This window comes from Suncus etruscus, chromosome 4 (genome assembly GCF_024139225.1).
Source record: "Suncus etruscus isolate mSunEtr1 chromosome 4, mSunEtr1.pri.cur, whole genome shotgun sequence".
Lineage (NCBI taxonomy): Eukaryota > Metazoa > Chordata > Mammalia > Eulipotyphla > Soricidae > Suncus > Suncus etruscus.
The window spans coordinates 51734157-51806245 of record NC_064851.1 but is presented as its reverse complement, the minus strand read 5'-3'; the positions used below and the strand labels follow the sequence as shown (position 1 = coordinate 51806245).

General features: G+C 38.3%; 4 protein-coding genes and 1 pseudogene across 4 annotated transcripts in view; 3 read left to right on the top strand and 2 right to left on the bottom strand.

The window, feature by feature from the left end:
* The window catches only part of ZNF292 (zinc finger protein 292), a 92380-nt gene extending 88791 nt beyond the window's left edge, over positions 1-3589 (top strand). Inside the window, exon 8 of the mRNA XM_049772177.1 lies at positions 1-3589. This exon is cut by the window's left edge and continues 3968 nt beyond it. Within this exon, the coding sequence (XP_049628134.1) occupies positions 1-3169 (3169 nt within the window). The 3' untranslated portion in view covers positions 3170-3589.
* Positions 3590-20192: 16603 nt separating this feature from the next.
* LOC126006775 (poly(rC)-binding protein 2-like) lies at positions 20193-21194 on the bottom strand (annotated as a pseudogene).
* An 8383-nt stretch (positions 21195-29577) lies between these two features.
* On the bottom strand, positions 29578-31243 carry GJB7 (gap junction protein beta 7). Its single transcript, XM_049772583.1, is given in 8 exon segments — positions 29578-29778; positions 29780-29940; positions 29943-30001; positions 30051-30068; positions 30070-30229; positions 30232-30279; positions 30282-30536; positions 31234-31243. Coding segments are annotated over 8 exon segments (912 nt in total).
* Positions 31244-39820: 8577 nt separating this feature from the next.
* SMIM8 (small integral membrane protein 8) lies at positions 39821-45177 on the top strand. The gene is made up of 3 exons (XM_049772301.1): positions 39821-39910; positions 42281-42441; positions 45019-45177. The coding sequence occupies exons 2-3, from the start codon at positions 42307-42309 to the stop codon at positions 45175-45177; spliced, it is 294 nt and encodes a 97-aa protein (XP_049628258.1). The 5' UTR covers positions 39821-39910; positions 42281-42306.
* Positions 45178-49546: 4369 nt separating this feature from the next.
* On the top strand, positions 49547-70484 carry C4H6orf163 (chromosome 4 C6orf163 homolog). Its single transcript, XM_049772582.1, has 5 exons — positions 49547-49694; positions 50916-51010; positions 52759-52866; positions 60496-60698; positions 69989-70484. The coding sequence occupies exons 1-5, from the start codon at positions 49547-49549 to the stop codon at positions 70482-70484; spliced, it is 1050 nt and encodes a 349-aa protein (XP_049628539.1).
* The last annotated feature ends 1605 nt before the right edge of the window (positions 70485-72089 follow it).

The following is a 72089-nucleotide window of genomic DNA, read 5'->3' as shown; positions in this document are numbered from 1 at the left end:
GATACCAGCTACTAACCTTCATTCAAATGTACTTCCAAATTGTGAACCTCAGGGTGTGGTGGAAAATCTAACACAGAAATTAAATAATGTTGACAATCAGTTATTTGTGACTGATATAAAAGAAAACTTTAAAACCAATCTTGAATCCCATACAGTGTTAGCTCCTTCTTTAACATTAAAAGCTGAAAACGGTGATTCCCAAATGATGGCTTTGAGTTCATGTACAACGTCAGTAAATTCTGATTTGCAGATATCTGAGGAAAATGTCATGCAAAACTTTGAAAAGACTCTTGAAATTATTAAAAATGCTATGAATTCTCAAATACTTGAGGTTAAAAATGGATCTCAGGGTATTGGTGAAACATCACAGAATACTCAGATAAATTACAATATTCAACTTCCTTCAGTTAACACCATTCAGAATAACAAATTACCTAATTCTCAGTTTTCCTCCTTCGTGGGTGTCATGCCAACAAAAACTAACGTTTCTCAGCCAGAAATATTACCGAAGGAGGATCAAATACAGGAAATTTTAGAAGGCTTACAGAGATTAAAGTTAGAAAATGACCTTGCCACTCCAGCATCCCAATGTGTACTGGTTAATACATCGGTGACACTTGCTCCCACTCCTGCCAAATTAATTCCAACTGTCACTGTTGTTCAGCCAGTTTCTGAAATGATAAACAATGTTCAGTGTAGTGAAAGAGTTAATAAACCTTTTGTATGTCAAAACCAAGGCTGTAACTACAGTGCTATGACTAAAGATGCACTATTTAAGCACTATGGTAAAATTCATCAGTACACTCCAGAGATGATTCTTGAAATTAAGAAAAATCAATTGAAATTTGCCCCATTTAAATGTGTAGTACCGACATGTACAAAAACATTTACAAGAAATTCTAATCTTCGGGCACACTGCCAGTTGGTACATCATTTTACCACAGAAGAAATGGTAAAGTTAAAAATAAAAAGACCGTATGGAAGAAAATCTCAGAATGAAAGTTTGTCAACCCCACGAACTACACAAGTGAAAGAACAATTAGCTGTGGTAGAGGAAAATAAAAAGGAATTTCAGCCTTCTTTGGAATTGGGATCGGTGAAGGAAAATGTGCTTAGTAATGTAACTGTGGTCTTAGAAAAGGAACCTACAGAAAAAAAAAGTCCTGAAAAAATTGAAAGTTCTTCACAGCTGGTCGCAGTTACTTCAGAACAGTGTAATACAAATTCTCTCTCAAACATACAAACCAAAGGACGGAAAGTTAGGAGATACAAAAAAGAAAAGGAGGAGAAAAAACGCAAAAAGCCAGTTTCCCAGGCCCCTGAATGTCCAGCAAGATACAGCCCCTATAGACCTTATCGATGTGTTCACCAGGGTTGTTTTGCTGCCTTTACAATACAGCAAAATTTAATTCTGCATTATCAGGCTGTACACAAGTCAGATCTACCTGCCTTTTCTGCAGAGGTTGAAGAGGAAAGTGAAGCTGTTAAGGAAAGTGAAGAAATTGAAACTAAGCAAACTGTGAAAGAATTTCGATGTCAGGTGAGTGACTGTTCTAGGATTTTCCAAGCAATAACTGGCCTAATACAACATTATGTGAAACTTCATGAAATGACTCCTGAGGAAATTGAAAGTATGACTGCTTCTGTGGATGTTGGAAAATTTCCATGTGACCAGGTAGAGTGTAAATCTTCATTTACTACATATTTGAACTACATTATTCATCTTGAGGTAGATCATGGTATTGGGGCCAAGGGAAATAAAACTGAAGAAGATGGCATATACAAGTGTGATTGTGAGGGCTGTGACCGTAGATATGCCACTCGGTCTAATCTCCTCCGACACATATTTAATAAACATAATGACAAACACAAAGCTCATTTGATTCGGCCCCGAAGATTTGGCCAGGAAAATATATCAAGCAAAGCAAACCAAGAAAAGACAAAATCTAAATATCGTGGAACAAAATACATCAGGTCTGGAAAGGAAGGAACCAAAATGCCTAAGACCAAACGAAAGAAAAGAAATAACTTAGAAAATAAGAATGCCAAGATTGTGCAGATTGAAGAAAATAAGCCTTATTCTCTGAAACGTGGAAAGCATGTGTATTCAATTAAGGCTAGAAATGATGCATTATCTGAGTGTACTAGCAAATTTGTAACCCAATATCCATGTATGATAAAGGGGTGTTCATCAGTCGTTACTAGTGAAAGTAATATAATTAGGCATTACAAATGCCACAAATTATCTAAGGCATTTACTGCACAACACCGCAGTCTTCTTATTGTCTCCAAACAGTGTTGCAACTTACAAGTAAAGGCAACTACTGAGCCAGAAGTTGATAAGAATGATGTGAAAGATCCTGACACATGTTTATCAGAGAACAATGATAATTCAGCAACAACTGCAGTTCCACAGAAGGGTGCTGAAATAAAAGAGAAAGATGAAATGGATGAACTAACAGAATTATTTATTACCAAATTAATAAATGAAGACAACACAAATGTGGAGCTTCAAACTCATGCCTCTTCAAATCTAAGTGATTTTCAGGAAAATAACTCCTGCCAGTCAGAAAAACAAAAACCAGGTACTTTGAAGAGAGTTAATAAAGAAAAAAATGTTTCCCAGAATAAGAGGAGAAAAGTTGAAAAGGCTGAACCAGCATCCATAGTTGAATCAAGCAGTTTACATAAAGAGGACGAAACTGCAGTTGCAATTCAAACCATTGAGGACCATCCTTCATCATTTGACTGGAGCTCATTTAAGCCAATGGGATTTGAAGTATCTTTTCTGAAATTTCTTGAGGAGTCTGCAGTGAAGCAGAAGAAAAATACTGACAAAGACCACCCAAATAGTGGGAATAGAAAAGGGTCCCATTCAAATTCAAGAAGAAATGTTGACAAGACTGCTGTGACGAGTGGAAATCATGTGTGTTGTAAAGAGAGTGAAACATTTGTACAGTTTGCGAATCCATCACAGCTTCAGTGCAGTAATGTAAAAATTGTCTTAGACAAAACTCTTAAAGACTGCACTGAGCTTGTCTTAAAGCAACTTCAGGAAATGAGACCTACTGTCAGTCTGGAAAAACTTGAAGTACACTCAAATAATCCAGATATATGTGTCATGAAAGAAATCAGTATGGGTAAAGGCACGGGGAGAGGGCAGTACTGATAAGTAATGTATTGTAAATATGTCATTTACAATTTAATTTTAATTGGAAGCCATCAAGCATGCTAGATTTGTGAGACTTATTTTTGTTGACATGAATTAACCTAGACACCACAAAAGAAGAAAAAATAACATGACGCTTGTCATGTAAAACTTTTTAATCCCTATGGGACATGAGGAACAGGATCAATATTGTAAATAGTATATAGCTAAACCTCAGTTTTATCAACCAGTTACTCTTTCTGTGAACTAAACTGAATTATCTGCGTGATTGATGTTTCACCAGGTCACTGCTCATGTATACCAGTACTTTTTGTTTGTAGATACCATTTTTGTATATATTTATTATTGTAAATCATTTACTGCCACCAGCAGTCTGTAAGTCTAAACTATTAAATGACACATTTATATTTGGAACTTTAATTTTTATCTAAGTGATCAAGTTTTTAAAACTTATTGTTTTAAATTAAGATTTTTTTAAATTAAGATAGAAACTCTGTTATAGTTCACCAATTTTTACATAAACCATTTGCGGGATGATCTCAGCATTTTCACAAAGTTAAACACATCCTATCAGCATTTTGCTCTGCTTTGTAAATTTACCATCCGGGATTTTGTGGTGGTATTCATGTGAAATTAAAGCAGATTCTTTGGCAGTTTTCTATAGCTGTAGATTTTTTTCAATGCTTCTAATTGGATATAGTTGCTATAATTCCATGAAATATAACGGAAACATGAATAATGAATTTACTACATTAAAGATTTTAAATATTTGGTATAAAACATCCTTTGTGAATGTGATAGAAACTAGTAGTGTGGAGCAGTGTAAATATTGAGATGGTGATTTGTGAAGTAGCCCAGTATTGCCTTAAATAAAATCACATTTCATTTCTTGTTTTATACATGTGATCTTATAAAGGTTTGGGATTTATTTTGTTGTTGTTGTTTTTGTTTTGTTTTGGTCCATTTTCTGAGATTTATAGAATGGTGTATAGCTTTAAACTATAAATTTTTGTGGAAAGATCTTTTTAAACATTTTTATAAAATCTTAAAATTGGTATCATCAAAGTGAGCCCATCTTGTGTTTATAAAATGCAAGAGTTCTTAACATTTATAATTACATAGATAAAACACTTTCTATAAGGAAGTTGGATGTTTTGATTTTACTGTTTGTAGATGTTAGATTGTACAGATATGTCTGTATTTTCTCACCATATCTAATGATACTTTTTTTCATTAGATTGGTCTTCCAGAGCAGTATTAGTTGTTACAGTTGTTTATTTTGATTATTCAACATATAGTTAACTCATAGTTTAGCTTTATTCACTGTATTTATACTGTGGATTTATGGTCAGAGATAGAAGTCATTTCAGAGGAACATATGACCTTCATTTATTTGAACTAAAATTAATCTACTGGAAACAAAACATCCTTTAAATTTTTTATTTCTGTTTGCCATTAAGAATAATACTGATTTTTTTTTAACTTTGTGTGTTAGAAGCTAGTTTTATTCACAATATTATTAGTCTGGACTATTGACTATATTGTGATTATATGAAAATATGTATATTCCCATCCAGTACCAGAGTTGCAGGGCAAAACTGAAGCACTTAATTGAAATTACTGGTACTTTGTGAATAAGCATGGACAAGAAGTGAATTATTTTCTTTTGGAAGTTACTTTTTTAAGTTTTATTATTAAAGTACAGTTTGTTTTTAGGGCTCACTGTGTTATTTTGTATAGTTGGTTTTACCTCCTCAAGGTTATTACCAATATGTGCAAAATTTGACACATTATAAGCCCTAGTCTCTGGAATCCACTGTTATTTATTAAAATAAAAGTTGTTCTATGGGTGATTAACACGGTTTTTTTCCTAAATTAACTACGTTAACTTTAATCATTTTAATATTAAATTTTTGTTCCCAACTGGATGTTTCCGTACAGTTTTCTTAGAAGTTGACCATGCTCTTAAAGACCTTTGGCAAAACTGCCCTAAATTGTGCCGTAGGTAGTAGGGTTATTTCTGTTGATTGTAGTAATGAGCCACTTAAATGTCATTGTACTGAGGCTTTTCTTTTGCTCATTAGCCTAAGGAAATTGACCACTAGCTATCTCTGTAATTGTTCTTTTACTGATCAGGAGAAAGTCTTTGCCAACATTGAGTTAATTTTTTTTGTATTTCAGGTACTGTATGCTAAAGGTAATTATGGGAAAATGGGCTTTTTAGCATGGATCAGAAAAAATCTAATTATGGTATAAAGTAAATAAGAATTTATAGAGCAGCATGTTGGTAAAATTTGATATGGATTGTAATGCCTAAGTATTAAAAATAATCATAAAGGATTTATTTTCATGGTATACTTTTCCTCAATCTTTTGCCTTTGAGATATTTTCTTCCCGTGGCCTAAAATTTTCCTGAGATTTCTTGGTTTAAAAAAATGAAAATTCCCCCCTTTAAACTTCAATAATTGGAGTCTTCTAGATCATAACAATGTTACTCATAGCTAAGTGAAATGTACCAGTTTGGGATATTTTCAGTGGTGTTAAATTAAGCAAAAATTATTGTTCTAAATGGTTACACAACTTGTATTTTAACATGGCAACAGGTAAATAAATGAACAAGTTGCTGTGTCTATTAGATATTAGATAAAATTACAGAAATACTATAAGACAAACATAAAAGCACAGTCAAAGATTAATTTGTAGGTTTTGGGTGACCATATGAGAGAAAGAAAATCTGAGTATAAGGTAGGAGGAGTCAGTTATGACCAAAGGATTGTTGGAGGTGTATGTGAAAAGAAAAGTGAATTGTAGAAACTGGAACTGAAAAAGTAGATAGACCAAATCATGAAGGTTCTTGTAGAACTGGTTTACTTATTTTGTTTCTCTGTTAATGCATTTTGTATAAGCATACCAGGTACCAGTTTTAGAAAGGTAATTGACACAAAGTAGAGAGATGGGGATATTGGAAGTTAAAACATTAAGATTTCAGAGGCCAGAGTGATATAGCACAGGTTGCATATAGCTGACTTGGGTTCAATTCCCGGCATCATATATAGTTTCCCAAGACTTCCAGCTATGATTTCTGAGTGCAGAGGTAGGACTAACCTCTGAACACAGTCACTTGTGGCCCCCAAAAGAAAACAAAATGTTAAAACTTGAAATAGTACAGTCAAATAAGTTGGGAGCCAGAATAAAAGACAAAATAAGGTTGAGGAAGAAACTTGCATGTGTTAAAAAGATCAGTAAACAAAATTTTCCAAAGTGTTGATTGTAATGAGAACCTGAGTTTGGCATCTGCTACAGTTCCCTCTTGAATAAATCAACATCAGCATACTAGAAAGTTCTACAGAAAACATGTTCATTGGTAAAAGTGGGACTTTTCCAGACTTAAGTGACAGTGAAAACTTTTAAATATAACTCTCTAGGCACATTCTACTAATTGGGGGCTCTAAGGAAATAATCTAAAAGGCATTTAGCCAAGGATAAAAATTAGCAAGTTGGGTGTAAATACAGCTGTGTTCACTATTTACAAATGATGGTCTGATCTGTTCCAACTGAATTGGTCTCTTGTTCATTAAAATGTTTTAAACCATGACTTAGCAAAGCCTGCCAGGAGTAATTTCTGAGCACAGAGCCAAGAGCATCCTGAGTGCCACTGGGTGTGGCCCCAAGCAAACCAGAGTGGAAATAATTTCTGTACTTGAGATAAAGGTAGTAATCATGACATGGAAAATTACATAACTGGGTTACTATGATGACATTGATAAGAACTATCTCAACTCAGGTAGTCATATATCTAGATTAGGAATATTAGAAAATGAATTTATGGGGGCCGGGCGGTGGCGCTAAAGGTAAGGTGCGCCTGCCTTGCTTGCGCTAGCCTTGGACGAACCGCGGTTCGATCCCCCGGTGTCCCATATGGTCCCCCAAGCCAGGAGCAACTTCTGAGCGCATAGCCAGGAGTAACCCCTGAGCGTTACTGGGTGTGGCCCAAAAACCAAAAAAAAAGAAAAGAAAAAATGAATTTATGAAAGATAGGGAGTGAAGGAACCAATGATTTAGACCTGATATGCTTAATTATTAGGAAGGCAATTGAATGGATAAGGTGATTTGGTCTCCTGACTGTTAAAATGTTTTAAATCAGGACTTAGATTACTAAAAGCTGAAATATATGCTTTCAAAAATAATTTTTAGCATCACTCTGAACTTCCATTTTAATAAGGCTGAACAACGATAAAGTGTTGTGTTGTGTTTTTTTTTTGTAAGCCACCTACCATCTGAGTTAGCACATTGAACATAGTAAATAATATAAACTTGTTGAATGCTTGAATGGGTATTGAAGTGAATATATATGGTTTTAACTTCCAGAGTTCAGAGTAATATAAAATTAGAAGCCCAGTAATAGGTATAAAAATAGTAGATGATGGTACAATCGTTTTTGAAAGGAGAATAGGGTAGATATGTTAGGAATAAAACAGCAGACTAGGAGGAGTGTAAAGAGTTTATGGATATATATTTTGGTTTTTGGGTCACACCCAGCAGCGCTCAGGGGTTACTCCTAACTCTACACTCAGAAATCGCTCCTGGCAGGCTCGGAGGACTATATGGGATGCTGGTATTTGAACCACCGTCCTTCTGCAATCAAGGCAAATGCCCTACCTCCATGCTATCTCTCCGCCCCATATGGATATAATTTTTAAGGAAATGTTAAGCTGCTATGAAGCTTAAACAAGGGAAGTAAAGTGGTTCATAAAGTACCTTAGAAAAAACTACAGTGTATTAAACATCCTGTGAAATGGATTCACTTTTATGTTTTATGTTTCAAGCAAAAAGAATTTGCTTAAAATGTCAAGAAAACTTGACATTTTAAGAATTTTCTCTGGAATCCAGAGACATAGTACAACAGGTACTTTACCTTCATGTAACTAACCAATAGTATATGCCCAGCACCAGGTATGTTACTTCAAGCCCACTAAAAGTGACCTGTGAGTGAAGAGTAAGCTCTGAGGGCTAGCATTTGTAGCCCCAAAGCTAAAATAAACAGCCCTCCAAAAAGTGAGGAGCATAATAGTGGGAGACTTAAGATAAATTAATGATCTACCTCTTAATTGGCCCCTTAGCACCACCAGGTGTGGTTCAACTCCCATTCCATTAGCCCCCAGAAGAATGTTACTCAGAGTATAAGTTGGTATAGAGGGGCCGGAGCTATGGCTCAGTGGTAGGGCATTTGCCTTGCAATGGCTGACCCAGGATGGACCTTGGTTCGATCCCCAGCATCCCATATGGTCCCCCAAGCCAGGATCAATTTTGAGCGCATAACCAGGAGTAACCCCTGAGCATCACCAGATGTGGCCAAAAAAAAAAAAAAAAAAAAACAAAAGACCAAAAAACAAAAAAGAATAACTTGGTATAGAATGATGAAGGCTGAGTGAGATAAATGGATGTTTTAGGAATTTTACAAAGTATTAATCATGAATTGTGGCAAGGGGAAACTAGGAAAGAAATTGAGATAAAGTCCAGCTTGCATAAATAGTTCAGAAAATGTCATTTATTTATGGAAGGAAGGAAGTATGTTGATAAGTATGAATGATGACTCAGTAAAACATATTTAGAAAAAAAGTTTAGGATGGAAGTAGTGTGTACAGGCCTGTTATGACATCTATTTTTGGTAAGATTTGAATAGATTTAAAGATTATCAATGGAGATCAGTGTGAAAATAATGTATACACAAGAAATATAAAAGTTTTAGTTGAGGTGTTAAGTGGGGTATGACATGTAATATATATATAGGTTATTGAATTAAGCCTGGTGTACAGGGCCTACTCCTCGCTATGTGCTTGGGGATTGTATCAGACAGTACTTGGTACCATGCAATGTGTGTTAAGATCAGTCTACCACATGCAAAATATGTACTTCATTTGCCATTACTGACTTGTGTAATTGTAAATGGTAATGCATTTGTAAATGTTTATCAAGATATATGAAAAATAGGAATAGATAGCACTGAAGTTGATAGTTAGCTTTTGAGGTTCTTAGAGGTTCTCACGTCTAATAGAGTGATCAGTTAGAATTCAAATATTAAGATGCTTGACTTTAAATTCCTTGAAGACAATTATCAATTTTTTTATCCTGAACATATAGTTCACAATCTCATATAGTAGATAAACCTCATGTATTTGAAATGAAAGAATCATGTAGATCAAGAATACCCTAATCAATACTGATTCAAAGGGCCAAGGTGTTGGGGGTTGGAAGTGAGATGATTTGGAATTGAAATGTTGAGATGTAGAAGAAAAAGGAATAAGATTGTGACAGCAGAAGAGTGAAGAGTTTTGTCACTGGAAAGTCAATTCAGAACACCTATTAGTTATTGGTCTTTAAAGAAGCTGTAGTAGATGCTAAGTGTTAGTTATATATTGAGGGAGCTAAGGAATTAAAGCAATAAACTACCTCTAGAGAGAAAAAGGAAGCTAGTGAATGCCTTCTTGGAACACTTGTTTATTTCATTTTTGGATTATAGCCTACACCTGGTGTTGATTGCAGCATATTTCTGCTTTGCCTGACTTCTGACAGTGCTTGCAGACCATATGCAGTGCTAGGGATCAAATGGGGAGTTGGTTGCATAAAAGATAAGAATCCCTTTTAAACTGAGTCTTGAATATTTTCAGATTCCAGGGGAATAACTGAAAAGTTAAAAGTTGACGTGGGGTGGTAGATAAAACATTATTCCAAGTACACAGGTGGAAATAAAATAGCTTCATAGGTAAAGCAACTCATTCTAAGAAATGCTGTGTTCTTTGTCTTGAAAGAGGTTAAATTATTCTTAGAAAACTAAGAAATTATAGTTTTTAACTGGTGAAGACTTGATATGAATAGGAGCAAAAGTTCAACCAGGGACTGGAGAGATAGCATAGTGGTAAGGGTATTTGCCTTGCAAGTGGCCGACCCAGGACTAACAGTGCTTCGAATCTTGGTATCCCATGTGGTCCCCCGTGCTTCCCAGAATCGCTTCCCAGCGATTTCTGAGCAGGGCTCCAGGAGTAACCCCTAAGATCCCTGGGTGTGGCCCAAAAACCAAAAAGGAAAAAAAAGAAAAGTTTAATTGGTCAGCATTCAATGCTAGCTGGACTGAGACAATATAATCTTGAAGAAGCCCTCTTCCTATTTATTTAATAAGTTAGTAGTGTTTCTCAGCTTAAAAAGGAAGAGGTTGCATAATTCTGGTAGCAACAATGCTTCAGTTAATTGAATGTGTTTACTTTAGAAGACATAAGAGGGCAGATGAAAAGAAAATGGTGAAGGGAGGCCTAATAGTGTTAATGGTAATAATAGCAAGATTAACATGTATAGGAGATTGCAATATTGGAATTTAGGATTTAGGAAAACTCCATTGTCTGGATTAGAATTGTTGTTAGAGGTTTTTGGAATTGATAATTGACTGAGTCAAATGCTATAGTTCCAAATTGAAAGGTCAAAGGAGAACGAGTCCACATTTCTGTAATACAGAGTTGGGAATGTTGCTTCTGCAGTCTCTTGACCCAAAAGTTTTGGACAGTGATCAGTATTGAACATAAGATTGTAGGGTATAAATTTGCAAAATGACAGCAGCAATTGTAGAGGAAAGTGTTTCTTAAAATGATGGCAGGATTGGGGGGCTGGAACAAGAGCACAGTGGTAGGGCATTAGCCTTGCACACAGCCAACCCGGAACAGATCCAGGTTTGTTTTTTGGCATCCCATATGGTCTGCCAAGCCAGCCAGGAGCGATTTCTGAGTGCAAAGGTGCAGAGCCAATAATCCCTGAGCTCGTTTGCCTTGCAAGCAGCCGATCCAGGACCAAAGGTGATTGGTTCGAATCCCAGTGTCCCATATGGTTCCCTGTGCCTGCCAGGAGCTATTTCTGAGCATCGCCAGGTGTGGCCCAAAAACCAAAAAAAAAAAAAAAAAAAAGGAAAGAGGATTGGAAGGATTGAACCTGAAGAAGACCAGAAGAATCAAAATGGAAATAGAGAAATTAGGATGGCATCTTTACAGGCCTAAGAGAAAAGACATAATTTGGCACTTTTTTAAAAATGTTTAAACATCATGATTACAAGGTTATTCATAATACATGTTTTTGTTTGTACAGATAAGATTCATGATTGAGTTACTGCCATAGAATGTACAACCTTCACCAGTGCACATTTCCTACCACCAGTGTCCCCAGTTTTCCTCACACCCTCCCTGATGGTTTCTTTACTACTATTAACCCTCCTCCTGCTTCTGGGCAAGCATTTGACTTTTTTTTTTTTTTTGACATTGTGTTTGCACTACTGTTAATGAAGGGATGCCATGCATGTCCCTCTCATAGTAGACCCTTCTCTACTCTTAGCTCTACTTTCTGTTCTTCTTGGCAAATGTCCTCCTTATCCTCATCTCTATTCTCTCTGGATAACACCACCACACTGCCTTTATTTTCCTTATATCCCACAGATAAGTGTGATTTATTATACCTCTCCCTCTAATTTTTTTTGGGGGGTCACACTTAGCAGCACTCGGGCTACTCCTGGCTCTATGCTCAGAACTCGCCCCCAGGCTCAGGGGACCATATGGGGTGCCAGGATTCGAACCACTGTCCTTCAGCATGCAAGGCAAATGCTCTATCGCTATGCTATCTCTCTGGCCCCCCTCTGTCTCATTTCACTGAGCCTAATCTCCATGTCCATTCATGTATAAGCAAATTTTATGAATTCAAATTTCCTAACAACACATTTTTCTTTTAAAGAACGCAAGACTACAATGGCCAGAATAATAGCACAATTGGATAGGGTAAAGTTTGCCTTGTACATATCTAGCCCAGATTTGGTCTCTTGGGCCCCACCTGGAGTAATCCTTGAGTGCAAAATCAGGAATAAGCCCTGAGCACAGCTGGGTGTCCCCCACTTGATGCCCCCTCAAAAATGAACACCAAAACTATTGGTTTACAGGAATTAGCTATGTCTAGATTTCCCAGACCTGTGTCCAAATATCAAATCTGTTAATAATAGTAACAGAATTCACCCCCCTTTTGTTGATCTTATAACAGTTTGTGCACACCTACTTAAAAGGCACAGTTTTAGAGGGCTTGCTGGAGTCTTGAACATTTTCTTACAGCGCCAGGGAATCCCACTGGAATGCAGAAATGAAAAGTGCTGGGACTGAACTCAACCCCTCACTGGCATTCTGCCAGTGACCCACAGTTGATATTTGTTTGCTACTGCTAAGAACTTAACCATATTTCCATTGATTTCCTAACAGATAAGTGTATTTTAAGATGAAGAAATTAAGGTGAGAAAAGACTCGGGGATACCTGCACAGAGTTTGTGCATTTATTTGGAAACCATAGCAGCCTCTGAGTTAATGAAGTTTGGGTCTTTAGTTGGAATGATTTTTATAAAAATAGTCCTGGTAGCTGAAGAGAATTCTTTTGAGTAGGAACCCATATTAGAAAGTTCATTTGTAAAAAAAAAAAAGTTTGTAAATGATACATTTTCTTTTATCCAGATTTACTCTTTGTTTATGGTTGATTAATATTGATTCCAGTGAGGGAACAATGAATCTGGATTCCCAACGTAGTGTCAAAAGGTGACTTGGCAAGGTAGGGAACAAAGCAAACAAAATGGGATTGCTGCTAAAGATCTTCCTATGAGTGGTATAATTTAAACTGAAGAAACTAAAAGAAATGGGAATGAGAATCAGTGTAGAAACACTTTAATGGCTTATGAGCAGTGAAGTGAAGTCACTAAGATTGTGAGGATATAGATTTGGTTTTAAAAGGAGAACACATTGCAGCCAGAGTGCTAGTACTGCAGATAAGGCACTGGCCTTACATGTGGCCAGCCTGGGTTCAAGCTCTAGCATTTCACATGTTCCCCTAAGCATCACCAGGGGTGCCCCCCCAACAAAAATAAAAGATCACACTAAGAAATCTTTGAACACATAAGTTGTCCTTATAAGGGGCTCCCCTTTTACCAAGGGAAAGCAGCTACATCCATATGGAAGCTTTATGATTTCAATGTTATTTTTGTTTGGGAGTTATACCCTGTGGTTCTCAGGGACTACTACTAGCTCTAATCCTGATCAGGCCTGGTATAAAGTTTGAGTCTCTTCTCCAGTTCACTGAGCTATCTCTCTGCCCCCAAAATGAGATTCTTAAAAACTACCCCCGGGAAAATAGAAGAATTGGTAATCCCATACTTAAAATTCTTTAAAAATGTAGGGGCCGGAGCGATAGCGCAGCAGTAGGGCATTTGCCTTGCAGGCGGTTGATCCACGTTGGACCTCAGTTCGATCCCTGGTATCCCATATGGTCCCCCAAGCCAGGAGTAATCCCTGAACATCACTGGGTGTAGCCAAACATAAAAACATCTTTGAAAATTTTATTGGAGTAACTGGTTTCCAACAATGAAAATGTTTTAAATACTATTCTGGTTGTATATTCATATCACATCTTTTTGGGAGAGGGCGCATACCCAGCAATACTTGGGTTATTCCAGGCTCTGCACTCAGAATAACTCCTCACAGTGCTCAGGGGAACATGGTATGGTGGGGGTCCAATCTAGGTCAACTACATGCAAGGCAAGTTCCTCACTGGTTGTATAACAGCTTTATCCACGAGAGTCTTTGGGTACTTGGGTTGTCTTCAGGTTTGGACTGTTGTAAATAGTTCCACAATAAACTAGTTCAGAATGTTTTCTCAACGACTGAAGGCATTGGTACGTCAAGGCAGAAGGATGAAGATGTAAGGTATATGATGTAATGGGATATGAAGAAATTTTCTAACACAAAGTAGCAGTTGTGTGTGAGCTTTTACTTTTATGTGATCTCCCATCCCACCCCAGTTCCTTTGCTTCCTCTCTCACTTCTACCCACACCAATATTCTCACCAATATTACAAGAGAGAAAATCTGAATTTTTGTTATACTACCATAGCTCAGAACTCAGCATTCCTGTGTCTTGGTTATATGTATGTATATTTTGTTTTACTGATGTAGCTGTAACACCATTGTAGGCAGCGCTTGGGTGTATAGTTTTGGGAGGAGCAACAAATATGCAACAAATATGTTGCATCCAGCAGAGCCTTCAAGAAAATTTGAACAGAATTGAGCACTCTGGTGCAGCAATAAATGTTCATGAGCTCAAAATTCAAGTTTGGTCCTATCTAGTAAAGGCAATAGTTAAAGTTAATGTCTAATAAAAACAAGTATGAGCACACTTGAGTTTTTTATGTATAGGTTTATTCTATCACAACCACAGGAAGAAAGGTGAGAAAGTGACTCACAGTTGTGTTATCTGTCACCTGATTTAGTCCAAGTCAGTTTAACAATCCAAAAATATTTGAAGAAAAATGTAAACAATTGCAAAAGTATGTTGTACACTTACATAAAACATACACACCTTCAACAGAGAAGATTGTGGTAGATTTTATCATTCAAAGTAAAAAAAATTGCAGTGAATAAGATCTACATTTCCTGTTATTACCTTGTTTTTCAATTTCTATTAGAAGTCATGTACATATTACCTTTAGCAAGCTGTACACATGCACTGTTCAGTAAATAGGTGGGGTTTGGAGGTGAGGGAGTGCTCAGGGCCTTCCTGCAGTTTTGGGGGCTCACTTCCTCTACTTAAGAATCACTACTGGAGGGAGTCTGCAATGTATTTGAGCCTGGGATCAAACTTGGGTCAACTGTTGGCAAATACTTTTTGGCCTTAGGGTAGTTTTATTCTATGTCTCTAACTTTTCATTAGATCATTTGCTTCTCTTATAATTGATTGCAATATCCTTGTGCTGAAAGTTGTTCTGAAATGAAGTTAATGTAGGAGTGAAATTGGAGATACATTAACATGCTGCATGTGAAGTCTAAGATGCTTGGTAAGGCCACTTTCAAAGGTCTTAACATGTGTCAGATACTAAGTTGTAGTGGAGTCAAAGGCCACAAGATGGCAAGCTAGCACTGGAAATTGTATACTGAAGGTGAAATTGAATTAGAAATTAGCCTGCCACTGTTTCTTATTAAAACTTTTTAAAGATCGAAGATTAATATGTAATGGTTATTTGTACTTTTTAGTTGAAGTGTGAGGAGATTTGGGCCACCTCCAGCACTTGCAAAACAAGTACCCTGCCCACTGTACTATCACCAGCTGCCACAAAAAAAATTTTTTTTTTCTTTTAGAAAGGAAGGTTTGGCCCACACCTGGCCTACCACTGTGCTCAGAGATCACTCCTGGCACTGTGCTCGTAAACTACTTACAGGATCCAGGGGACCATATATAGTGCCCCAGATTGAACATGGGGCCACATACAAGGAAAGTGCTCTAAAACACTTAAGCATAACCTTTTAATCTAGGTGATTAAAATTACCTTGCATAGATTTTATACAAATTCTTGGTGTATAATAAAGTTTATATATACATATATTAATTGAATCATCATGAGATACAATTACACAGTTATTCATAATTCAGAATAAGTCATTAAAGTTGCAACTTCACCAGAACATCCCCTCCTGCCTTCTCTCCCTACCTGTATGGCAGAACATTTTTCCTCTGTCTCCCCTCTCCTTTTTAGGCACTGTGGTTTACAGTATTATTGAAGGGGTATTATCACATCACTACCTCCTCTCAGTACCCAGTTGTTGTCCAGAATGATCAATTCCAGCTATCATCCTAGTAATCCTTTCTTGGTACTTCCCCACTATTTTCCTACCATGGACCATTTCTTGAGGGCCTCTTCTATTGGCTTTGAGTATAGTTACCATACTTATTTTTGTTTTTTGGGGTTTTTGTTTTTTGTTTTTTGTTTTTTTTTTTTTTGTTTTGGGGCCACACCTGGCAGTGCTCAGGGGCTACTCCTGGCTGTCTGCTCAGAAATAGCTCCTGGCAGGCATGGAGGACCATATGGGACACTGGGATTCGAACCAACCACCTTTGGTCCTGGATCAGCTGCTTGCAAGGTAAACGCCGCTGTGCTATCTCTCCGGGCCCCACCGTACTTATTTTTAAATATCCCACAAATGCAGTTAATCTGTCTCCCTTTGACTAATTTTACTCATCATAATACTCTTCATATTCATTCATGTATAAGCAATTTTTATTCCTGTTTCCTAACAGCTACTTAGTATTCTATTGTGTGGATGTATCATGGTGTTTTTATCCACTCATCTGTTCTTTTTTTTGTTTTTTTTTTTGGGGGGGCCACACCGGGCGTTGCTCAGGGGTCACTCCTGGCTGTCTGCTCAGAAGTAGCTCCTGGCAGGCACGGGGGACCATATAGGACACCGGGATTCGAACCAACCACCTTTGGTCCTGGATCGGCTGCTTGCAAGGCAAACACCGCTGTGCTATCTCTCCGGGTCCCACTCATCTGTTCTTAAGTTCTTGGGTTATTTCCAGGTTTTGGTGATTGAGGATAGTGCTACAGTGCAGATGTCTTTCCTGCTCTGTGGGGGTTTTTTTGGGGGGTCACTAAGGTATATTACCAGGAGCAGTATTACTGGGTCATTTGGGAGCTCAGTTTCTAGTATTTTGGGAAATGTCCATCTGACCAGTAAAAATTCTCAACAGTGAGTGAGAGTCCTTTCTCCCTGCATCCATGCCAGCAGTGGTTCTGGTACTCTTGGATGTGTGCCAGTCTCTGTGATTTGAGATGGTATTTCATTTTTGCTTTGCATATCCCTGATTAATAATGATATGGAACCTTTTTAAAGATGTCTATTAGCCATTTGTATTCTTTGAGAAAGTTTCTGTTCATCTGTCCATTTTTTAAGTAGGGTTAGATTTTTTCTTATGCTCTACCAGTGTCTTATATATCATATCTTTTTTTAAAATAATATTTTATTTAAACACCTTGGTTACAAACATGATTGTGGTTGGGTTTCAGTCATATAAGAGGACACCCCCATCATCAATGCAACCTTCCCACCACCAATGTCCCAAATATCCCTCTTCCCCATCCTTTAATCACATGGGTATTGAATAAATCCTCTCAATTCATATCCTGATCACTGGATCCTTTGAGGTGTAGGTGCATGTAGATTGTCTTGCTTATCTTTTTCAGTTTTTTTTTTTTTTTTTTTTTTTTTTTTTTTTTTTTTTTTTTTGGTTTTTGGGCCACACCCGGTAATGCTCAGGGGTTACTCCTGGCTATGTGCTCAGAAGTTGCTCCTGGCTTGGGGGACCATATGGGACACCGGGGGATCGAACCGCGGTCCGTCCAAGGCTAGCGCAGGCAAGGCAGGCACCTTACCTTTAGCGCCACCGCCCGGCCCAGTTTTTTTTTTTTTTATCTTTGCTTCCACTTAGGATGTTCCATTCTTGGAGATGCCTTTAGTTTCCATATCAAGTTTTTCTTTATCCATTTTGATTTGACCTTCATGCATGGTGTTAGTTTACTTTTTTCCATGTAGTTGACCAGTTTTCCCAGCACCATTTGTTGAAGAGGCTTTCCTGGGTCTACTTTGTATTTCTTGCTCCTTTATCAAAGGTTAATTGATTGTATACCTGAGGCTCTGTTTCATTTTATTCAAGTTATTTCATTAATCTAAGGGTCTATTTCAATACCATGCTATTTTACTACTAATTTATAGTAAAAGTTAAAGTTGGAGAACATGATGCCTCCAACCTATGGGGCCCTATATTTTTTCAATCCCCAACAATCAAAAATTATTTTTTTCAATATTGATATGGAAATTGTTTTATTTACTTGATTTATTGACCATCTGAGATATTTTATTCTATTTTATTCATGTGTTTTAACATACTGGTCATTCTTTGTAGCTAATAATGTCTGCTTCATCCTAATCACTAATGTAAACTATATTGGGCTATGAGTAAAAGAGACTAACAAAGCAATGGCTTAAATCATGTAAGAGTCCAGTTGTCTTCCATAATAAGAAAAGAAAGCATGTAGATAGGCAGTTCAGGACTGATGGGACAGTTTCATAAAGGCATCATGTTCCAGAACTTGTCTGCCTCTTTATAAGGTCTTTCACGTACTTCATTGTCACCTATGAGATGTAGATGTAGTTCACTACTGTTTTAACTACAGTGTATAGGAAGGAGTGCATAAGAAGGAGGGGGAAAATGCATGCAGATGGTATACTCTACTTCTAAAGAAATTTTCCCCATATTACCTGTCAAAGATGATTTACACAAAGGCTGGAGCAATAGTACAAAAAGTCGAATATTTGCCTTTCATGTAGCCAACCTGGGTTTGATTCTCTGCATTCCATATGGTCTCCAGAGCACTACCAGAAGTATTTCATGAACATCACCAGGTGTGCCTCGGTTCATCCACCCAACCCCCAGAATGAACTTGGTCACTGCTGCCTCATACACAAGAGACTTGGAAATGTGCATTTGTAGTTGGAATATTGCCAACACCAGTGTCAAAAATTTTAGGTGCAAAGGAGCTGTTATTGGGTGTATTAGATGGAGGGATAATGGGATTAGTGAGATAATACAGTTAGGAGAGCACTTGTCTTGCATACTTCAATAATTCAGCTTGCTAGGAGTGATTCCTGAACACAGAACCAAGAGTAATCCCTGAGTGCTGCCTGGTATGGAAAAAGAAAAGATGAAAGAGTTAAGAGGAGCATTGATTATTTTCAGCATTAAATTCGTGCCAGGAACCTAAGCTGGAGATCGTGGTAATGAAAAGGGTTGTTGGGTTTTTGTTGTTGTTGTTGTTTTGGTTTTTTTTTTTTTTTTTTTTGGATTTTAGGTCACACCCAGTAGCACTTGGGTTAGTCCTGGCTTTTGTTTGGCTTTTGTGCTCAGAAATCTCTCCTAGCGTATGGGATGCTGGGATTCGAACCACCTTCCTTCCTAGATAGGCTGCATGCAAGGCAAATGCCCTACTGCTGTGCTATCTCTCCAGCCTGAAAAGAAATTTTAATATTAAATCAGTGTAATTAGGTGCCATCTCCTCATGAAGATTGATTTTTCAAGGTTTCTAGATTTTTTTTGGGGGGGGGGTTTGGGCCACACCCGGCAGTGCTCAGGGGTTACTCCTGGCTGTCTGCTCAGAAATAGCTCCTGGCAGGCACGGGGGACCATATGGGACACCGGAATTCGAACCAACCACCTTTGGTCCTGGATCGGCTGCTTGCAAGGCAAACACCGCTGTGCTATCTCTCCAGGCCCAAGGTTTCTAGATTTTTCAGAACCAAATCTATAATTACTATTCTTTGAGATTAAAAATAAACAACAACACTTGGTTGATGTAGCAGTTAATACTTCTTTTGGTAAGGGATTGATTATCATCAATTTAGTTAACGGTGTTTTTATTTCCTTTTTCCAGTTCATCTTTTATTTTATTTTTTTGTTTGTTTGTTTTTGGGCCACACCCATTTGACGCTCAGGGGTTACTCCTGGCTATGCACTCAGAAATCGCCCCTGGCTTGGGGGGACCATATGGGACGCCAGGGGATCGAACCGCTGTCCATCCTATGCTAGCGCTTGCAAGGCAGACACCTTACCTCTAGCGCCACCTTCCCAGCCCCCATCTTTTAATTCTTTTTTTTTTAATTCCTGACATTATAGAACTAAACTAAAATGTATTAGTGTTCTCTTAATTTCCATAATGAACAAAATATTCATGAGCCAAAAAAGGGGAGAAGCTTATAAATCTAACTATGGATCTCGGCATTAACCACCTAACTGAGAAAGGAATGAAAATGCTTTAATTAAAAAATCATGAGTGGGGCCCGGAGAGAGAGCACAGTGGCATTTGCGTTGCAAGCAGCCGATCCAGGACCAAAGGTGGTTGGTTCAAATCCCGGTGTCCCATATGGTCCCCCGTGCCTGCCAGGAGCTATTTCTGAGCAGACAGCCAGGAGTAACCCCTGAGCACCGCCAGGTGTGACCCAAAAATCAAAAAAAAAAAAATCATAAGTGGACAAAGTGTGTAGAAACTGAAAATTTACAAAATCGCTGATAGTTCAAAAACTATACATCATGGGTGATGGTGAAAAGCAGAACGGATTATTGGATGAATCTGCATTGTTCTAGCTGCTCCACATGCCACCTGTCTCTGAAGAAAGCCTAACATTAATTAAATATTGAGCCAGGCTAAAGCAGTGTATCCAGTGATGGTAAACTGCCTATCAATAGATCCTTCCACTGGGTTCACAATTTTGTTCTGTGCTCCAAACATCTGACAGATATCATTCATTGATTTTGGAGCCTTGATGCCCAGTTATGCAGTTAATAAAATCGTTTGGAATGGTGAGTTCATAAATAGTCTGAGCAGATGCCTTCAAACCAGCACCAACTCCCGTATTGTCATGTATCATGAGAAAATGAATGTGTTACGTTGCCAACTTGTGTGGCTAGGTCAAATCTGGCTGTGGAATGGCAAAGGTCTCTAGTAGTGGTCCCTCCAGGTCAGGGTTGAGACACATGGACAGGGTGGTGTGGGGAAAGTTTACACTGTTACTTCCTGTGCTGTACCTGTCCAGACCATCTGCAAAGATGACCAGAGAACTGGATGGCTTGGGCCAGTATGGAATGGTCACGCCCTTCAAGGGGATTCAAACACGATCACATAGATCTGTTTCACACACACAGTGTTGGGTTGGGGAATGCCAGTAATAGTGATGGACCAATCAGTTTAATTGGGGAGCATATCCCTTGCCACCTGGAGCTCTGTACACTCATATTTCCTTGATCTTGCAACCACCTTTCCCAATAAGAGTCTACACTGACTAGCAGGGACCACCACCCTCCAAGTGTCTGGGGGTCTACTGACAGCTAATGTCTTCTACCAGTTTGTCAATGATCATAGCAAAAGCTTTGAAGACGGCATTAGTAGGTCCAGTCAAAGTGACAATTCTCTCAGTACTCTGAGTTGTTGATATGTGCACCACTCTCTTCACGCATCTTCTCCACAGTTTCTGATGATTCAACTTTCTTTCCATGCACAATTAGCGGGGTGGTGAGTATGATATTCAATCCACTTTCAATCACCCAGTGTCCATGTCAAGCAGTGTTCTGGGGAGCTGGACTTTGAGTGGTCAAGTCTTTGGTCACTAGTGGGGGGTGGACATAGTTATTTTATTGCTCTTTGAGTTTTTTATTTAAAGCTATGCTTCAAAATTGGTTATACAGTTGTTTCCAGATAAGTGGGAGTGAAATTATTAAAGAAAATGAAAGAAAAAGTACAGTGAAGAGAAAATTTGTGAAAATTATTGTATCTCCAGTAAAGTCATTAAGTCATTGACAGGTTTAGTAAGCTCTTGTAGCTAGTTGACCATTTTGTTACTTCATTATTTTTTAATATTAGGTGTCTTCAGATACACATTGGCATCTAAATTGGTATGTTCCTACTAGGATGACCGTATTGAGCAAAAATGGGATTGTCTCATGATCATGCAAGTCCAGGAATTCCAAGCACTATTACTGATACTTTGGCTTTTATCGGCCTTATTTTCATCTTCAAGAAGAATGAGAAGGTGGGGGAAAGGTGCCCACACTAACTCCAAAACAGTCCTGGTGATATCAGCCCAAAATAACTGGCATAACAGAAGTTTTAATAAAATTATTATCTCTGAAGTAAGTCTTCAAGGAGCACTGAAGTAGGGTCATAGACGAAGTGGCAGTTGTGGGTGATGGATACAGCAGATGTAGCTTCTGCAGGTGGGGAATCTTGAACTGCCCTCTCCCAAAATAGCCAGCTTTTAGCTCTGAGGCTTGTGTACCCATAATTTATCATGACTTACTTCTCTTTCAAGAATGGAGTGAGTCTATGGGAATGGTTGGGTGCAGTTGTCATTTTTTGTTTTCTTTTCGAATAAATAATTGAATCGCCATGAGATAGCATGTGTATGATTGAGTTTCAATCATATAGTATACAACACCCTTCAGTACACACTTCTCACCACCAATGTCCCATTTCCCTTCCACACTTCTCCCTACTCTCCCCACTGCCTGTTTCTGTATTCTGTAGCAGACCTCTTCCTCCACTTCTTTCTCCTCCTTTCTCTTTCCTCCCTCTTCCTCCCTTCTTTTCTTTCTCTCTACCTTCTTTTATTATTTTTTGTTTTGTTTTTTTTGGGGGGGCACACCCTATGACACTCAGGGGTTACTCCTGGCTCTGCTCAGAAATTGCTCCTGGCTTGGGACCATATGGGATGCCGGGGATCAAACTAAGGTCTGTCCTGGATTGGCCACGTGCAAGTCAAATGCCTTACTGCTGTGCTATTGCTCTGGCCCCTCTCTACCTTCTTTTAGACATTGTGATTGCAGTGATGTTGCTGAAGGAGTATTGTGTATATTGCTTTATCTTCTTTCAGCACCCAGTTCTTGTCCAGAGATCATTTCCAACTAACATGGTCTCTTCTCTGCCCGTACTGCATTCCCCCTCCATGTATGGCAAGCTTCATAGCATGAACTAGTCTTTTAGGGCCTCATATTTGTCTTTGGATATTATTACCATCTTACATATTTTTGTCATATCCCACAAATGAGTGCTAGAATTTCTATCTTCATCTGACTCACTTTGCTCAGCATAATACTCTCTTAACTCATTCATCTGTAAGCAAATTTTTTTTTGTTTGTTTGTTTTTGGGCCACACCCTGTGACGCTCAGGGGTTACTCCTGGCTATGCGCTCAGAAGTTGCTCCTGGCTTCTTGGGGGGACCATATGGGATGCCGGGGGATCGAACCGCGGTCCGTCCTAGGTTAGCGCAGGCAAGGCAGGCACCTTACCTCCAGCGCCACTGCCCGGCCCCTGTAAGCAAATTTTATGGCTTTATTTTTCCTAATAACTGTTTAGTATCCAATTGTGTAGATTACCACAATTTATTCACTCATCTGTTCTTGGGAACTTGGGTTATTTCAAGATTCTGGCTTTGTGAATAGTGCTTCAGTAAACACAGGAATGCAATCTTTTCTGCATTGTTTTTGGGTTCTAGGATATATTCCTAGTAGTATTGCTGGTTCATAAGGAAACTCAATTTCTAGTGGGTTGTTGCTGTTGTTGTTTGCGTTTTTTGTGTGTTTGTTGTTTGGATATTTTTGTTTTTTTGGATTTTTGGACCACACTTGGTGACACTCAGGGGTTACTCCTGGCTATGTGCTCAGAAATCGCTCCTGGCTTGGGGGACCATAAGATAACACCAGGGATCGAACCGTGGTTCATCCTGAGTCAGTTGTGGGCAAGGCAAACGCACTATCGCTGTTTTTTTAAATTACTTTATTTAATTACTTTTTTTAAACACCGTCATTTACAAAGTTGTTCATAAAGTTTTTTATTCACAATTAGTCTTATGAGGACTATCTATAGTTTTGCAAAAACAACTAAACCAGTAGACATTCTCACCAGCAGTGAATGAGATCCCTTTTTCCCTGTGTCAGTGTCCGCACTGGTTTTTCCCTCCCTCCCTCCCTCCCTCCCTCCCTCCCTCCCTCCCTCCCTCCCTCCCTCCCTCCCTCCCTTCCTTCCTTCTTCCTTTCTTTTCTTTTCTTTTCTCTTTTTTGGTTTTTGGGCCACACCCGGTGATACTTAGAGGTCACTCCTGGCTATGTACTCAAAAATCACTCTTGGCCAAGGGAACTCCCTTTCTAATCTCTCCAGTATTTACTGTGCCTATGCAAAACACACACACACAAATAAATTTTTTTGTTATTGTTGCTTTTTTATTTGTTATTTTATGCTTTGTTTTGTTTTTATCTCAGGACCATGGTTATTGTTTGGTTGTTGTCTTTATTGCTTGGTTCTTATTGCTTTTTGTTGCTTTTTGGGGATTGTTTAATTCTTTTTGTATTCTTGTTATGTTTTTCTTCATTTTTCCCTTCTCTTAAATTGATATTTATATCATGAGCTGCACCTACCAGACCTCATCTCTCTTGTCTCTGAGGTACTGTTAAAAATGTCTTTCATTTTTCTTAAAACCCATAGATGAGTGAAACCATTCTGCACTTTCTCTCTCCCTCTGACTTACTTTATTCAGCATAATAGATTCCATGTACATCCATGTATAGGAAAATTTCATGACTTCATCTCTCCTGATGGCTGCATAGTATTCCATTGTGTATATGTACCACAGTTTCTTTAGCCACTCATCTCTTGAAGGGCATCTTGGTTGTTTCCAGAGTCTGGCTATTGTAAAAAGCACTGCAATGAATATAGGTATAAGGAAGGGATTTTTGGTATTGTATTTTTGTGTTCCTCAGGTATATTCCTAGGAGTGGTATAGCTGGATCGTATGGAAGCTCAGTTTCCAGTTTGTGAAGGAATCTCCATATCGCTTTCCATAAAGGTTGTACTAGATGGCATTCCCACCAGCAGTGAAAAAGAGTTCCTTTCTCTCCACATCCCCGCCAGCACTGCTTGTTTTCCTTTTTTGTGATGTGTGCCAATCTCAGTGGCATGAGGTGGTACCTCATAGTAGTTTTGATTTGCATCTCCCTGATGATTAGTGATGTTGAGCATCTTTTCATGTACCTTTTGGCCATTTGCCTTTCTTTTTCAAAGTGCCTGTTCATTTCTTCTCTCCATTTTTTGATGGGGTTAGATGTCTTTTTCTTGTATAGCTCTGTCAGTGCCTTGTAAGTTTTGGATATTAGTCCTTTATCTGATGAGTACTGGGTGAATAATTTCTCCCACTCAGTAGGTGGCCTTTATATTCTGGGCACTATCTCCTTTGAGATGCAGAAGCTTCTCAGCTTAAGATAGTCTCATCTGTTTATCTCTTCTTCTACTTGTTTGGAGAGTGCTGTCTCCTCCTTAAAGATGCCTTTAGTCTCAATATCCTGGAGTGTTTCACCTACATGTTGTTCTATATACCTTATATTTTCAGATCTGATATCAAGGTCTTTAATCCATTTGGATTTTACCTTCATACATGTTGTTATCTGGGGTTCTGAGTTCGCTTTTTTGCAAGTGGCTAACCAGTTGTGCCAACATCACTTGTTGAATAGGCTTTCCTTGCTCCATTTAGGATTTCTTGCTCCTTTATCAAAAACTAGGTGGTTATATGTCTGAGGAACCTTCTCTGAGTACTCAAGCCTATTCCACTGATCTGAGGGTCTGTCTTTATTCCAATACCATGCTGTTTTTATAACTATTGCTTTGTAATACAGCTTAAAATTAAGGAAAGTAATGCCTCCCATATTCCTTTTCCCAAGGAGTGCTTTAGCTATTTGAGGCTGTTTATTGTTCCAAATAAATTTCAGAAGTGTTTGATCCACTTCTTTGAAGAATGTCATGTGTATCTTTAAAGGAATCGCGTTAAATCTGTACAATGCTTTTGGAAGTATTGCCATTTTAATGATGTTGATCCTGCCAATCCATGAGCAGGGTATGTGTTTCCATCTCCGTGTGTCCTTTCTTATTTCTTGGAGCAGTGATTTATAGTTTTCTTTGTATAGATCCTTCACATCTTTAGTCAGGTTGACTCATGACATGAAGCTCATCACATAGAGTGATGAGTGCAATTGGAGAGATGACTACACTGAAAACTATCATAACAATGTGAATGAATGAGGGAAGTAGCCTGTCTCGAGTACAAGTGTGGGGGGGGTGGGGAGGAGGGAGATCTGGGAAATTGGTGGTGGGAATGTTGCACTGGTGAAGGGGGGTGTTCTTTACATGACCGTAATCATACAACTATAATCATATTTGTAATCACGGTATTTAAATAAAGATAATTATAAAAAAGCAAATACCATTAACAAAAAAATTGATATTTATAGCTTAAGGATTCCTCCCATTTTTTGCTTGTTTGATTTTTACCTCCCCCCCCCTTTTTTTTTTTTTTTTTTTGGTTTTTGGGTCACACCCAGCAGTGCTCAGGGGTTACTCCTGGCTGTCTCCTCAGAAATAGCTCCTGGCAGGCACGGGGGACCATATGGGACACCGGGATTCGAACCAACCACCTTTGGTCCTGGATCGGCTGCTTGCAAGGCAAACACCGCTGTGCTATCTCTCCGGGCCCCTACCTCCCCTTTTTTTCCTTTTTTCTTTTGTTCTTTTTTGTTGTTGTTGTTGTTGTTTGTTTTCTTCTAACAGAACCACATAACTTGAACTATCTTGTTCTACCTCAGAAAATGGAGGAGTATTAATGGAGGGTACCAAGAACAAACAGTCGTATGAACATTAAGTAGAAATAAAAAATGATCAAACTTAAACACCAAATCCAAAGCCAACAACAACAGAATTGATACTCAATCTACAACAAGCTAGACACAGAGGGAACCACTTATACTAGCTGCCGGGGGGTGGCGTGGGGTAAAGGAGGAGGATATGGGATGCATGCTGGGAACAGGGCTGGAGGGAAGACAACATTGGTGGTGGGAATGCCCCTGATTCAATGTTACTATGTACCTAAAATATAACTGTGAAAGATTTGTAATCCACTGTGATCAAAATAAAAATTGTTTTAAAAAAAGAACACATGAAGTTAAAAAAAAAAATCACTGTTGGCTTGGGGCACCATATGGGACGCCAGGGGATCGAATTGCTGTCTATCCTAGGTTAGCGCATCCAAGGCAAACGCCCTATTGCTTGCACCACTGCTCCAGCCCCTCTTTTTCTTTCTTTTCTTTTTCCTTTTATTTTTACTCCAATTTCTTTTTTTTAATTTTTATTTTGACCAAAGTGTAACACAAATCTTTCACAGTAATATTTTAGGTACATAGCGACATTGAATCAGGAGCATTTCCACCACCAATGTCCTCCTCCACCCCTGTTTTCAGCATGCATTCCATACTCCCCTCCTTTACCCCCTGGCTGCTAATAAAAGTGGTCCCCTCTGTATCTTATCATGTTGTAGATTGGGTATCAATTCTGTTGTCATTGGCTTCGGATTTGGTGTTTAAGTCTGATCATTTTTTTATTTCTACTTAATGTTCATACGACTGTTTGGTCTTAGTACGCTCCATTATCTTCCCTTCCATTTGTGAGGCGGAACAAGATGGTTCAAGTTAGGTGGTTCTGTTTGAAGGAAAGAAAAATATAGTAATAAAATAAAATGGGGCGAAGATCAAATAAGCAAAGAATGGGAGGAGTCTTTCTATAGGCTATAAATACCAATTTAAGAGAAGAAAGGGGAAAAGGAAGAAAAACATAACAACAATAAAAGAAAATACTCCAAAAGTACCAATAAAGACAACCACACAATAACCATGGTCCTGAAATAAAAACAAAGCAAAGCACAAAACAGAAAAAACAATAATAACAAAACTAAAAAAAAATTAATTTGTGCTTCTCTCTCTTTTTTTTTTTCTTGCATAGGCACAGTAAATATTGGGGAGATTAGAAAGGGAATTCCCTTGGCCTAAGAGATACAGGGTTTCTCCAGCCTTGAAGTATACTGTCATGGGAATAACTACAGGTTCCGTACACATTCTTTTACTATCCCCTAGGTCCTTTTGTGGTGTCTGGAAACTTTCCACTCCATAGTGGATGATAAAATCATTCCTCTGTAGCTAGAGATCTTGGTGGTAGTTGCAAGGTCAAAGGATGGAACCTAGGATGGAGTCTTCCTTTACGGTTCTAGGAGTTGTGTTCCATCACTGTTGTTTTAATCAGTCTTCTGTAGTTGGTGGTCTTGGTTTTGGCCCAGATTCTTTTTTAAATGAGGACAGTTTTTAAGATAGTGTGACCCTTGTTGGTGAATAGTATATACTACAATAATACAATAATTGTCTATAAATTAATAAGACTGACATTAAGAGAATCAAAAAACATTGTTTAAGCTAAAATCATGTCTTCTTGCACTGAATTTCAACTTTAAAATTCCCAGCAATGAACGCTTTCTAAGCTTTGTTTAGTAAGCATAGTTGCAAATCCTTTTTAAAGGTTGTCAGAACAGGTGCCGAAGCTGTGGCGCAAGTGGTAGGGCATTTGCCTTGCACGCGCTAACCTAGGATGGACCGTGGATTTATCCCCCCAGAATCCCATATGTTCCCCCCAAAGAAGCGATTTCTAGGCATATAGCCAAGAGTAACCCCTGAGCATCACCGGGTTAGGTATGGCCCCCCAAAAACCAGAAATAAAATAAAGGTTGTCAGAACAATCATGATAGATGACACCATGAAATGACTTAATTTTTATTCTAGAGAAATGCACATATTAGAATATGAAATCCAAAGACAATGTGGATTTTTTATGAAATATGTTTTAATGGAAAATGTAAAAGCCACAATCTGATAATTGGGGGAGGTGTTTGAGCCACACTTGCCAATGCTCTGGGATTACTCCTTTCTTTGTGCTCAGGAATTACTCCTAGAAGCCTCAGGGGACTATATGGTTTTCTAGGGATTCAAACTGGGTCAGTCACATCAAGGCAAACACCCTAGCCACTGTACTATTGCTACAGCTCCAGATATTTTATTTTTAAAAGTATTTTTTTGTGTGTGTGGTTTTTGGGTCACTCCCGGCTGTGCTCAGGGGTTACTCCTGGCTCCAGGCTCAGAAATTGCTTCTGGCAGGCATTGGGGACCATATGGGATGCTGGTATTCGAACCGATGATCTCCTGCATGAAAGGCAAATGCCTTACCTCCATGCTGTCTCTCCGGTCCCATTTAAAGGTATTTTTACATCAATCAACAGCAATAGTGTATATTAGCTTTTTTGCCCTATAGAGAGCTATACTAGAGATATGCACAAAGCATTACACAATAATGCATTGTGGATTCCTAATAGGAAAAAGATCTGTGTGGAAATTAGCAAAGTATGTAAACATCCTGTGGTAAAAGAGGAAGAGTTAAGTAATCAAGTGGGACTTTTCTGGGTCCTTTTCTGGTTGTGGTTATTGTGCTCCTTTCTGTGACACCTGCATTCTCTGGTTTCTAGAATTTCTCTTTTAGATACCTGCTAGAAGAAGCATGATTCTTATTATTTGTATAATCCTTATTTATATCTCCCAGTAATGTTTGTAGTTAATTCTACTAATCAGAAACCACTTACACAATGAAATTTTCCCCCTCTCTCTATTCTTACTTTAGGGATTCCTAACTACAGAATTGGGACTCAGACTGACTTCTCTGTGTAGACTTAATTACTCACTGTTGTTCTAAGATTGAGTGAGGGTCCCTTGGCTGACAATTTGGAAAGATTTGTGGATCTCTGTTGCATCGTGGAGACCATTAGGTTTCTCACTTTTTTTTAACTTCTCCAACTGATAGACCTTAAGCACTTACAAAATATGCTGCTGGTGGGTTCTGAGCAATAGCACAGCGGTAGAGCATTTGCCTTGCACGCAGACGACCTGTATGGAACCGGGTTCAATTCCTGGCATCCCATATGGTCCCCTGAGCTTGCCAGTAGTGACTTCTGAGCCCAGAGCCAGGAATAACTCCTGATCACCAACAGGTGTGGCCCCAAAGCCAACAACAACAAAATGTTGTTGGCTTTCTTGAGACTGTTTTGCAGTGCACTGTTCAATCACAACTCAGACAGGTATCTTATGAACAGGACAATAGAACAATGAGACCTCTGTGTAGTATACACAACTGAGTAATTGAAAAAAATTTCATTTCCTTTTGTTTCACAGTCCAGACTAGATAAGTAGGTAGATTTCCTGTAGCACTCTGGTGTCTCACAGAGGGACTTTGTTTCATGGCACTGGGTTGTGCTTGCAGCTCGGGTCTGAAAGATGGTTCTGGAGTAGAGTTGGGGCAGGGCTTCGAACTTCGAATTCTGCTGATCTCAGGTGGTGGCACGCACATGCTGTGGATCTAAGCCTACTAGAATATTTTTTGAAGCAGCACTTAATAAAACATTTCGGAAACAAAAATCTCAATTCAAATTCAGTGAAATGCACAGGCTTGAAGCAATGACCAGGAAGAAGATGAAGATGGTTTTCTCTTCCCACTGCTTCACTTGACTAGCCTTAAAAAAAAAGATGGTTTTTCTCTGTTGGTTTGGAAATGAAAGTTGGGACAGGGCTTCCAATCACACTTCAAAAGGCAAGGAACAGTGAAGCCATTATAGAGTTTGTAAAAGAAAATCAGGAAGCCGACTTCAAAGCCAGTCCTCACCATGAGACCGATATGGTAAGGGTTCCACAGACCCCCAGTCCACTGTGCCTGTGCTGATAAAGTTTCTTTCTGTGGTTTTTATCTCTACCCTCATGATAGGCACAGGCAGGACCACCAGAAGCAAAGGCATGCAGACCATAATCAGCTGAAAGGCCCAAAATGTGACTTGAGACACAGCGAAGAAGTAGTCAAAGAACACATTTTCATAACCAGGCTGGCTAGTGTTACACTCAAATTCTTTCTGTTCATCTCTACTGCACATGCGCATGCCACCATGTAGAGCAGCAGACGAAAAATGGAACACAATGGCCAGCCAGATCCATCCGATTCCAATGGAGTATTTATTTCCTCCTCTGAGGAGGTCTCAGGACCATCTAGCTCATGGCTTGAATTAAAAGAAGACAAAACGGGGTCGGAGCGATAGCATGGAGGTGGGGTGTTTGCCTTGCATGCAGAAGGATGGTGGTTCTAATCCCGGCATCCCATATGGTACTCCGAGCTTGCCAGGAGCAATTTCTGAGCATAGAGCCAGGAATAATCCCTGAGTGTGACCCAAAAACAAAACAAACAAAAGAAGACAACCCATACACACCAGAATTTCATGATTGTTTTTTTTATTCTGTTGATCATTTCCACTATCTTAATTCAAATGGGACCATGAAAGATAAACTTCCATTTCTGAGGGTATTTTTTTGGGGGGTGGTGGGAGGGAACCCACACTCAGCTTATATATCAGTAGTTATCCTCAGGGTCCAGTACCTCTTGGTTAGCTATCATCTAAATAGTTCCAGGGCTATCAAACTTAATCTGTCTATACCTAAATAATCTGATCTGCCCTTTGATTTCCTTATATTTGCTAATCACCAACACAAAACCACTCAAGTTGGGAATTTTTTTTACTGATCCTGAGTACCTTCCTCAGCTCCTTCTAATTGTTCATCAGGTATTGATTTCTCCTAAGTATATTTCAAAGTGTTCACCTAGTCACTGCTGAAATTCTTCCCTTAACCTACCACTACATTATTTCCAGATTCATCAGTGCAGTTTAATTTCATCATACCTTTCCCCATCCCCTTTGATTTTTACTATAAAATTGATGAAAATAGAAAAAGAATATACCCCATCTCAGGGACATTGTTTTCCTGGCACTTTATGCTTTCATTTTATAATTAACTTTTGTGATCCTGAACCCTGGACCCTGTTTTTGTTAGATTTGTCTGTTTGATTTTGTTTTTGGATCACATCCTGCAGCGCTCAGGGGTTACTCCTGGCTCTACGCTCAGAAATTGCTCCTGGCAGGCCTGGGACCATATGGGATTCGAACCACTGTCCTTCTGTATGCAAGGCAAATGCCCTATATCCATGCTATCTCTCCAGCCCCTGTTAGATGTTTTTAGGCTTATAACTTTCTATTAGACATTCTTAAGTTGGTTCCACATAACAGTCCTGAAAGATGTGGAGGATTTTTTTGTTTATTTTGAGCCTGTGAGAACACACTTAACCCTACAAAGACTCCTCCTGCCTCAGTCCTCAGGAATCACTTGAGGCTCCAACATGTCCAGCCTATGCTCCACCCCTTTGAGTTAACATCCCAGGCTGAGGAAAGACGGTTTTTATTTGTTTGTTTTTTCCCCTGTGATTTTTGGTTGTGTTTTTCTAAGAAGCCCTTTTCCCAAAGTCATAAAATAATTTAGAGCATGGTTGAAATTCAGTAGCCATTCTTGTAAAAGACTATGCAACAAGTATCTTTGACATGGGGCTGGATAATTGTCATAGCAACTCCTGTGCATTATGGGATGTTTAGCAGCATCCTTTAGTTGCAAGTGATACTACGCACTACTCTGTTTTTAAAATAATTTTTATTGTGATTAAAGTGAATGACAAGTCTTTCACAATAATATTTAAAGTGTTGCAAATCAGCCCTTGATGGGGCTGACTGATGGAGGGATGGAAGATGAGGTCTTTCTCCTCCAGCTCGGAGTACGCATCTGTCACCTCATTCAGCCGGTGGTTCTGAGGTGAATGTGGTGGGTATAAAGCTAACAGGCAGTCAGGCTTCAGAAGATATCAGCTTTATTCGGTGGACATGGCTGAAGCCAAAAGCCCAGAATCAGCCCTCGAAAAAAGCCCCTGCCTTACACAGACCCTTGCTTTCAGGGACCACCTTAGGGTGGGAGCAGAATGGCAGGTCACACCCTAGGGTAGGGCACAATCACCGATCAGATTAGGATTAGTAACATAATCCCATGGAAATGTTTTTATACACAACATAAAGTACATAGTGACAAAAAATTAGAGCCATTCCCACCACCACTGTTGTCCTCCCTCCACCCCTGTTCCCAGCATGTATTCTATACCTCCCCCCTTTGCCCCTTGGACTGCTAGTGTAAGAGGTCTCCTTTGTACTCACTACTCTTTTGAGACAACCAAAAATGTCGCTAGATACTTTTAAATGTACTCAATGAAGGGAATAAACATAAAAAAAGGCTAAAAAACACTGATCTTTCTATGGTCTTGAATTCTCTGAAACCTTTGTTTCAGATCTTGTTTTACATTTTAAAAATTAACTACTACTTCCTTGCTCATCCAAAGTGATAACATGAAAATAGTTGACTGTGAAAGGGACCTGGGAATTATGAAAAATGGGATGTTCCAACAGTGCACCTCAGAGTAAGTTCCATTATATCTCAGTGGAAACAAGGAACCCTATGCCTGTAGGGAGAAGCCCTCATGAGATGTGAGATTATGATGTGTTTTCAGGGGGGAAAAAGATACATGTACACAATACTCTGATCAACAGAAAGTCAGTGTCCTTGACTTTCAGAATAAAAACAAAATTGTATTAAATAGAAGGGTTCTCAAATCCACCTGAAGATTAATGTCCCTGTGAATTACCAAAACAAAGCTCAAAGATTAGAGAGGTATTGTATTTACCTATGCCATGTCATTGGACATCTGTTCATATTTTTTATGTGGTATTTATGTAACTTTACAAAACCTTTGAGATACTCTACTGGGCATTTTAAAGTCAGGAGAAAAGTACAGGTGGATCCAGACTATTTAGGGAAAAGGAAAGCAATTTGAATTCAAAGACTCGAATCTGAATAAAATCACAAGACATATCATCAAATGTCAGATTATGAATTTCATTTCTAATTGTTCATTGAGGTTTTTTGTTGACTTTATATACCTACTGTAAAAAGGTTTTATAATTTTTTATTAGGCGGGGTTGGAGCATTCATATTGTGTTCAAGGAATCTAAGGGTCACTCTGGTCAGACTCAGTTAACTGCTGGTGATTAGAAACTTCTTAGGCTTGGGGGTGTTGGGAATTAGCTTGTCGTTCTGGCTGTGCTCCAGCAGTGCCTGGGGCTGGTGATACGTGCCACTGCTTGGTGTGTTGTCTTAACTTATTTTCCACCTCATCTTGCACATTACCAAGTTGCACTGAATTCAAGAATTCATTGATCCTCTATAAGCTACTTTATACAAAATACTTATTTTTATTTCTATCACTTTTAATGCGCTCATCCTATCCACTGGAATTAGACAACCTTCACCTAACTTTCTCTTCCCAAACAAGATCCTTTGAGCATTTAATTTTGCTTTTGTTTTGGGGCCATACTTGGTGGTGTTGAGAGCTTACACTTGGCTATTTTTTCAGGAAATCATTCTTGGCAGGCCTCTGAGAACCAGAAGTGATGCCAGAGATTGAACCCAGATTGCCCTGCCCCTGCCCCTTGGGCCCTTTTGAGCATTCTTCTTGTTCACTGAATTGGCTCTTAATTCTTGCCATTTTATTTAAGAAGCATGCATTTACATGGTATCTATATAGATGATGCATTCTGTAAGAGTTGGGGTTAGGATTGCCAGTTTGACCAATTAATATTGTAGAATATTCAGACTGAATTTCAGATAAACATCTCTAGTATACACAAGCTATCTGATATTTGGAATTACTTATACTAGAAATTTTTTCATTATTTAAAATCTAAATTTAGTGGAAACAACTTTATTTTATCTGGCAACCTAAGTAGTATCCTGACAGATCACCATTACATAACTAGTCTAAACATTGCAAAATTTAGCAATGTATAGGGACATAGACTTTTATTCAAAAACTTTCCCAGAAACATAGCACCTCAGTCTATATCCTGCCACTTGACCTCCCTTTACCCTTTTTGTACTCTTTCTTTGTAGTGCACTGTTCATTAAACTACCTCTTCTGAGGTGCTTACTTCTTCCTGGCTGAACCTAAGATTCAAATCATCATGATTCCTCTCTCATTAAATCAAAGTACTCAGCATTCGCTCCTTACCTGGCTACTAGATTTATATGTTCTGTCCTGTTTGTTTTGTGCCACATCTGGCAATGCTTTGGGAATCAATATCGTAGGTGTTCGGAGGACCATTTGAGATGCCAGGAATCAAATCTTGGTTGGGCCATATGCAAGGCAAGTACCTTATCCTCTACATATCACTCTAGCAATTTTTTTGGGGGGGAGGGGAAAAGTTAGATCACACCCAGCGGTGCATGGGTTAGTTCTGGCTCTGTGCTCAGAAATTGCTCCTGGCAGGCTTGGGGGACCAAATGGGACGCCAGGAATTGGTCCATCCTGTGTTGGCCAAATGCAAGGCAAACACCCTATTGCTGTACTATCATTCCAGTCCACCAGTAACTTCTTAACTAGTACATATACTGGTTGTTTTTTCCTAGAGAACCTTGTATGAAGTATCCAGGAGACAGTTCAAGGAGTAGGGAGCATGCTGGATGTGAAAGGCACTCAAAACCCTGGCATCTCATTCTTGCCTTCAGCACTGTCCAAGGGTCACATTGCTGGATCCATACACTCAGCTCTATCCTCCACTGTCTCTGTGCATAAAGACAGGTATCCAGAAAGCACATCTACTGTTCAGTGTACGCTTAGCTTAGGAAAAGAACTATCATGTGAAGGTATAAAATACTCCACTGCTCCTTCTGCAAACGAGGAGGCTGGATTTGGGGCACAGCCTCTCTTTCAAACTAGCTAACTTATTTTTAACTATGGGATTGTTTGTGAGTTTTTAGGCACCCTCTTCTGGCCACCTGGGCCGGCACCCAGGGAAGGCTGGGAGTCCAGGGGAGAAATAGGGGGATGGCTAGGGGCCTGCCTAGCCTCCCAGCACCCCCAAGCTAGGAAGAAGGCCTATGGCCTGGGGCCTTCCCAAACCCCATGCCTGGTAAGAGCTAGCCCCTGGTGAGCTTATTTTACCTGTACTTTACCTATTCTTAGAAGTTCAGAAAGTGAAAAGTCATGGTAAGAATCACTTTACAAGTAAAGGAAGGACTGTTGAGAAACACTGTATATAATCAATAAGAGAATAAAATGTAAAGCTGTTCGTCCTTGTATGTGCCCATTTTGGATTAAATTGATCTAATTTTATTAAAGATTTATAGAAATAAAAATGAAATAATTTATCTTGGAATAAAAATACTACAGAAAGTAAAACTTATCATTGGAAATGACAGTAGGTGTTGGGTCATTTAATGTCTTCACATTAGAAGGAGGAATGGTGATAAGTAATCTCAGATCTCAGCCAGTTGAGAAATGTGCTACAAAAATCAGTTGGCTACAAAAACCAAGTGTACATGGATTCACACTGTAAAAGCCACATCCATAGACATGTGAATTTTAGTACAAGTTCTCTCTATCATTAACAATAGTGACCCTTAGTCAAATGCAAATGAATTAAAGACCCAAAGCCATATAGAACAACACATAGGTAAAACACTCAGAACATTGAGACTAAAGCCATCTTCAAGGAGGAAACAGCACTCTCCAAACAAACTGAAGCAGAGATAAACAGATGGGACTATATTAAACTTAGAAGCTTTTGTACCTCAAAAAAAGTAATGCCTAGGACACAAAAGCCACCCATAGAGTGTTAGAAGCTATTCACCCAATACCCATCAGATAAGGGGCTAATATCTAAGATATACAAGGAACTGACAGATCTTAACAAGAAAAAAAATCTAACCCCATAAAAAAATGGGGAGAAGAAATGAACAATTTCTCAAAGAAAAAATACAAATGGATAGGAAAATTTTATGACTTCATCTCTCCTGCATTATATTCCATTGTGTATATGTACCACAGTTTCTTTAGCCATTCATCTGTTGAAGGGCATCTTGGTTGTTTCCAGAGTCTGGCTATTGTAAATAGTGCTGTGGGGAAGGGATTTTTGTATTGTATTTTTGTGTTCCTAGGGTATATACTTAGGAGTAGTATAGCTGGATTATACGGGAACTCATTTTTCATAAAGGTTGGACTAGATGGCATTCCCACCAGCAGTGGATAAGAGTTCCTTTTTTTCCACCTCCCCGCCAGCACTGCTTGTTCTCATTCTTTGTGATGGGCACCAATCTCTGTGGTGTGAGATGGTACCTCATAGTTGTTTTGATTTGCATCTCCCTGATGATTAGTGATGTGTAGCATTTTTTCATGTGCCTTTTGGCCATTTGTACTTCTTCTTTTACAAAGTGTTTATTTTTCTCCTCATTTTTTGATGGGATTAGATGTTTTTATTTTTTCTTGTAAAGTTCCATCAATGCCTTGTATATTTTGGATATTAGTCCCTTATCTGATGGGTATTGGGTGAAGAGTTTCTTCCACTCAGTGGGTGGCTCTTGTATTCTGGGCACTATTTCCTTTGAAGTGCAGAAGCTTCTCAGCTTCCCATCTGTTTATCTCTGCTTCCACTTGTTTGGAGAGTGCTGTTTCCTCCTTAAAGATGCCTTTGTTCTCAATGCCTTTATTCTCACTACTCATTCTTCCCACTTCCATTTTCTTCCCCTTCTGGTATTCCTATAATTTGGATATTATTTTTCTTGTCTTTGTTCATTAAATATCTTACATTTTCTTCCAGGGTTTCTTTCTCCTTTTCTTTTTTACTTCTTTAGCACTGATGGCTTGCAATTTGTCTTCAAGTTCATCTATGTGATTATGGCTTGCTAACATGTTTTTAGTTCCTTCAGATCAATTTGTATGGATTCTCTTGTCGTCTCAAAGAGTTCTTCTTTGAGTTGGTTAATTTGTTTATCTATAGATTTCTTAATTTTGCAGGCTAGTGACTCCTTGATTTCTATTGATAAGCCATTAAGTGTTGATTTTAGGTCCTCATCTATAAGTCTCAGATATTTGAGTGGACTTGGAGATTTGCCAGGATTTCTCTCCATATCCCCAATTGTAGGTGTCTTCTTTAGCTTCCTCATTGATCTTTGCATTTAGTTGTTTGCAATGCTGGAGTATCAGGGTATTAAAAAAAGTAATCTATTGAACTGTTTGTATATCTATTTATATGTATAACTGTAGGTATATCTTCTTCAGAGATTATTTTTCTAAACAAGCAAGGTTATCTAAGTATGGTAAAAATTGTTGCAAATTAGTGCATCTGCATGTTTTGAGAAAAGGAGGATTAACGAGAAGGAGGAGGGTTTATTGTTCTGCCCAGACACAAACCTAAATGGCCTCAGGGGACAGACTATCAGGAACGGTGCTGGAACCTGTAGGAGGCTGAGAAAAGGCTCAAAAGACAGCCCTGTTCACATTTGGTGGACAGGATTAGAACCCTGATAGGACAAGTTTTAAATTCAAAATCTGTATACTAAAAGCTTTACATAACTTCATGCAAAATCTAGATAGACCGTGCTATTTTTCTATTTTCTTTAACATAGTTTGTATTGTAACAAATTTAGTGTCAGTGAGCTAAGTGCTAACCAGCTTTTGTACCTCTTCGTACCTAAGCCTACATATCTCCCATCTTTGAATCTTTAGATACTAACAGTAGCAGAGTATTAACTCTACTTTTATTTCTTTATTCCTTCACATTTTCTTTTATTTGTTCTTTAAAGGGGAAAATAGCTGATGAAGCAGGGGCGACTCTCAAATCAGAATACTTCTTTCCTCTTCCATAAAATACATTTAATGTCTTATTATTTAAAGAACACACACACACAATGGAAGGTTATTTGGGTGGGTGGTGGGGGAGTGGAGTGGCGGAGAAAGGCACTGAAAAGTGAATTTACATTTACTGAAAAGTAAATGTAAGAACGAAAAGCCCCAACTCCTTTGGCAGGTGGCGCCTGAGCCCGAGAGTTGGACTGCCAATGACAGGATTTGAGGCCCACCGCTCCTTGCGACATAGCCTCCAGCCTGGAGGTGGCGCTACACGTAGAACCGACGGGGGCGCGCCGAGCCGCTCGCTCCCGCGGGTGGAGGCGAGGCGGAGCGGAACCGGTACCGAGCGGGGCAGTGCCTGGCGGAGGTGAGCTGACGCATTGAGTGGCGCAGTGGAGAGAGAGAGAGTCGTGCTTTGGGGCCGGAGACCCTCTAAATGTCGGTGCCCGGTGCGCTCCCCGTTCCTCCCACTGTGTCCTTTTCCCTCGTAACGGCACCAACTGGCGTCCTCCCCCACACCCCTGTCCGTGGCGCTGCCCGTGGGGCTTTCCGACTACTATCGCGGCACACCCGGGTTCGATACCCGGTTTCCCATATGTTTGTTCCCTGAGCCTGCCATGAGTAACCCCTGTGCGCCGCTGGTTTTGTCCCAAAACAACAACAACAGCAACATATAAGGGAGATAAAGGGGTTGAATTAAGTGGGACAAAACCAAGCCTGGATAATCAGAAAATTATCAAAAATGTGACCTCAAGCCGGGCCATCCCGTGTATATGACAAGTCCTTGAATCAATAATGTAAGTCAGTAATGCTCCCCATTAAGTAACAGTGGAAGTCTATAAGCTCAGGAGTCCCAGAGAGGGCTCTCATTCATACGTACATACAAGGTTGTCTTAAGTAGCCAAGTTGGAACTTGAGGCTCTAAGATGAGCTCAAAAGAAAGTTTTCTGGGCCCGGAGAGATAGCACAGAGGCGTTTGCCTTGCAAGCATGGACCAAAGGTGGTTGGTTCGAATCCCAGTGTCCCATATGGTCCCCCGTGCCTGCCAGGAGCTATTTCTGAGCTGACAGCCAGGAGTAACCCCTGAGCACAGCCGGGTGTGGCCCAAAAACCAAAAAAAAAAAAAAAAGTTTTCTGAGATTGATTCAACAAATCTACATGATGTGTTACACCAGACTTCAAACTTACTTCCTTATTAAATAAGTAAAAATAATTATTCACTTAAATTAAAATGTTTGCACTCTCTGCTATTTGCCTATTGTCCATACAATTCCTATGGCATTTACATGCGCTAAGGTTCTTCCTCACTAATCTATAACTGGTAACTTGAATTTTTTAATTTTTAATTTTTTGAGCCACACGGGTGATACTCAGGGGTTACTCCTGGTTAGGTGCTCCGAAATTGCTCCAAGCTTGGGGGACCATATGGGACGACAGGGGATGGAACCACTGTTCATCCTGGGTCAGCTGCGTGCAAGGCTAGTGCCCTAATGGTGCACCATCACTCCAGCCCCAGTAGTTTTGATTTTTATATGGACCTTATTTTGCAAATATCTATGTGAAAATTACCTAAGTGTTTTTCAAAGCAGTTCAAAAATCTTTGGATTTAATTTTATACACAACATAATATAGTCATATAGTTTATGCCAGTGAGTAATTTTTATATAGTCATGTGAAATTAATAAAATTATTCATGATTGAGTTTCAGGCATTTAATGTTCAATACCAATCCCTTCACCAGTGTTCACTTCCACCAATCTCCCCCACTCCTATTTGCCTCCATCAGTCTGCTTCTGCAAGAGGTGGGTGCCTTTTTTATTATATAATTTACATTGTGGTTTACAGTACTGTTGCAAATTTATACATAACACTTGACCACCTTTCAGCACCACCACCTCTGGTTGAAATTTTCCTTCCATGATAGGCAATTGCTCCCACCGCCTCTCTATCCTTGGGAATTGTTTCCTACTGAATATATGTGAGTCATTTAATGCTAGCTTCTTATACTTCATGGATCATTCCCCTGATCCAGAATTTTACTAAAATTTTGAGGAAAGTTCAGAGGGGAAAATTATTTAAAAAGCCAGTTCTGACTAACGAGGATCTTCTTGTCAAATTATAAAGAAATATCCTTTATGTCTTCCTGATAGGCAAAAATGAAAAAAAAAAAAAACAACTAGATTTTATCAGTGTCATTGAAAGTGAATAAGTGCTGGTTACCTGTAGTGGAAGAAAACGGAGAAAGTGATGGAGCAATATAAAAAGTTCTCATGGGGGCAGGAGTGATGGCACAGTGGTAGGGCATTGCACAGGACTGACCCTGGACAGACCGTGGTTCAATCCCGGCATCCCACATGGTCCCCCAAGCAAGGAGTGATTTCTGAGTGCATAGCTAGAAGTAACCCCTGAGCATCACCAGGTGTGGCCCAAAATTAAAAAAAAAGTTCTCATGAAAGTACACAGCTGTTAACTTTTTTCTTGTATATATTTTATTGGATGGAAATGCAAGAATAGGTTATTACTGCACTTTGAATTTATGATTAGTTCTGTAATATATTATAAAGCTACATTTATTAACTTCACTTAAAATAGGTGGTCAGATTTTACTTCTAGATTAAAAGTTTACTTTTACAATAGAGAATTATTTTTCTCCAAAGTACTGATGACTAATATATCTATAAAAATATAATATTTGGGGGCTGGAGCAGTGATGCATGAGGTAGAGCATTTGTCTTGCACACGCTAACCTAGGACAGACTCGGTTCAATCCCCTGGCGTCCCATATCATTCCCCAAGCCAGGAGTGATTTCTGATCACATAACCAGGAGTAACCCCTGAGCATCACTGGGTATGGCCCAAAAAGCAAAAAAAAAAAAAAAAAAAAAAAATATATATATATATATATATTATTTTGCATACTGTATTCATTTCTTATTTAACCAGAACATCTTGAATTTCTGTCCTGGTCATAACCTACAGCTCTGTGGGCCAGGCTTGTAAAGAGATAGATTAAACCTCTTACATGAAAAACTTTGTTTTTCTCCATAGTTTTACATAGGAAATCCTTGGCTATAGATCCTTACTAGCCTCAGCAATTTGTACTTTTTCATTTAAAGAATAGATGGTTCATATTCCAAGAGAAAGGTCAAAGAGACTGGAGCACTTGCTTTGCTGCAGGAGACCTGCCTGGGTCACCAGCACTTTCAGTAGCTGTTGAGCGCTGAGTTGGGAGTAGCCTGTAAGACTTCTTTCCCTGCCTCCTTCCATATCTTTCTAGCACTCTCCCACCAGCATTAGAAACAAGAACAAGCTTTTGTCTGCTAGTACTTCGAAGAGAAAATATAGACCCCAAATCTTGACACTTCAGCCATGGGAACCAAGTAACAAAATGCTAGACTTAGATGTAATAGACTGGACTGAGAATAATTATAAGAGAAGGATATTCAAACCCAGAAGACAAAAGTCTTTCTCAGAGTGCACACAAAACCTTTCATGATACTAATACTTGAATAGTAGAAATAGGGAGTAATGGGGGAGCTTGAAGGGATGGTTTGGTGGGAGGGGGAGGAGCTGTGGGAGAATTTTGAGCAAAGGAATGCTCAAATAGGTGTCCCCAGAGGGCTTTTGGAAGGTAAAGAAGAGTAGAAATGAAAGAAAATTAAGATAGGTGCCACTTGTTCATAGAACAAGAAAACAATATGACAACTTTTGAGATTTTTAAAAGATGAAAAACGACTTTCTAAACTTGATTTACAAGTTGTGTTTGTATTCTAAAAAGCAATAAAGTAATTGACAATCATTTTAGAAATATATCTTTTTTTTTTAATATATCTTTTTTGAGGGGGGTCATACCTAGCGGCTCAGGGGTTACTCCTGGCTCTGGCTCAGAAATTGCTCCTGGCAGGCTTGGGGGATCATATGGGATGCCGGGGATCAAAGCCTGGTCAGGGATCAAAGCCTGGTCAGTTCTGGGTTGGCCACATGCAATACAAACACCCTACCTGCTGTACTATTGCTCAGGTCCCTCTTTAGGAAAATATCTAAACTAAAATTAAAAATGGGAAAAGAATGACTATAGAGGATTTTTTTTAAAAGCTTTACAAAAGAAATGTTATCAAGAGAATGTTTTTGTAGGGATGCTAAAATGTTAATAAAAATCATTTTATTTTCAGGTGTAAGTAAGTCATCAAACATCAAGATGTCTTCAACACCCGAGCCTCCATCCTTTAAAAAGGAACCACTCAAAGAGAAGGACTTTCCAAACCCAGGACTTAGGGGGGTCCGTACAACAAGTTTGTTTCGAGCTGTGAATCCAGAGCTCTTCATTAAACCTGTAAGAAATATATCTAGGAAGAGATTTTTTTTTTTTGGAAGAGATCTTATATTTTTTTAGCTAAGTTTTCAGAAATAGAAAATTCTTATTGTATGGTAATATTTGATTTTGTTATGAATATAACTAGATACCTTGTGAATAAAAGCGGGTAGAATAAATGACGTTTAATAAATTAACAAGTAAAAGTCTTCATTTTGGGGCCAGAGTGGTGGTGCAAGTGGTAAGGCGTCTGCCTTGCCCGTGCTAGCCTAGGACGGACTGCGGTTCAATCCCTGGGTGTGGCCCAAAAACCAAAAAATAAAGTCTTCATTTTAAGGGTATCTGAGAGTTATAATGGAAAACGGATGCAATTCAACGTATTTACTCAAATTATTTAAAATATACTTTAATAGTTGAACTCCAAAATGGTCACACTAACAACTATGTTACTAAAATCTGAATAAAAGTCAATATACTTATGTACATTATAATGTTCTAAGTATATTTATATAAAATTAATAAGATAAATAATAGATAAAATAAATAAATATAAAATAAATAAATAAAATTAATAGTTACATTAATTTGACTTATTCATGATCAGGTAATATTGAATAAAATCTTTAATGAAACACAAGCGTCAATAACAATCTGATTATTTTATATGCTGTAATTCCAGCCTTTATCAATTTTTTTAAATTGTAGTTTAGGTCACACATTTAAAATAGTGCTAATTTTTATATTTTTGATTTACAGTACCATATCTAACCAACACAAAAATGCCCAAGTCCTTTTACCAATGTTCTTATACTACTTTCAGACCACTGGAGATGATCTGGACACTATTGGAGAATTAGCTAGTCACTTATATTCTTGTTGCAAATTCTTCTTCTTCTTATTATTTATTTATTTTGGTTTTTGGGCCACACCCAGTGATGCTCAGGGGTTACTCCTGGCTACGCACTCAGAAATCGCTCCTGGCTTGGACCCTGGGGATCGAACCGTGCTCTGTCCTGGGTTAGCCATGGTGCAAGGTAAACACCCTACTGCTGCACCATCGTCTGGCCCCTGATCAATGTTATTTTTAAATAGATCTAATTTGTTTTTCTATAAATATAATTAGAACATTATGATATACATAAGTATATTGACTTTTATTCAGATTTTAGTAACATAGTTGTTAGTGTGACCATTTTGGAGTTCAATAGATCAATCAATCATTAAATCAAAGTAGTTTAGATTTGTTCTTATTTTGTTTTGAGGTACCCAAATACTTACTCAGATAATTACCATAAACAGAGGTACTCGGGTACTTAATCCTAGTACTGCATCAGTGGTTGGTGCTCAGGGAACCAAATGGAATCCAAGGATCAAACCCAGGTCTGCTTGTCACACAAGTACCCTACTTGCTACCCTAACTCTTCAGCCCCAAGGATCCTACCTGCTGTATTATCTCAAAAATACTTCAAAGTTTCTGTGTATTAAAATCTCTGAATGATCAAATGCATTTCAAGATATGCTAATTTTAACTACTCTGAGATTTTAGATTCTGAAAATGCTTAACTGCTTTTGCTTAGCTGTGAAACCAACTGAAAAAGCTTGACCTTTGTTCCATTGGTGATTAAGATATGAAATAATGGTTAATGTAGCAGGTTTAAAGACAGACAGAAAATGCAAATTAAATTTGTGTATTAATTTTGCACTCACACTGACCTGAGAAAGGCCAATTTGTTGAGTCTGAACATTCGAAAAGGAGCATCTGAGTTACAACAAACAAAATGAAACACCTCTGTGAAGTGTAAACATATTATTTAAAAGCTGGTTTGCTTTCTTTTTTATTTCAAAGGTACATTGTGTTGCCTCTTGAGCATTTGGAATTTCAGCAGTAAATCAAGATTCTTATAACAACATAAATTTCTTGAGGCAGTAGACAAGATACCTAGGAAGTACGCATTGTTATTTTTGGTGTTTCTAATATTACATAAAAGCCTTTTTTGCCAATCACCCATAAAAACAGGCTAGAGGAAGTATATGTATTCTTTATTCCTTATTACCTAGTAAAAGAAACTCATTCAAAATTTGCAATGGGTAAAGTGTGAACTCAGAGAAAGTAAGTTATTTTAGAGCAGTGTTTTTGCTTTTTATCCTTCCTTCCATCACACTCTGAGTGTTCTATCTCAAGTTGTCATTTTTCTGCAGGTTGATGGCTGCTATGTCAGACTAGACAGGAGAAAGGCTGGAGAGGAAAAGCCAAGTTACCTATAATCTCTAAAAATACATTTAGAAAATATATTTTAAGTCTTTAATTTTAAAATTAAATCTTTAATTTTGGAGTTTCGGTTTCATGGCTTGTTTTGATGCCAGGAATGCAACCAAGGTCTCATGAATGTAGGTAAGAAACATATCCCTAGCCCAAAAATATTTGGCATTAGTTGAATAAAAAAATACACTTTTAGAATATTGCAAATATACATTTTTCAAGGAATTCAACTGCAGTTAGTGAAATATTCTGTAGCTCAAGAGAAAAGTGCAAGAAATATCTGGATCTCTTCAAATTATTAGACATAATGGGGATTTATAATTTTTTTCTTTTTACAGAACAAACCTGTAATGGCTTTTGGATTGATAACTCTCTCACTCTGTGTGGCTTATATTGGTTATCTGCATGCAACACAAGAGAACAAAAAGGACCTCTATGAAGCTATTGATAGTGAAGGGAACAGTTCTATGAGAAGGAGAACTTCTAAGTGGGATTAATAATACTGCTTATTACAGATGGAGCTTGGTGAAAACTTTAAGCGAAAGCCTTCAGGAATATAGTGTCATGTTTTTTGGTTCTGGAATATGTTGTAGAGGGAAGAAGAAAACTGCTGCTGCCAGACCACTATTTTGCACTATTGTGTGTTTCTCCCTTTCACAGCTGCAGCAATGTTCTCATTCTTGTCCTACAGAGAGAGGTTTTTGATGTTTTCCTTTTATGAAATTCTCTTGTAAGAGTGTCCTGCAAATGGAAATAATTTTTCTTTGTTATTAAGTTCTTTATAATAAAAGTTCTGAGTGTGGTAAATTTTGTGTGGCATTTCTTATTATTTTTAAATGAGTTGTGTACTTGCAAATATTGTGAGGATTTAGATATTTATTTGTTTCCTATCTCCAAAATCAAAGTTCATTTTCTACCTGATAGCCTCTATTTTGGAAAAAAAAAGCCTGCAGTCAGTATTGAAGACAAATAGTTTTATAGAGTAACTGATGGTTCATATATATTTTACTCATTTTAGCTATTTTTAATCAAGAGTTTTATTTTAGTTGAAAAGATACTATTCAGCTACTAACAATGATCAAATTAAAGAATAAACTAAACTGGAGTTTTCTTTAAAAAAAACAAAAACCCGGGCCCGGAGAGTTAGCAGAGCAGCGTTTGCCTTGCAAGCAGCCCGTCCAGGACCTAAGGTGGTTGGTTCGAATCCCGGTGTCCCATATGGTCCCGCGTGCCTGCCAGGAGCTATTTCTGAGCAGACAGCCAGGAGTAACCCCTGAGCACCGCCGGGTGTGGCCCAAAAAACAAAAAACAAAAACAAAAACAAAACCAAAAACCCAAGCATGTTAAAGTATATGGTGTTAGTTTACTACAAATAAATGTTACCTGCTTAATTTTTTAAAATTAATGTTATAGAGCATTTTTCAAGCATATCAAATATTCCTATAGTTATTTAAGTATTAGGACTCAATAGATAGGAATGAGGCTCCTGAGTTTTCAAGCATATTATTCTCACTAAAGTTTTGGGCCTGTTTAATTTCTAAAAATTTTGGGTTTTTTTGTTTTTGTTTTTTGGGCCACACCCGGTGATGCTCAGGGGTTATTCCTGGCTATGCGCTCAGAAATCGCTCCTGGCTTGGGGGACCATATGGGATGCCGGGGAATCGAACCGAGGTTCGTCCTAGGCTAGTGTGGGCAAGGCAGATGCCTTACTGCTTGCGCCACTGATCCAGCCCCAATTTCTAAATATTTACGCCTTTCTCTCTAAGTCTTTGTGAGTGGGACTTAATAATAAATAACAACTTTGAAATTTTGTTTCAAAGTCATTTTATTTCACCAAGTCATTCCTATTGGGGATGACAGTATTAAAAATTTGGAGTTGTCCAAAAATTCCAAGCACTATTGCTGATACTGTGGCTTTTCTGGTGTGTGGTTTTGTCTGCCAGGGCTTCCAGAATTATGAGAAGGTGAGAGAGGGTGATCACACTCACTCCAAACAATACTTTTTGGATATCAGCCCAACTACAACATACCTGGAGTTTTAGTAAGATTGGTATCTCTATAGAGAGCCATAGATGAGTGGTGAAGCAGGGCCATTGGTGAAGTAGTGATTGTGGGTGATGGGTGCAGCAGGCATAGCTACTGCAGGGCAGGGACTTGGCTCACGTTTTCCTCCCAAGATTGTCAGCTTTCAGCTTCATGATCAGGGTACCTATAACTTCACAGCTTTACATCTCTTTTGAGAATAGAATGGGTCTATGAAACGTGCTGAATGTAGACATGGTGACTGCATTTTTGGGTGTGGTTTCAGCTGCCAGGGCTTTCAGAAATACAAGACGATAGGATGGGAAGGTGGGGGGGGGGGGGGGTAGGGTGCCCATACTCACTTAATAAAAGTTTGGATGAACACCATATTTCACCACAATAACAACAAAATCAATTAGGATCCCTCTTTTGCCAGCTTGAAAAAAATTTTGTTTTTTGGTCCACACCCACAAGTACTCAAGTCTTATTCTTGGATTTGCACTCAGGGATCACTCCTGACAGGGCTTGGGAGAGACTCTATACAGTGCCAGGGATAAAACTGGAGTCTACCACATGCAAAAAGCACTATACCCACTGTACTCTCTCCAGCCCCAGAAATAAAATTTTTAAATAACCCATTTAAAATTAACCTGAAACTTTTTCTTTTTTTCCTTTTTTTTTGGGGGGGGGGGCAGGTTGTCACGCCCAATGGTGCTCAGGGGTTACTCCTGGCTTTGTGCTTAGAAGTTATGCCTGCCAGACTTGGGGTACCATATAGAATGCCAGGAAGTGAAGCTGGGTCTGTTGTATGCAAGGCAAACACCCTACCTGCTATTTATTGCTCTGGCCCCATGAGATTTTTTTTTCTTGCTTCCAGAGTGAGGTCCATAGCAGCACTGAGTTCCCATTTCAACTTGAAAGAAAACAATTCCCCAGACTCTTGATTCTTATAAATGAATAAAGAGCTTTTTTTTTTTTTTGGTTTTTGGTTTTGGGGCCACACCCGGTGGTGCTCAGGGGTTACTCCTGGCTGTCTGCTCAGAAATAGCTCCTGGCAGGCACGGGGGACCATATGGAACACCGGGATTCAAACCAACCACCTTTGGTCTTGGATCGGCTGCTTGCAAGGCAAATGCCGCTGTGATATCTCTCCGGGCCCAATAAGGGGCATTTTTAAATTTCTTGCAGCAGGTACCTATGTTAGTGGCACCAACTTTGATTTCCAAATTGAACTTTTCCTTCTGTGCAAGGAAAAGTGATATAATTGCATCGCAAATTTGAAGAAAACCTGGGAGAAATTTCTGCAGACTTGTCTGTGCCTTTCTTGCTATTAAAAACTCAACCAGTGAGCTGTGGCAGTACTTGAGTTGCTGCTGCCACTGTCACCACTTCCCTTCTGGAAACATCACTAATTACAGTCTATCAGCTTTCTAGGATTCGAGATCTCTAGTGATTGCTGATTCCAGGGCAAATGCCTCACCTCTTCATCTCTTCACTACAACCTTATACCCTTAAGTCTACTTTAGGTCAACCTGCCATCTGCTGTGTGAAATCTGTGCAACAACAATTACTCAGAGGGGCTATGGTGGTGGATCTAACCTGGGAAATCCTGCTTGGCCACACAGTACTGTCTTCCATGAACATCTGGGGGAAGTGATGATCCATCTCTGTTTCTACAACAGAGTACCTGGAGAGATCGAAAAGGAAGAACATGCTACCACTGAAAAGGCTGTGGCCAAGAGAGAATTTCAGAATGAATAGAAATTCATTTGGAGCTTCAGCTTCCAAACTCTCAGCTGCTTAGACCAGGATCAAAGACTGATCTGAAAGTGTGGAAATGCTCTGGTCAGTGTTCAGTCCTAACACTCATTTGCAATGCCATTAGGCCATTGAATGAGATGAGGCAACTACCACACAAAAGTTCTGACTCCTAAAATGGAAAATAGAAATAACACTGATGGAAAATATAGTTTTCTCAACAACAACGTAAGTTAGGCTGAATAATACTTCCCATACTACTCTAAACACCCCCCACTCCCACTCCAAAGATACTCAGATCCTATTTCCTGGCACATTTGAATATGTTACATTATGTAGCAAAAGGGACTTTTTAGCTGGAAATGAGAATTTTAAGATTTGGGGTTATGCTTTATTATTCTGATAAGCCTGAAAAAAATTTCAGGAGTGAAGCAGAGCATCCAATGAAGAAATGGATGCCACCATGCAGAGGGGAAAAAAGAACACAACTATATATGACATAGGGTGGCTGTGAGCTTAGGAATATGGGTGGCCTCTAAAAGGTAAGAAAACATTTGTTTTCTAAAGCCTGCAGAAGGAGCCAGCTTTGCTGACACCTTAATTTAAGCCACATAATATTCCCTTTGGATTTCCAGTACTGCAAGAGAATCCAATTGCTTTATTTTATATTCTTGATATGTAATAAATATTTTACAACAGCAATATAAAAACTATACTGCAGTCTCTGGGAAATCAACAACTTTACTAGGTTCCTTTTGTCATTACTTCTAGTTGCTTTTATGAGCAAAGTTTACCTAGTAACAGTTGCTAAGAAAGTTAACAATTCTAGATTGTGAGAGGATGCAATTGCTTACATCTTTCAAAACCCAGGACATAGACCTCATATGGCAGAGGCTTTCCATTCCATTGTTTGGCTTTGGCAGATTACAACTAACCATGGCAAATTATTTAAATTGTAACAGCCTCTAGCACAGTCTAAAACCCGGAACATTGTCCAGCTTTCTTAGAGACTCCTAGCTTTGTTAAAACTGCTCTTTCTGATCCTAATATTTTAGTTATACACAATAAAAATATCTGATTTTAACTATGATCAGAAATCCAAGTTACACAAACTTTGTTTGCTGTGCTGTTTGTAATAAAATTGTTCCACCTCCACCCTTTGGGGAAACCTTCAAACGGATCCATGAATACAAGCCATTTAAGACACGCTTTTATACTCACAAAGATATTCTGGGTAAGTGTCTTTGCTGTCTTCCTAGGTGCTAATGTTTAATACCATTATAAGTTATTCTCCTTAGACTTTTTCAACACTTCCATTTTCAGAATTGTCCAAAGTTGGATGTCTGTCTGGCATAAGATTGAGTTGAAAATCAGTTTTTCTATTTAACACTTGTGTCCTTTGTCGATATTGAGCCTCAATTTTACCTTACATGTAAAAAGGAGTGTTAATGCTACTATGAAGACTATTATGAGGTTTTAATATTTGTATCTTTTATAAAGCCTAGCATCTAATAGTAGATGGGAGTTCTTCTGCCAGGTTGGAAAGGGGAGTTTATTTCTAAATTAGGCTTTAATAAATAGGTCAAATACATTATAACTTTCCTTAATAGTTGATGACATAAAAGTATCTATTTAAATGAGACTACTTACTGTACAATACTTTTTAAAAATCCCCATCTGTATTTATTAAGACTTTGAGCCTTAAACATGTTTTTCTAGACTCTCAATATTTCTCTGACCCTCTTAACATGTGATAAAAAAATGGTGATCTGATTTTACTGCTGATCTTTGAAAATAAAAGATGCTAAAGTATGAAGGAAGAATTATTTGGGTTTTGGGTTTATTTTGAGTTTGGTTGTTGTTATTGTTTTGGTGTGCTCAAAGCATACTCCTGGCTCTGCTCAGGAATTACTCCTGGTGGTACTCAGTACCATATGGGTTGCCAGGAGTAGGCATGCAAAGTAAATGTATTACCCACTGTACTATCTCTCTGACCCCTTAATTTACATTTTATATTTAAACAATTATTGATTTAAATAAAAAAGCCATAATTCTGTTTAATAACTAGAGCATGTTTAAGATGTTTATATGAGTTAATGCATCTTTATGTATTTATGCATATTTATGCATATCACTACAATCATTCTCAAACATAATGGTATATTATATAACTTTTCATAAATAGTTTTTTAGGAGACAGAGAGATAATACACTGGTTATTAGAGGATCACAAACAAAAAAAATGTAGGTTTATTCCTTGGCACCCTCTATGGTTTTCTAAGCCTGCCCCAAGTATGGCCCCAAAACAAAACAAAAAAAAGTTTAGATAGGAGAGGAAGATCATGGTATCCTTATAGAAAGTGTTGTCATCTCCAAAAGAATACATCTCTTAGATAATAACTAGAAAATCTAAAAGGCAGTCTTTATGTATTACTGTTTCCTTTCAAATGCACAGATATTGGGGCAGATCTCATAGAGAAAGAAGAGCACTTTCAAGAGACTATTGTCAAAGAACTTGTTCAGAAAGCAGAAGCTGGGATATGGGCTCAGGTAAAAGAAGTGGAATTTGATCTGGCAATCAAAAGTTCTTTGAGAGTTCTTTTAATCTGGGAGTTTATCATGACATAAACAGAACTGGCATGGCGTGGTTATCACTAGAACCTTAGGCAAGTTTTTTCAACGTCACAGTTTTGGCTTCTTTAAATGTACAAGACTAACAGTAAAATTATTCTCTTTAGGATTCCAGTTTTTTGTTTGTTTTGGGGAACAGTCTTCAGGACCTAAACTTTTTTGGGGGGCCACACCCTGTGGTGCTCAGTGGTTACTCTTAGCTCAGCACTCAGAAATCACTCCTGATAGGCTCAGGGGACCAATGCAATGCTGGGGATCAAACACTGGTGGGCCAAGTATAAAAACAAATGCCCTACCTGCTGTGTTATTGCTTCGGTCCCAGGAACTATTCTTATCCTTGTCTGAGGTTCACTCCCAGAGGTGATTAGGGAATCTTGCCCTCCTGCTTGCAAAACATTCACCCGGGGCCGGTGAGGTGGCACTAGAGGTAAGGTGTTTACCTTGCAAGCGCTAGCCAAGGAAGGACCACGGTTCGATCCCCGGTGTCCCATATGGTCCCCCCAAGCCAGGGGCAATTTCTGAGCACTTAGCCAGGAGTAACCCCTGAGCATCAAATGGGTGTGGCCCCCCAAATAAAAAGAAAAAAAAGAAACAAGAAACTGTGGCACATATACACAATGAAATATTATGCAGCCGTCAGGAGAGATGAAGTCATGAACTTTTCCTATACATGGATGTATATGCATTCTATCATGCTGAGTGAAATAAGTCAGAGGGAGAGAGAGAGAGAGAGGCAGAATAGTCTCACTCATCTATGGGTTTTAAGAAAAATAAAAGTCATTTTTGCAACAATTCTCAGAGACAATGAGAGGAGAGCTGGAATTTCCAGCTCACTTCATGAAACTCACCACAAAGAGTGGTGAATGCAGTTATAGAAATAACTACACAGAGAATATCATGTGAATGAATGAGGGAACTGGAAAGCCTGTCTGGAGTACAGGTGGGGGGTGGGGTGGGATGAAGGGAGATTTGGGACATTGGTGGTGGGAATGTTGCACTGGTGAAGGGGGTGTTCTTTACATGACTGAAACCTAATCACAATCATATATGTAATCAAGATGTTTAAATAAAGGAAAAAAAATATTATAGTTGACACCAGTGTCAGTGCTTATTGGTTTCATGCTGTCCTAAAGACAATACAGTCGAGTAGGAAAGCCTAAGCAAAGATTCTAAAAAAAATTTTTCACCCCCTCCCAAAAAAAGAAGAAAAACATTCACCCACCCCATTGTGCCATCTCTGTGTGTCTCTCTAGGACTCCTGAAAGAATTCAGGAGCATAATGTCACCCTCTCGACCTCAGTATGTTCTTAGTAAAAAGCAGACATCATTGGTGCTTCACAATTGCACCATATATAAATGACTCTTGCTCCCTTTATTCTCATTAGAACAAACCATTTTAAAAGATATTACCAAACAAGCAAGAGACAAAGTGTTAAAAAAAAAAAGGCAGTTCTGCAGCACACAATAAAGTTCTCTTTAGCAATTGAGGCAACCTTAGAATTAATTTCAGGTTGAGATTCCCTGAGGATTTTCTAGATGAAGCAGCCAGTTGGCTGTGGAGGATGAAACTGGAATGACAGGGGACCTTTCATAGCAGTAGCTATTTTCAGAGGGGGGAAAATGAAAGCTTGATATATTAATCATTAAATGCACATTTTCTTTCTAAGGCCAACATGCACGAAAAACAAGCAGTGGAAAGAGCACTTCAGGAAGCTAATGAAAGATACAACATTAACATTCAGCTCATTGAGGAGAAACATCAGAAACTCTTAGAGGTGTTTACTTTATTGTTTCTTAAAACTTTGGCAAGTGAATGAATATGTACAATATTATGATAATATGATAGTGTATAAATATGTGTTCATGAGAACTTGTTGGGAGATCCAAGAGACATACAAAAGAGAGTCGCACAGGTCAGGAGGCACCCAGGTTCAGCCAGGTTTCTTAGGCTGTAGGACTTACCCTGGTCTGCCTAAGCCCCACATCTCTAACCACAGTTCACTCTTCTCACTGACTCTTTGAGTTCTGAACCCCAACTCAGCACACTCCATTCTACAGTGGGAGGCTTGCGAGATGCTCTTCTGGCCTTTCAACATTTTTTGTGTGTGGCTGGAGCTTTTAGGCCACTCCCATGGTACTCAGGGCTTACTCCTAGTTCAGGGATGACTATTGATTGGTCTATGGTGCAAGTGCCTTAACTCCGGTACTATCTCTCTGGCCCACTTCAGCAGATCTTACCTCAAACATCTCTGCTCAAATTCTTCCTGACAAACTCTGCCACATAAATAATGTCCTTTATCACAAATCCACTAGTAGAACTACTATGGGATCTAACTTTTGGTTTGCTAGGTAGGGGTAGGGGACTCTAGGACTCTGCTAATGTTACAGCCAGAAGATGCACAGCTTTTGATAGATATTATTTCTAACATTAGCTTGTGAAATATTCAAATATAACCCTGAAATGGTCTCTGGGAGCTTGCAGCCTTGGATTTCCAACTTTATTGTTTCCCATTACAGCCTTCATGCTGATGCTGTCAATGATAAAGCACAAGTCATAAGAAAACTTAAAAGAGAAAAGTTAGGAGGTTGACTTAATATATATTGTAGGGTTTAGGGATTTACATTCCTTCATCCATATTGTAAAAGCCTGTGTGTGTCCCAGAGATCTGTTTCATATAATCAAGAAGTATTTAACTGAGATGAACAGAGCTACTTCAGCTATAGAGTTCCATGACATCAGTAGTGCTTCTCAGTGTCTATGAACCGCCTACCTTAGAGTATACTCAAACTTACAGTTTAAACTGGAGCAGCCTGTATAATTTTCACACATTGAAATTTGAAATTTATTATGTAGTAGAAAACCATGTTTTTCTGAGTCAAATACCATATATCTGCTATTTAGGACCACCAAGTATTTCTTTTTATATGATATTAGCAATTTAGGATGTCTGAGAGGCATTTTAATATCTTAGTCAAAGAGCAATGTTTAGACAAGGTGGTTATAATATCTTATTTGGATACAAAGCTACTGAAAAGTAAAGTATAAAATGGAAGCTAAGAAAAAATAAGGAACAAAATTAGAGTAGAAACTATAATGAAGGGCCCGGAGAGATAGCACAGCGGTGTTTGCCTTGCAAGCAGCCGACCCAGGACCAAAGGTGGTTGGTTCGAATCCCGGTGTCCCATATGGACCCCCGTGCCTGCTAGGAGCTATCTGAGCAGACAGCCAGGAGTTACCCCTGAGCACCGCCGGGTGTGGCCCAAAAACCAAAAAAAAAAAAAAAGAAACTATAATGAAGACCAGTGAATTTTTAATTAAAAATATGCATCTTATATATTTATCTGAGCAGTTATCACTAATTGAACTTTATTTCTTTTTTTTTTTTTTTTTTTTTTTTTGGTTTTTTGGTCACACCCGGCGGTGCTTAGGGGTTACTCCTGGCTGTCTGTTCAGAAATAGCTCCTGGCAGGCACGGGGGACCATATGGGACACTGGGATTCGAACCAACCACCTGGATCGGCTGCTTGCAAGGCAAACGCCGCTGTGCTATCTCTCCGGGCCCCACTAATTGAACTTTCTAATAGTCAAAGCAAAGAGGAAAAGTCTATGAATGATCACAAGTTAAAACAAATCAGGAACACAGAGAGTTTCAGATATTCCTAACTCTGATTAATACCTGAGAGGTGGTTCTGAGAGAAGAGAACATTATGTAATAAATGTCTGGCCAACATCTGAAAAGTTTATAAGATTGAATTAATGAAACTGTGTTACATAAAATCTCAAATTATGTATTTGCTTAAGGCTAGAGCCATTGTCCAGTGGGTAGGATGTTTGCCTTGCATGCAACTAACCTTGATTGGATCCTCAGCATCACATATAATACCTGAGCACCACCAAGAATGATTCCTGAGTGCAGAGCCAGGAGTAACCCCTGAACATAGCCAGGCATGGCCAAAACAACTAGAGTAATTCCTGAGTGCAGAGCCAGGAGTAATCCCTAAACATAGCCAAGCATGGCCAAAACATGTTAGTATAGTAAACTTGTTAGTAAACTTGTTACTTGTTAGCAAACTTGTTAGTAAACTTCTTACTAACAAGTAAACTTGTTAGTACAAGTAAATAAATGTGGACTTTATCAAAGTACATCTCAGTAAAAGTGAGTTAATGAGATGAGTTTGAGATTAATAAGAACATTGCCAAATATCAAGTTTTCAATTATCTCTGTGGCTCTGCTGCTTATGTATTCTGTTGGCTATGCAGACCCTAAAATTATTTTGCTTTTATTAATTCATTACCTAGAAGAGGAACTTGAATTATTCTCTGAATTCTAGTTCAGAACCCAGCTAGGGCAAAGGGCTAATATATCTTTTATTCTGTGATTCAAATAGGAGTGCTTTTGTTCTTTTTGTTTTGTTTTGTTTTGTGTTCAGCAGCACACAGGGGTTACTCAGATATCACTCAGAAATCACTCCTGGCAGGCTCAAGAGACCATACGGGAGGCCAGGGATCAAAGCTGGGTCAGCCTGGTGCAAGACAAACGCACTCTGTGCTGTGCTATACCTCTAGCCCATGTATCTTTGCTCAACCAGTCTCAACTACTGAGAAAATGCTTTAAAACCTAGAAATAACATCTCCAAAGAAGTTAAAGATCTCTGACTACAAGACAGAAACTCAGGGTAATTATCCATGTTAGAACCTTTCAATTTCTTACTTTTTTTTGTTTGTTTTTGAGACACACCCGGCAGTGCTTGGGGAGGGGGTGGTCACTTCTGGCTCTACACTCAGAATCACTCCTGGTAGGCTCCAAGGACCATATAGGATGCTGGGGATCAAACCCAAGTTGGCCATTTGCAAGACAAGCACCCTACCTGCTCTGCTATCACTCCAGTCCCTCTGCACTTTTTTTTTTACTTTATACTTATTTGAAACTCTGAAGCTAGCAGACATGGTTGATTGACTCTAAGATTCAAAATAGATTAAATACCAAAAATTAGAAATGACAAAAATGAGTTCACTAAATTTTAAAATAAAGTAGTGAAATAACTGTTGACTAAACAGCTACAACGAAAGTTTCTCAGCCCTATGATACATTAAAAAAAAAAACAAGAAAAATTTGATATAAAATCTTAAATTGTAAAACAGTCTTGCTTATAACAGAGACAGCAGCAAGAATTTATACAACTATAAAGTGCAGTATGAAGTCTTTAGCCCAATACAATTATTCTTATTTTGGAGGGAGCACTCCAAAAGGTGCTCAGGGCTTACTATACAATCTCTCCAGCCTCTTATATTTATATATATGTGGGGCTGGAGAGAGAGGGAGTGCAGTGGATAGGACTCTTTTTTTTTTATGTTTCTTTTTTTTTCTCTTTATTTGAATATCTTGATTACATAAATGATTGTGATAAGGTTTCAGTCATATAAAGATCACCCCTCTTCACCAGTGCAACATTCCCGCCACCAAAGTCCCAAATCTCCCTCCATCCCACCCCACCCCCACCTGTACTCCAGACAGGCTTTCCAGTTCCCTCATTCATTCACTTGATTATGGTAGTTCTCAGTGTAGTTATTTCTATAACTGTGCTCACCACTCTTGTGGTGAGCTTCATGGAGTGAGCTGGTGTTCCAGCTCTCCTCTAATTGTCTCTGAGGATTGTTACAAAAATGACTTTTATTTTTCTTAAAACCCATAGATGAGTGAGACTATTCTGCGTCTCTCTCTCTCCCTCTGACTTATTTCACTGAGCATGATAGATTCCATGTACATCCATGTATAGGAAAATTTCATGACTTCATCTCTCCTGACGGCTGCATAATATTCCATTGTGTATATGTACCACAGTTTCTTTAGCCATTCGTCTGTTGAAGGGCATCTTGGTTTTTTCCAGAGCCTGGCTATTGTGAATAGTGGATAGGACTCTTACCTTGCCTAGAATCAACCTAGCTTCAATCCCGGGCATTCCACATGGACTCCTGAGCCTAGACAGGAATAATTCTTGAATGCCGAGCTTGGTCCCTGCCAGGTGTGGGCTCTCCAAAATAAACAAACAAAAAAAGAAATTAAAAAAAGATCTACTTGTGGGGTCGGAGAGATATAATGGAGGTAGGGTATTTGCCTTGCATGCAGGACAGTGGTTCGAATCTCAGCATCCCATATGGTCCCCGAGCCTGCCAGGAGCGATTTCTGAGCGTAGAGCCGAGAATAACCCCTGAGCACTTCCAGGTGTGACCCAAAACAACAACAACAAAATACTTATTTGTATGAAAACATTTGTTACATCATCAAGCTACCTTTCTCTTCCACTAGACATGAGTTCATGAGGACAAAGATTCCTCAGGTTTGTGGAAAGATTCTTGTGTCTGTGACCGGAGACCACAGTGGAGTTAGGACGATGTTTTAAAAATCTTTTTTTGAAAAATGCTTATTTTAAAAAAAGCCAATTTGAAACATATTTCAAAAAAGCATATTCATAGAAACATTTGTTTTTAAGAACCTTGTTTTAATTAATGTTTCATCTACTTAGAAAAGTGCTCGCAGGCCAGCAGAGCTTGATGGGCAGATTCCTGTGACCAAGTGCTAAGGTTTAGTCTAACCCCAGGTTCCCTCCTTTTTCAAGATACATCAGTGCACTAAACAACTGTCATTATATACACCATTTCCCAGGAGTAATTTTCCAAAGTAGAATCATATTACATGTTTCTAATGATGTATTAGAAAGATCTAAGTATTTAGGGGTGTTGGGAAAAAAAAAGAAATATCTAAGTATTTAAAAATAATAGGACAATATTGAATACTTAGAAAGCCAAGGGGGAAAGACTTTTAACTACTCCTACAATCTAAATTCCTTTTTGCATATTGCTTTCCAGTACTATCTATAACTGCATGTAACTTATGCTGTAAAGTCTGTAGTTGCAAATGTACTTGGCATCATATTCTTTCTCTTACTTCTTTCTCTATTTCTTTCTCTATTCCTTTCTTTCTTTCTTTCTTTCTTTCTTTCTTTCTTTCTTTCTTTCTTTCTTTCTTTCTTTCTTTCTTTCTTTCTTTCTTTCTTTCTTTCTTTCTTTCTTTCTTTCTTTCTTTCTTTCTTTCTTTCTTTCTTTCTTTCTTTCTTTCTTTCTTTCTTTCTTTCTTTCTTTCTTTCTTTCTTTTCTTTTCTTTCTTTTCTTTCTCTCTTTCAGTAACCCCTGGTGTTCAAGCAAAAAACGCAGAATGGTCTCACACATGCTGTACTTTACTTTCTTTTTTCTTTCTCTCTTTTTTTTTCTTTCTCTCTCTCTCTTTCTTTCTTTCTTTCTCTCTCTCTCTCTCTCTCTTTCTTTCTTTCTTTTTTTCTTTCTTTCTCTCTCTCTCTTTTTTTTTTTTGGTTTTTTTTTTTTGTTTTTCGGGCCACACCCGTTAGATGCTCAGGGGTTACTCCTGGCTACGCGCTCAGAAATTGCCCCTGGCTTGGGGGGACCATATGGGACACCGGGGGATCGAACCGTGGTCCTTTCCTTGGCTAGCGCTTGTAAGGCAGACACCTTACCTCTAGCGCCACCTCGCCGGCTCTCTCTCTTTCTTTCTTTCTTTCTTTCTTTCTTTCTTTCTTTCTTTCTTTCTTTCTTTCTTTCTTTCTTTCTTTCTTTCTTTCTTTCTTTCTTTCTTTCTTTCTTTCTTTCTTTCTTTCTTTCCTTCTTTCTTTCTTTCTTTCCTTCTTTCTTTCTTTCTTTCTTTCTTTCTTTCTTTCTCTCTTTCTTTCTTTCTCTCTTTTTTTCTTTCTTTCTCTCTCTCTCTTTCTTTCTTTCTTTCTTCTTTCTTTCTTTCTTTCTTTCTTTCTTTCTTTCTTTCTTTCTTTCTTTCTTTCTTTCTTTCTTTCTTTCTTTCTTTCTTTCTTTCTTTCTTTCTTTCTTTCTTTCTCTCTCTCTCTCTCTCTCTTTCTTTCTTTCTTTCTTTCTTTCTTTCTTTCTTTCTTTCTTTCTTTCTTTCTTTCTTTCTTTCTTTCTTTCTTTCTTTCTTTCTCTCTCTCTTTTTTTTTGGGTTTTTTTTTGTTTTTTCGGGCCACACCCATTAGATGCTCAGGGGTTACTCCTGGCTACGCGCTCAGAAATTGCCCCTGGCTTGGGGGGACCATATGGGACACCGGGGGATCGAACCGTGGTCCTTTCCTTGGCTAGCGCTTGTAAGGCAGACACCTTACCTCTAGCGCTACCTCGCCGGCTCTCTTTCTTTCTTTCTTTCTTTCTTTCTTTCTTTCTTTCTGTCGTTCTTTCTTTCTTTCTTTCTTTCTTTCTTTCTTTCTTTCTTTCTTTCTTTCTTTTTCTTTCTTTCTTTCTGTCTTTCTTTCTCTTTCTTTCTTCTTGCTTTCTTTCTTTCTTTCTTTCCTTTCTTTCTTTCTTTCTTTCTTTCTTTCTTTCTTTCTTTCTCTTTCTTTCTTTCTTTCTTTCTTTCTTTCTTTCTTTCTTTCTTTCTTTCTTTCTTTCTTTCCTTTCTTTCTTTCTTTCTTTCTTTCTTTCTTTCTTTCTTTCTTTCTTTCTTTCTTTCTTTCTTTCTTTCTTTCTTTCTTTCTTTTTCTTTCTTTCTTTCTTTCTTTCTTTCTTTCTTTCTCTTTCTTTCTTTTCTTTCTTTCTTTCTTTCTTTTCTTTCTTTCTTTCTTTCTTTCTTTCTTTCTTTCTTTCTTTCTTTCTTTCTTTCTTTCTTTCTTTCTTTCTTTCTTTCTTTCTTTCTTTCTTTCTTTCTTTCTTTCTTTCTTTCTTTCTTTCTTTCTTTCTTTCTTTCTTTCTTTCTTTCTTTCTTTCTTTCTTTCTTTCTTTCTTTCTTTCTTCTTTCTTTCTTTCTTTCTTTCTTTCTTTCTTTCTTTCTTTCTTTCTTTCTTTCTTTCTTTCTTTCTTTCTTTCTTTCTTTCTTTCTTTCTTTCTTTCTTTTTCTTTGTTTTGGATCACACCTGGTGGTGCTCAGGGGTTACTTCTGACTCTGTGCTCAGAAATCGCTCCTAGCAGGCTCAGGGGACCATATGGATGCCGGGAATCAAACCAGGGTCCATCCTGTGTTGGCCGTATGCAAGGAAAATGCTGTACTATTGCTCCGGCCCCTGACATCACATTCTTGAATGCTTTCTAGGTTGTACATGTTCCCCATTTCAATCATCAGTGTTCATCTGTGACCTTCCATCATGTTAATAAACTATGATTTGTTTATTTGTTTGGGGGTCCACCAAACAAGGTTTATTCCTGCCTCTGCACTCGGGGATCACTTCTAGCAGGCTTAGGGGACCAGATGAGGTGGTAGGAATTAAATCTAGATCAGTTGTGTTCAAGGTAAATACCTTATTCAGTGCTATATATGTCCATCTCTTGAACTATATTTATGGAGTTGAATAGTGTGTGTAGGTAGCAACATATAATCCTAGTCTTGTTGTTTAAGGAAATAGTAGCTAAAACCAAGACAGAAGCATATGAAAACATGGAAAATGAACTGATGAGAGAAAACTTGGCTGCCGAACAACGCATGGTTCACAGAATTCAACGGATAATGATGGAATGCCACAAGGAGAAGATCCAGGCTGTAGAGAATGCCAGGGTCGAAGAGAGGAAGATTGCTCGAGAGAAAATTGAGATGCAGAAGAGGTAAACCAGAGAACACATTTTTTAAAAATAATTTGCAAATCAGTATCTTTCTCTATCAAAGTTAACCTAGAAAAAGGGATTGGGTGAGATATGTATTATTCATTACTGCTTATACATTTTATTATGGACTATATCAAACATAAAATATAGACTATAGAACATGTGTTGTGCAATTTGTTTTTTATTTTATTTTTTTTTGTTTTTTTGGGCCACACCCGGCGGTCTTCTTGGGTTACTCCTGGCTGTCTGCTCAGAAATAGCTCCTGGCAGGCACGGGGGACCATATGGGACAATGGGATTCGAATCAACCACCTTAGGTCCTGGATCGGCTGCTTGCAAGGCAAACGCCGCTGTGCTATCTCTCCGGGCCTGTGTTGTACAATTTCAAAGAATAGTAACATGAATACTCAACAACCCAATAACTTTTGGAAAGAATTTAAAATTGCTTATACTTCTGAGGTTCCCATGCTTTTCCTCAGCACATTTCCTTTCCTCTCTTTATTCTCAAGAGCTTACTAGTAACCTAAATATTGCATTTATTTTTATTTTCTATCTCATTTTAAGAGTTTGAGAATCAAGACCTATGCTTTTCATACATAAGTCAATATTCACAATTTTACCATGTATCATACACTATTATTGTATTACTTTAAAATACTATTCCTTTTATGTAATTTATGCTGAAAATTCAGTTGGAATTATGAAAATCTATCAAGCAAAAGTTGTTAAGCCCTAAGTGTTTCCCTACATTCTCCTTAGATCCAGACACAATCTTCTGCTTCTTTCTTTTATTTTGGGGTCACACCCAATAGTGCTAAGAGCATATTCCTGGTTCTGTGTGGAAACCAGGAGACATATGCTGTGCTGGGAATATAACCCAAGGCAGCTTCATGCAAAGCAAGTATCCTACCAACTGTACTATCCATCCCCCACAATCATTTAAGATAAGAGGTTCAACATCTTTACAGGCCTTCTGATGTGTTTGCAGCATTGCATATGTACATAATCAAGTACATTTTTTACGTAATTAGATGACATATTTTAAAAGGTCCTGAGTAATTTTTTTATTAATAAATATTTGATGGGCTTGGTTAATTATGAGAAGACACCAATCAAACCTCCTCAAGAGAACACAAAACTAAAGCCTCCAGTTTACACTTTATCTTTTGCTTTTCTGTATGAGTTAACAAACACATTTATTTGTGTGTAAGTTAATAGATAAAATAGTCTCTGTCAGAACTATCTAGAACAGGGATTGAAATAAATTCTGTTTAATTACTATTTTAAATATAAGTAAAAATTTGTTTATAAGAATTTTGCTATAAAATATATTTTAAATATAAGTAATAATGAATACTATAGATCTGATATCAGTTCAATGATAGCTTCTTTCTTGCTTGAGATACAAAACTGTTAGGTACAGAAGTTTTGGGGAGAAAGAGAGGGTGATAACTCCCAAATGAGTTATGTTCCAATCCACACACAACTACCTTCTTTCCTACAATCTGAAGATGATCTGCTCATTTTGCAGGATTAATCTTCTATTCCTCACATACCTGCCATCTCCCACCTTCATACACACCTCCCATCAGTCAGCCTCAAACACCCGCAATCTTTCCTCCTTCATACATACCTGATCTCTCATGCCTTCCCTGCTCTGTTGCTTTCTGCCCCCTCCAGGCCTTTCCTGTGTAAGGCTTGAAAGGAAGATATTCAATGATCTTCTTATTAAATTGACTGTCTAAAACCAGACCAGTCATTGCTGGGTTTTAAGTATATTGAACTAGAATGTCTATTATGTTCATCAATGAATAACCTGAAATAACCTGAAAATGACTAGAAGGATTTCTTCCTTCCTCCCTTCCTCCCTCCCTCCCTTTCTTCAGCCCTCTCTCCCTTCCTTCCTTCATACTTTCATTTCTCCCTCTCTTCCTTCCTCCCTCCCTCTCTTCCTTCCTCTCTCCCTTTCTCTCTTCCTCCCCCACCCTCCCTTCCTTTCTCCCTCCCTTTCTCTCTTCCTTCCTCCCTTCATCCCATCCTCCCTTGCTCCCTCCCTCCCTCCCTTCCTTCCCTCCATCCCTGGGGATAAGGAAACAATGTGATAGGCATCATTTAAATATTTATTGAGCAACCTATTCAAATTTGTTCAAGTCAGTTAAATTATCTTTGCTGCATACCAGATCTTATTTCCAGATATTAAGATATTCTAATCACCTTTAAAGTATTTACATTAAATAATACAGAGAAATTTCACTATGGAGCTTTTATTTGATGCTAAATCTTCAGTTAAAATTTAAATATTTGGGGGTTGGAGTGATAACACAGCAGGTAGAGTATTTTGCCTTACATGAAGTCATCCTGAGTTCAATCCCCAGGAACCCATATGGTCACCAGAGCCTGCCAGGAGTGATTCCTGAGCACAGAGCCAGGAGTAACCTCTTAGTTATCAACCTCCAGTTGTGATCCAAAAACAAACAAATAAACAAAAAGTATTCTCTAGTCTGAGGTAAAAAAAAAATGAGGTACTTGCTCAAGATTTTTGTTGTTGTGGGTAAAATTCCTTATGACACCTATCCCTTTGTTCAATACTCAACTCTTGTCAGGTCCTCTGTATGTTCCTCATTGACCTTCTGGAAGGTGCTATCATCATATCTTCAAGGGAAGATTCTGAGTCTTAGAGACTAAACCAGTCACCAAAAGTTTTGTGGAAAGGATGTGAAAGCCCATCACCCTAGTCTAAGTGATACAAACTCTTCATAATTGCTCATTTCACTTGAGAGGAGCGATCAGTGCCTTTTGTGAAAGTTTTCTTGAACACAATAGCATAAATAAAGGAATTTCCTCAATATGTCAAGTAATTAAAGCATGAGATCTCTATAGGATAAGGAAAAGCTACAGGAAAAACATATAAGTGGTTGAAAGAATTCAAAGTCCTGGAAGGATTAAATAGTCTGTGTGGGTTGTGTAAGGATATTGTTTTGTTTGTTTGTTTGTTTGTTTGTTTTGTGTGTGTGTGTGGGGGGGGGATATTTGTTTGCCAGAAGTTAGTATTGTATGGCAGGACTTAGAAAGAAAATGGTCTCATTTAAGAGATCATGAAATGAGAAGGCATGGCATGGGAAACACAGAAAAGTAGGAGGAATAATAATGTTGAACCAAGGAAAATGAAATAATGTAGTATTGGACTGGAGATATAATTACAGTGGGTAAGGTGTTTGCCTTGCATATGGCTATTCCACTTTCAATTCCTGGCACTTCATATTGTCTCCTGTGCCTGTCAATAACTGTAAAACCACCAGGTATGACCCAAAAATAAAATAAAATGAAACTAAAGAATATTAGTATATCATAAGCAAGAGAGATAGTACAGTGGGCAGGGCACTTGCCTTGCATTTGGCTGACTCAGGTTGATCCCCAGCATATCATATGGTTCCTTTAGCAAAGCCAGGAGTAATTCCTGACTGCAGAGCCAGGAGTAATCTCTGAGTATTGACAGGTGTGGACCAAATACTAAAGCAAAAAATATTAGTATCCCTGAGTTATAATGTTCTATGGAAGGTGGAACCCTGTAGATAACAACCTGATCCCAATGTCCATCATCCCTCCAACCCCCCAATATGTAAGTTTCACTGACCAGAGTACACTAGACAGCACAAGATATAAAATCAGGAAGTATTTTTGTTGTAAATACTCCCACTCTCCAGGAGTGAGCACAGGGACAGGAATAAATCACACAGCTGCTTGTGGCCCCTCACACACAATAAAAAGCACAATAGCTATATTTGATTTAAAATCAAATCAGAGAGATGTTACCAGAGTTAAGGAGCTTGCTTTGCAAGTGACTAGCCTCACATGTTTTTCCCCAGCACTACCAAGAGTGTTCCAGGGTACAAAGTGTGGAGGAAATTCTGAGCACCACTGAATGTACTCAATCCCACCACCAGTGTTAATAGATTTGTTAAGTGAAAATGAATAATAGCTTATTAATGGGCTCATCAGGCAGTAGATCTACTATGTCATAAACACTTTATGTATAAATAAATGTTGGGAACAAATGCCTTCATAATTCATAAATTGCCTGTCAAGATCCAGGGATTTTTTTTATTAATGAGCACAGAAGGGAAATTAAAAAATGTACTCTTCACAACAAACATGAGGAAAATTAAAAATTTATTTGCTAGAAAAGAAGGAAGATCATTGATATTTATCTTCTGCCACTTCAGTAGCTGCCTATAAATAGTAAAAAGAATGTTAAGAAGGCCCTCAGTACAGAGTGCACAATTGTTGTGTATATTTTTCATGTCTTATTTTTTCTCAAGCACCTGGTAAGGGTTGGATGACTATGGTAGGTTGTGTGTGTGTGTGTGTGTGTGTGTGTGTGTGTGTGTATGTGTATAATGGAAATGCATTTTATAAAATTTTAACCAGAGTTTTATTAATATATATGAACATCCAGTACAGTTATTCTGATAGCAAAATAATTTTGCATTTCTGGCCAAGAATGCCTTTATTATATGATGTACAAATTTCAAGATTATAGAATTATACATTTAGATATGACAGATCAATGACAACAGAGGCATAAACATCATATGATGTCCTAGGGAATTTTGGAGGTCATTGAGGAGAACCTGTCATCCCTTTTGGATGCCATGCAGGGATGGGGCTACCTCCAGAGGGCTGCCAGGGCAGGAACTGAACTGCTACAGAAATGGTTCAGGAAAGCTCTGAGCACTTTGCTCTACAATTTGGTCCTAGTATTGTTCAAAAAATATGCTCGAGGGGTTGGAGTGATAGCATAGTGGTAAAGCATTTGTCTTGCGTACAATGTGTCTCAATACCCAACATTCCATATGTTTCCCAACCTGCCAGGAGTAATTTATGAACATAGAGCCAGGAGTAACCCCTGAGTGCTGCAGGATATGCGCCCCCCCCCAAAAAAATTGTTGGGACTCTTTAGTTTTCTTTGCATCTAGAGAGACACATTGTCTAAGTTTTAGTTTGAAAAATAAAAAGCACTAGTAAACCCTGTTAATTGAATCATTTTATGATGTCTAGCTAAGGGGTGAAAATGAGGATAAACTTGTATGAATCAAAGAACATTTTAAATGTACTACATGAATAACTTTTTGTTGTTATTATGGTGAATATTTGCCAATGCTAACAATCAGGCATTAGTTCTCTTATGTATTCAATAATACTCTAACTTAGCTGTTCTCAATTTCAGAGTTATTGATTACAAGATATATTGATGATAACCATATCCATATTATCTGCCCATTTGTTCATTCATTCATTCATTCATTCATTCATTTCATATTTATGGGATGCCTGTTTTATATACACTGTACCCTGCAAGTGAGCTACAAAGATGAATAGGCACTCCATACCATCTTCCCCACCTTTATGCTCTGGATCCATTCCCTCCTGGCTTCCACTCTACAACTTCAAAAAATAATCAGAATAATAGTTAGAAACATGTCCATTACTGAAAGATGTGAATACTCAAAGAGAACAGCAAGAGAAGATGAACAGGAAAGATATTTTTTTTATCAATAACTGATTTTACGATCAGGGAATATAAATGAAACTGTCATGAAAGTTGAAAGCTAAAGTTGTCCAAGATGCATTTTATTTGAGCAGTTTTTGAAAATATGCTATGGTGCCTTCTGGGTGGCGCCACAGATGAGCATCTACTCTGAGAAGCAGAAGGAAGCCCAGCTAGCCAGGAGGGATGCTTCCCCTGCTAGTGACAGTGCTATGGAGAGAGAACTAAGTAACTCTTGAGAAGGAACAACTTCCTTCTTGGGGATCTGACACTGGCTCAAGGACGTTTCCTTCCAATCCCTTCTGATCTCAGTAAGCATCAGGAGCCCTAGGAACTACCTTCACATCTGACCTATAGCCTGATAATTTTCTAGGACATGTGCATATTCATACTCCCAACTCTTTCCACAAGATCACTTCTATGTGTGAATGACACTGCTGCTCTTAGCTGTGACTCTGGCTGAAAACCAGAAGCTGGTTTTAGCACCTTATTTTCTGCATCCCCCTATCCTAGCATTCAGAATTCTGATTCTTAAGACCTAGTAATAATTGTTGGATCTGTTCTTTCATCTCCCTCCTTTGTCCTTTCCTCTTTCATCATTAATTCAGATCCTTACTGTGCATATCTGGACTGTTACAAAATATTCTCTAACTTGGGCTAGAGAGAGAGCTCAAAAGGTAGAGCGCATGCCTAGCAAGTGCAATGCTTAGAGCACAGTCCTCAATACATCATTCCTTTACAAGCCTCCCTATGTTATCCCTGTTGATTGCTGAACATCAACCCCCCTGGCCCCATGGTACCCAGCATTTTCAGTTGTGACCCTCAAAAGTATTCTAATTTTTCTCTGAAATTAATAAATCTAAATACTAACCAGTTTTTCTACCCGCGCAAAGATTTTATTTACCCACTATTTTTAGGACAGTTCTCAATGTTACTTTTGTTGTGTTTCCCCCTAATAAAAATTTTATGACCTTTTATGACATTGCAGCAGATAGTGGTTATGAGCAGAAACTTTTCTTACATCATTATGTGGTATTAAAACTAAAATTTGGAGCCAGAATAGTAGTACAGTGGGTAGGGTGTTTGCCTTGCACGTGGCCAGCCTGAGTCGGATCCCTGGCATCCCCTATGGTTTCCCTGAGCCTGCCAGGAATAATTTCTAAATGCAAAGCCAGGAGTAATCCCTGACCATTCCAGATGTGACCCCCAAAACAAACACAAAAACTAAATTTCAACTTTCCCGCCTGTTACATGGAAATAATAATAGTTTGAATGGGTTCATATGAAGATGAAATATACTGCATGAAAGCTACTTAGTCTAGTCCTTGGAACCCAATAATTGATAAATATTAATTCTCATTATCAATGATGAGTGTAGCCTAGTTGGTGGGAAAAAGAAAAAGAATTAACATAGTAGTTGTGGAAATGAGGGAAGAATGATGATGTATGCCTCAATGTTTGGGAAGTTTGTCAAGTTTGAAAGTCAAGTGGAAAAAATGGTTCTGACAATGAAAGAACTGTATTTGACAGGACAAGATTTAGAACATAGACCAGGAGCTAAAGCTTGGAAAGATACAATAAGTGAGGAAAAATGGCTATATAGATGAGTATTTTTATGGATAATCATAAATATTTGAGTGTAACATTTGTAATTTTATTCTTTTAATACTTAGACAATCTGTTAAGACTAAGGTATGACCTTCAGGAGTGGATCATAGGAACTAAGCAGTCTTGTCCCAGATTGCCTGAAATCTTGGTGTTTGTTTTATGAGTTTTTACTAATTGGGTGAAATTGAATAAGTTATTTGGCTTCTCTGGGCTTCAATTTTCATTATCAATGAATTAGGAAAATAATAGTTACATCTTAATTAATTGTTTTTGAGGAAGCTTTGAGTTCATATATACATTCATGCTGACCAAGTCACATGGCACTGGAAGAGATACATTATACTTGACTTCTATAATATTTTATAACTATGTGCATTACTGAAGTCATATAATAGTGGTTCTCAAAGTATGATCACAAAGTACTGACATACTTTAGATACTTTCAGGATCTATGCAGAACAAAATTATGTGGGTTTTTGTTTGTTTGTTTGTTTTTTGAGCTACACCCAGTGACACTCAGGGTGTCACTCAGGCTATGTGCTCAGAAATTGCTCCTGGCTTTGGGGGACCATATAGGTTGCCGGGAATTGAACCCAGATCCATCCTGGGTCAGCCATGTGCAAGGTAAATGCCCTGCCTCTGTACTATCTCTCCGGCCCCCCAAATTATGTTTTTGATAATGCAAATAAGTTATTTGTCTTTCTATTCATTGTCTTAAGGCTATAGTGAAATTTTTAGGGCTTTTTGATGCATGAGCTCACAACACACAAACAATAGGAACAATCTAGATTTTTTTTTCTGTTAAGCAAGTAAAGAGTTTTGAAAAATATCTCAATTTTGCAAGAAAATATAAAATTACACCACATTTCTTACCAAATGATTCTTTTAGAAAACTGTTTCATAAAATATAATTTTATGTTAGTGCTTAGTGATCTTTCTGATAGATGAACAAATGTATAAGTATTTTAAATGATCTTACTTTTATTTATTTATTTATTTATTTATTTATTTATTTATTTATTTTTTGTTTTTGGGCCACACCCGGTAACGCTCAGGGGTTACTCCTGGCTATGTGCTCAGAAGTTGCTCCTGGCTTGGGGGACCATATGGGACACCGGGGGATCGAACCGCGGTCCGTCCAAGGCTAGCGCAGGCAAGGCAGGCACCTTACCTTTAGCGCCACCGCCCTTACTTTTATTTCTAATATTTCTGGTATCACTAAATATTACCCATATAAAAAAAAGTTTGCTAAATTCTATAATGATTTGAAGAAAGAAAAGGAGAAAACATACATTTATGTCTTTTTTTGTTTTTATTTTGGGACTACACCTCTATGCTCAGGACATACTCCTGACTCTGTGCTCAGCGATCATTCTTGTACTCTTTGGACATATGGTGCTCCAGGAACCATATGTGATACTGGAGATTGAACCTCTGGTCTGATGCATGTAAAAAAAAAAAAGGCACCTTAATTGTTTTCCTATCTCTATAGCTTCACTTGTTTTTCCATTTTGAAGCTCACTGCTCTCATAGTTTTCTGGCCACAGAGGATTAAGGTTCCTAAAATTATGTTAGAGACCGACAGCAGGGGGGTAGTTGAGAAAACTTTTGCATCTGAATACTGTATTTTGACTATTAACTATTAACTACCTAAAAGTACATATCTACTACTTCTTTGACAAGGCCTACACATTATATAAATCCTGTGGTCCAGCCCTGGTACATGACAGCACAGGTTTAGCTACTTCTCTTTGACTGCTCAGGGACCATCTTCTGAATGGCCTACAGACATTACAAATATCTGTGACCTTGGCAGAAAAATTTCCCCACATCCAAATCAGCACACTACTATCTCCTAACATCTGGGGTTAAAAACATCTTTTTGACTATGATGGCTGATCCATTTAATTATTTATTTTTGGCTTTTGGGCCACACCTGGGGATGCTCAGAGTTGCTCCTGGCTATGCGCTCAGAAATCGCTCCTGGTTAAGGGGACCAAATAGGATGCCGGGGATAGAACCCAGGTCCATCCTGGGTCAGCCGTGTGAAAGGCGATCATACTCGTGCTGTGCTATTGCTCCGGTCCCTCCATTTAATTTTTTTAAATTCACTTTATCTTATTATCTTTTATAGCAAGGTCCTGGAAGAACTTTTGATGGCTGATAAAGGAGTAAAGGACCAGAAGAGCATAAGTCAACTGGTAAAGGAAAAAGAACATGAATTGAGTCTTTACTATTGCATGGCTCAGAGGAAAAATCAAGAAGAGGCCCAGGAAGTGCTTGAAGAAGCAAAAAAATCACATCTGGCTTCACTGGAAAATGTCATGAATGAACTGGTCAGCACTCAGGAAGAGCTTCTGACTGTAGCAAAGCAGCTGGGAATCATGACAAGTTGGAAAGATTTCCTGGAGGAAGAATTAGAGGAAACTAGGGAGGCATTTCAGAAATATATCAATTTTACATTTCCTAAGCTCTCACCAGGACATGCAGATTTTATTTTGCCAGAAAGAAAGAAAACACCTCCCAATCTTCTAGAGAATAAACCAAGTTCTGAAGAGAAGCTCTCACTTAATCTTCTAGAGAATAAACCAAGTTCTGAAGAGAAGCTCTCACTTGAAATTAAAGAATAAATGACATTGTTCCAGAAATTAAATAAATTCACTCAAAAGCCATTTATTAATCCAGGAGTTTGATTTTTGGTTTTGGTGCCATATCTGGACACGATCACTGTTTACTTCTGGTGATACTTGGGATGCAAGGGATCAAAATGGGTTAGCTATGTGCAAGGCAAGCACCTTAATACCTATATTATCTCTCCAGCCCTGATCTCAGGTTGTATACAAGGAATTGTTGGACTTGGAATATGCTAATGGAAAACAAATATATTCAAAGGCACAGTCACAACTATGAGTTTCAAGTGTATTTGAGGAGAGATAAACAGAGTTAAAACTGAAAGGAAAGTTTTCTTGGCAGAAGTCCAAACAATCCTCTATCTGTTGTGTTAAGTTGATGTCAGACTTGTAACTAGCTTAGTATTTGCAGATAAAAACAGCTAAGGGAACATGTTCTTAGATTGTGCCATTGTGAAAAGGTGTGCTAAATAACTGCCACTATAGGAATGATTATTTGGGAAATTCAACAATATTGGAGAGTTTGAAAAAAATTTCTTCAAACTTTATAGAATAAAATTTACAATTTGTGGCACTCGACATAAAATAAGTTAGAAAGAACTGGGCTATATTTGCCAGTTGTGAAAGAAAAATGCATTCAAGGTTACACTACATGTATTTGAACTACAGTGAGCTCTTGTATTTATACTCAAGCAAAAAAGTGTTTTGAACACATTCCTTTAAGTCAAAATGCAGAAGACCTTTAGTACTATAATAATACATCTAGATGTATTGTTATTTTTATATTATCTTGGAAGAAAGCCTGAATCATAAAGACTCCCCAAATCTATTTCCAATAATAAAACATCATTTAATTATTTATTACCAACCTGCAGTGTTGGCATTAAAATTTTAAAAAGTAACAATTTCCATAAACTAAAAAGTACTGTTCTCCAACATGCCTTGGGTGAATTTGTGTGCATTGATCAGTCTGGGATACCTTAATGGGAAAGCTGCCAATTGCATAAAGAACTACGTACTCTTTAGTGTTTTGATTCTGAATGGTGCAGAATTATTACAATCCACAATAATGGCCAGTCTCAGGGCTGGCAGTAATAACATTTGTAGAGTGTGTTTTTCCCTGTGCATTCATCTCACAGCAATTTGTGTGCAAGGCATGGGGGTTAAACCATTTTTCCTAATGATAAAATAAAAATATACCATGAATTTAGACATTTAGATCTGTGAAGCACTTTGAAAACATTACTTTTGCAAGTAATTATCATTGCTTATGATTTACATCGAGAAAAACCCCAACAGAAGATTCACTAATTTGCCCCAGGACACAGAGATAAAGAATAAGAAAGGGTGGGGCGAGAGAGGCAGAATTCAAACTAAGGTGAAGCACAAGCATAACAGGAGACACAGATATAAGGGTTATTGTAATAATATCTAGAGACAATAGAGATGAGGGCTGGAAGGACCGGCCCATGATATGAAGCTTCCCACAAAGAGTGGTGAGTTCAGTTAGAGAAATAATTATACTAACAACTATCATGACAATGGTAGTTAGAGAAATAGAAGCCTGTCTCAAAGACAGGCAGGGGGTGAAGGAGGAGAAAGATG

What these genes read in the sequence shown, in the direction of transcription:
- SMIM8 (XM_049772301.1), top strand. Translation starts at nt 42,307, where the DNA reads ATGTCTTCAACACCCGAGCCTCCATCCTTTAAAAAGGAACCACTCAAA. An exon ending in CAGAGCTCTTCATTAAACCT is followed by an intron (nt 42,442 to 45,018) that starts GTAAGAAATATA and finishes TTCTTTTTACAG; the next exon opens with AACAAACCTGTAATGGCTTT.
- C4H6orf163 (XM_049772582.1), top strand. Translation starts at nt 49,547, where the DNA reads ATGATCAGAAATCCAAGTTACACAAACTTTGTTTGCTGTGCTGTTTGT. An exon ending in AAGCTGGGATATGGGCTCAG is followed by an intron (nt 51,011 to 52,758) that starts GTAAAAGAAGTG and finishes TTTCTTTCTAAG; the next exon opens with GCCAACATGCACGAAAAACA. An exon ending in AAAATTGAGATGCAGAAGAG is followed by an intron (nt 60,699 to 69,988) that starts GTAAACCAGAGA and finishes TATCTTTTATAG; the next exon opens with CAAGGTCCTGGAAGAACTTT.